At 44.7% G+C, this 70319-nt stretch overlaps 6 protein-coding genes and 1 pseudogene across 8 annotated transcripts in view; 5 read left to right on the top strand and 2 right to left on the bottom strand.

The window, feature by feature from the left end:
- LOC119446726 (P2X purinoceptor 4-like) overlaps positions 1-6406 on the top strand; it is a 23492-nt gene extending 17086 nt beyond the window's left edge. The window contains exons 8-11 of one of the 2 annotated variants that reach the window (XM_049664351.1): positions 1570-1700; positions 2704-2851; positions 3111-3212; positions 6048-6406. In XM_049664351.1, coding sequence (XP_049520308.1) covers positions 1570-1700; positions 2704-2851; positions 3111-3212; positions 6048-6098 — 432 coding nt within the window. In that variant the 3' untranslated portion in view covers positions 6099-6406. Of the gene's footprint in view, positions 1-1569; positions 1701-2703; positions 2852-3110; positions 3213-5038 lie in introns of both variants that reach the window. The other variant, XM_037711251.2, reaches the window with a different exon arrangement.
- Positions 6407-17934: 11528 nt separating this feature from the next.
- Positions 17935-32421, top strand: LOC119445231 (P2X purinoceptor 4). Its single transcript, XM_037709552.2, has 11 exons — positions 17935-18163; positions 18985-19168; positions 21997-22068; positions 22139-22223; positions 24193-24295; positions 24991-25080; positions 26681-26822; positions 27597-27727; positions 27979-28126; positions 28630-28731; positions 31971-32421. Exons 1-11 carry the CDS (start codon positions 18000-18002, stop codon positions 32097-32099), a joined length of 1350 nt encoding a protein of 449 aa, XP_037565480.1. The 5' UTR covers positions 17935-17999; the 3' UTR covers positions 32100-32421.
- A 506-nt stretch (positions 32422-32927) lies between these two features.
- On the top strand, positions 32928-33108 carry LOC119447015 (U2 spliceosomal RNA; annotated as a pseudogene).
- Positions 33109-39028: 5920 nt separating this feature from the next.
- On the bottom strand, positions 39029-43381 carry LOC119446724 (uncharacterized). Its single transcript, XM_037711245.2, has 3 exons — positions 43202-43381; positions 43050-43105; positions 39029-39224 (listed from the first exon to the last, which is right to left on the bottom strand). The coding sequence occupies exons 1-3, from the start codon at positions 43290-43292 to the stop codon at positions 39075-39077; spliced, it is 297 nt and encodes a 98-aa protein (XP_037567173.1). The 5' UTR covers positions 43293-43381; the 3' UTR covers positions 39029-39074.
- Positions 43382-43656: 275 nt separating this feature from the next.
- On the top strand, positions 43657-45749 carry LOC119446720 (TBC1 domain family member 20-like). The gene is given in 2 exon segments (XM_037711242.2): positions 43657-44833; positions 44835-45749. Coding segments are annotated over 2 exon segments (1278 nt in total). The 5' UTR covers positions 43657-43810; the 3' UTR covers positions 45090-45749.
- LOC119446722 (RWD domain-containing protein 4-like) lies at positions 45632-51971 on the bottom strand. 2 transcript variants are annotated; one of them, XR_007466165.1, is made up of 7 exons: positions 51736-51971; positions 51582-51662; positions 51375-51484; positions 51135-51180; positions 49836-49964; positions 47184-48340; positions 45632-47072 (listed from the first exon to the last, which is right to left on the bottom strand). XR_007466165.1 is itself a non-coding variant. In XM_037711244.2 (6 exons), the coding sequence occupies exons 1-6, from the start codon at positions 51757-51759 to the stop codon at positions 48176-48178; spliced, it is 555 nt and encodes a 184-aa protein (XP_037567172.1). In that variant the 5' UTR covers positions 51760-51971; the 3' UTR covers positions 45632-48175. The 2 variants fall into 2 exon arrangements, 1 of the variants encoding a protein (XP_037567172.1); XM_037711244.2 differs by having other exon boundaries at positions 45632-48340.
- A 170-nt stretch (positions 51972-52141) lies between these two features.
- LOC119446721 (replication factor C subunit 5-like) lies at positions 52142-66507 on the top strand. The gene is made up of 11 exons (XM_037711243.2): positions 52142-52252; positions 52367-52431; positions 52627-52763; positions 55535-55614; positions 55741-55814; positions 56634-56793; positions 59383-59464; positions 60603-60732; positions 61889-61966; positions 64570-64624; positions 66374-66507. Exons 1-11 carry the CDS (start codon positions 52224-52226, stop codon positions 66459-66461), a joined length of 978 nt encoding a protein of 325 aa, XP_037567171.1. The 5' UTR covers positions 52142-52223; the 3' UTR covers positions 66462-66507.
- The last annotated feature ends 3812 nt before the right edge of the window (positions 66508-70319 follow it).

The following is a 70319-nucleotide window of genomic DNA, read 5'->3' as shown; positions in this document are numbered from 1 at the left end:
AACAGACAGCCGACAAGCATGGATTACTGCTGTGCGCAGTACAGCGTAAGTAAACTCTTGTTGCAGGCGCTCACAGTTCTCGTCGGAGTTCACGCGTCCTGAGAAATTGATTATGTGCACTATGCACTGAACAAGACCGGAGTTCATTCCTGCATCACTAGTACACCAATCAGTCGAGATTCTGTGAGGTACAAGGCCACTTCCTGTTTGCACCGGCCTAAGTGAAGCAGAAATGGCTCGCACGCACTACTTAAAATGCGTACACATGCCATAACTATGCAGTGCGGTGAAATATTCTGTACAATTCTGAATCTGTTGACGTAAAGGCAAATGACGGCTGCACGCTCGCACACAGCGGAAGACACAGCGGCCCATGCACTTGCCGCAAGAAATGCAAGGCGACGAAAGCTTCGTAAAAAAAAGCATTACTCGTTTATGCGCGTATTTAAGTTTTCTAGCGCAAAGACGCAGCGAACAAGCTATTGCTATGGGAGTAGGTATAGCCTGGTAACACGTGCATTTTCACATGTATAGCCGTCCTTGACCTGTGAAACGCACTTCGCCCCGACGAGGACGACGCCATCTACGCTTAACGGAGATTAACAATTAATGATGTCTTCTCCGATCGGGCGGGTCGTCTCAATGATGCGTTTTCGAAGACTGGTCCACTCAGTGGCGCGATGAGAGACGGTTGCTCCAAACTCCCACTGTACCTGTCGTACTTACTGTATTTTACTGAGCTTACATTACTTTTTACTTAATTTCTGCACAAGCACACAGTGCCACACACACACGCGAGGGGGGGGGGGGGGGGGGGGGGTCCCATGTCTTTGATATAGTACATGCATAGAGTGTGCTTAAACTACCGATACTTATTATCGATCACGTCACGTAGTGGAAAGCAGACGCTTGCCCCCCCCCCCCCCCCCCCTCCCGTCGGGCCGATGAACCCCCCCCCGAAAAAAATTTCTGACTGCGCCCCTGGCTTCTTATGTAAAGTTTATTATGACTGCCAACTTCTGTGGTGCTGTACTCACTACATGCATGCGCTTTGTCTTTATTTTTAAAATAATTTCAAGCATTTGAAATGAAGTGTTAAGTATCATTTAATTGATCACCTTAAAAGATCCCCATTGTCTATAAATTTCTTTGATTGTTTTGTTTTGGTGTATTTTGTTGCGGTCATAGAGGCTTTTGGTGGGTTACCAAAGACTGTACCACTGTGTGCCAGTTTTATTGTACGAGTAAAAGAACAGAGAGCTTCTGGTATGGTGTCAGCAAAGCTCAAAACAGAAAACTGCAGCATGAAGGTATAAAGCTCACCAACGCATGTGTCATGTGTGTTGCAACTGGCCACCCATTCCAGACTGTTAGCGGTATTCGGAGAAGTGGCAAAACGTTAAAAAGGAATGAGTGACAGAATTTACACAAGGCTTTTCAGCTTCTCTTAGGAGGCATACAGCTCGTTGAAGCTAAGCTATGAAACTTAGTTCTCACATGCACCAAGCATTTATTTGAATTGCATGTCTAATCTAATCTGCTCTTCCTTGTTTCTCTTCTTGTTTATAGGGTGGTGTAATACAGGTGCTTGTATCATGGGATTGCAACCTGGACTTCGATGTCAAGTACTGTGTGCCCAGCTATTCTTTTCTTCGTCTCGATGACCCCAAGGCAGCCCTAGCCAAGGGTTGGAACTTCAGGTGAGCTATTGTATTTCATCTGCTGATTCATTTTGCTGATTTATCTTTCATGGTGCAATTAAACAACTGTCTATGCCATGTAATCTCATGCAGTACTGGCACATGTCATATAGTATTTCGCCATGTCATTCATGGCGAAATTTGTAGTGTGCACAATAGACAAGGACACAGTGAAGGTGGACAGACGAGCGCTTACTCACAACTGTTTATTTTTGCAAAGAGACAGAACGTAAATGCACCAGCTATCTGCACTGAGCAACTGCAAAACGAGTCATCAGATAAACAGATTACAAAGGTTCAAGCAGTTTTCAAGGTTCAAGCAGTATGCAAGAAGTATTCTAGTATTCCGTTAACCTGTGGCAACATATACATGGGACAAAACGGTCAGTGCATAAACAACAGTCTGAAAGAACATCAACATTGTCTAGGAAAAGAAAATCATTCGCACTTGTCTAACCGCTTCAAGCTATGCCTTTGTGATACTTTTTTTTTTTTTACACTGATATTTTGTTTTCAGATAAAAACAAACTAAGACGTGAGATAACAGAAGCGTTCCATATTATAAGGTGTGCTGAAAATGCTTCAGTCAACCATCGGTTACAATCATTGACAAAGAATTTGCATTCTTGAATACTGCTTGAACCTTTGCAATCTGTTTATCTGATGACTCATTTTGCACATGCTCACTGAAGATAGCTGGTGCATTTATGTTCTGTCTCTTTCCAAAAATAAACAGTTGTGAGTAAGCGCTCGTCTGTCTACCTTCTCTGTGTCCTTGTTTGTTGTGCGCGCTACAAATTTCACCATGAATACGTACCAACTCACCCAACTATCAGTTCTGCTACTATGTCATTATTTCAGTGTATGACATATGTTAACATTACTGCAAAAACTCAAATGTGCCATGCTAATGTAAGAACTACAATTAACTGTAATTGACATGTACTGATCAGACAAATCAGACAGAGTCGGTCTGTATATATGCGTCACCGATTCTTGACAGGTACCCCAAGTACTACAACGAGAAGGAACGCAGCCTTGTGAAGGCGTATGGCATCACCTTCGTAATCCTAGTTCAAGGCAGGGCTGGCAAGACCAGCCCCATTCCTATTGCCATCAACATAGGATCTGGCCTTGGATTAATGGTTGTGGTAAGTAGACAAGTAGTGACATCGACTAGCGGCTTGACTAAGTGTGGAAAGAAAAGCTTTACACTTTCAGGTATGACAAACATGGTGTACACATTCGCTGTCCAGCACACTGTGCCCCTTGGCATATTAATCTTCCAATTAACTGTGATTTGTTATATTCGTTCTTATTATTAGATCGATCTAGTGTTAGCTATGTTTATTTAGCTGAGTGAGCAGCCTTCAAGTGTCTTCTGATCCTTCTTGCTTTGTTTCTTTACAGGCCACTGTGCTGTGTGATCTTGTTGTACTTAACTGCCTAAAGCGTCGGGATTTGTACAAGTCAAAGAAGTACAAGTTTGTTACAAGTGAGGAGAACTATAACGTAAGTTGAGTTGTTTTTGCATCAAATCACATTACATTAGAAACTTGTAATTTGTAAAATGACCACATGATGTTTACTTTCTGCAGGTATTTGTAATATAACGTAAGTTGAATGTTGGCTCTCAAGTTCACTTTCATTATAACTAGTGGGCTCCAGCGTGGCAGATATCTTTTTGTGAATGCCAGTAGAGCACCTCATTCCATTGCTTTTCTGTGATGGTTGATGCAGTGTACACAAGTCATCCAGTTTATGAAAGGTATAATGTAGGTGTGATTGTTACCAAATCAATGTGATATATTTTTATCTATATCAAAGTTACCTATTCACTATACTAATATGTTTATTAATTAATCTGTAAAATTGAGAAGTAATGGTTAAAGTGCAACTCGTCCTGAAGTTTTTATGCTGATATCCACGAGCAACGGCTAAAGAGCTGATGTGTTGACTAAGCCAGCTAGTTAAACAAAATCTGAAGCATGCACCCCTTGAGCAATTGAGATTGCAAAGATTAGGAAGGACACTCAATAATGTGGCTTGACCAGTTTACTATAGGTTAAAATGTTCAGTATGATAAATATTTAATGGGTGCACCACATAACTCCTCTCTTGATGCTACTGCAGATTTAATGGCAACTATTCAATCCAAGTTGTGTTCTTTCATGAACAGGCTTCCTTGCTTAAGTTAATTTAGTATTATTCTATGTCGTGTCACGAGCAATATAAACAGTTGTTTGTAGCGTTTCACGGCATAATGCAGCGTTTCACGGCATAGCTTGTGCAAGCATTCTTTCATGAGCACCAAAGAACCTGTGTCAAGCTCAATTTGTTATGTCACACCTAATTTGACACAGCCATCATAGATACTTAGGTGCCTTTACTTGCCTGTTTAAGGTCCTTAGATACACTATAATGGTTAGAGTGATGGCTACCCGCCATGGTTGCTCAGTGGCTATGGTGTTGGGCTGCTGAGCACGAGGTCGCGGGGTCGAATCCCGGCCACTGCAGCTGCATTTTCGATGGGAGCGAAATACGAAAACACCCGTGCATGTTAAAGAACCCCAGGTGGTCCAAATTTCCGGAGTCCCCTACTACGGCGTGCCTCATAATCAGATTGTGGCTTTGGCACGTAAAACTCCATAATTTAATTTTAATTTTTTAAGAGTGATGGCTAACTAACCTTGCCACAGTAACTGGTTATTGAACAATAAAAGGGGTTGTAAGTTGTGTCGACAGGGTAGCCCGCTATAAATGAGTCTTCTGGGCAAATGGTTTGTTTGTTCGCACACATTATTTTTATGTAGCATTTTGCTTTATATCACGAGGGGGTGTAATGCTCTCCAGTTTCGTTTATAATGGAGCTAAAGCACATGTCATCTGCTGTGATGTGTGCTAAAAGATTAATCTCCCCAGTGGAAGGAATGGTAGTAGTGCCACCTGTTATAGGAGGGCGAAACGTCTGCTAAAGACAGAGCAGTATTCAGCATGGTTGCCAACTGATGCCATGATTCATTCCTTCTGCTAGTAAAACCTACATGTTTTGTCTGGAATTGCTGCAGTATATGTGTACTCCTGATATATTCTGGATCAATCAGATGGATACATATGTTATATATACCTGTCAGTACATCATATAAAAGAAAACTCACTGTGAAATGGCAGGAAATTTAACTGCGAATGAGCCAGCAATTTAGCTGAAATAACTCTTTATATCGGGCTCTCTTGTTGATATTAAAGTGTGTACTTACTCTGGAATACAACTGAAATGTATTTGTGGGTACTGTTTACCTACGCAGCCTGATTGATGCACTCTTTTGCTCTTTTTGCAGGGATTCACAAACCAGTCATTCTCCTAGCTCATTCAAACATATGTGTCGAAAGAATGCTGAGGCAATTAGAAGAAATTTTTGTGTTTGTGTAATGATAAAATCAAGTGCCTCTGCTATGTCACATTTTTGCAGTGGGACCATTGTTAATCTGCCGTGGCTTGTTTGTTCATCATTGTAAACGGGCATTACCTTATTTTCTGTATTTGTACCATATATAAGATCTTTAATATGCTTCAGTAGTGCTCTCTAAGCATCGTATTTTCATCTGACAAATATGATGATGAAGTTTATTCGCTAGCAGTAGCGCACCCAGGACTTCTGCCGGGGGGGGGGGGGGGGGGGGGACAGTTTGCCTTAGCTTGCCAGTACCATCTAAACAGCACTAATTTCAATTTCTTCACGGGAAATTGTCAAAAAGTGCGTTTTTGCGCAAGTTTGTGAGTCTGCAGATGATTGCGCGTCTTACATCTTAGCTGCAGTACTCAAAGACGCAAGGAAAGAAAAGGGGTTATACAAAAGGGGGGGTTAACTCGGCCTCAGGGGGGGGGGGTAAGCCCCCCCCCCCCCGTCGGTGCGCCACTGTTCGCTAGGTTTCTTTAAAAGTAAGTTAAGTATATTTCTTTAGCTGACTTCATCAACAATATGAACTTCTTATTGTGCAGTAATAAAAAAAATAACAAGCTAAACAACTGTTTTGGATTTATGCTTACTATAGCCTATATATTTATTAAAGGGACAGTAATGAGGAATATCATTCATATTCATAGGATGAGCTTCTGCAGTAACAAAATGGCTACTTTTTCCTTGAAAGGAGGCATGATAAGCCAGAAAAGACACAACTGTGAAAGACTGCTAGCAATGCCGCACTGAAGCTTTTGAATTTTATGCATAAGGCTTAGCAAAACATGTTTACTTGCCATTTAGTTCTGAGAACTTGTTTAATGAGCTTCCCCTTTTCCTTCTTTTTTTTTTCTGTGGTTGTGTTTTTGTCTTTACGTCCCAATGTTAGCAAAAGACAGTGGCATGCTTGGGAACCGAAAGCTTTTATCTGAGGTCATGATGCAATTCCATGGAGCGTGCTCAACTGCATGAAACTACACGGATCTCAACTGTGATGACAGACCCATGACAAGAGCTGAGAGATTTACCAGCTGTTAAAGTGCAGACGAGATTTTGACCTTTTTCTACCAAACTCATTTGTTTTGTATGTGTCCAACATCAGCTGTGTTTGCAATTTCATATGGTGACTTTTACCATGTCTGTCATTTTGCATTCTAGTCGAAATGCACTGTAATGCGTGGAAGCTTCTGATTATTTTTATATGTCCTGGTCCAACTTACTTTTGTAATAAATTTTACGTCAATTGTATTTGACCGTCCCATGTAATTTTATTGTTATATCAATTATATAGACACCCTGGACACATTTCTGCCATTGGCGTCGTCATGACGTTCCGTATGAAGTCCAAGAGCAATAACATCGTCACCGCGTGCTGTATGCTGTATGTGCGCGTGAAAGCATGCGAGGGTAAGCCGAGGACGGCGGCTCAATCTCGCGCGCGCAAAGGAGGAAAGCGGACAGGAAGTACGCCGTCTCCCGTCGCGCGCAAGGCACCGGGGGAGAGGGGAGGGAGAGGGGGGCGCGTTCTGCTCTGGCGGATGCTACGTATATGGCGCGGCCGTGCGGGCCCTATCTTGAAAGCGCTCTTTCGTCGCACGCAATGCACTGGGGTGAGGGGCGCGTTCTACACCGGAGGCTGCTGCGTATGGCGCGGCCGCGCGTGCGCTGTTTTCGCCGCTTAGTTCGCCTTGAAGCGAGAGGCAGCACGAAGGTCAATTCGCTCGCTGCTGCTGCCGCGCTTCCCCACTCCAGCGTTTCGACAACGAGTTTCCGCAATCATTGAGCGAGATGTGTTCATGTTTGCTTCTGCACGCGTGACATCATGCTTGTTAATTTAGTTAGTAAGCGAATGTTTACATGTCTATACGGCCGCTAAAACTACTATCCTTACTTCGTATGGCTGTCTAATAATTTGCTATCACAATCAATGCTCCGCCTTTCGGGTGAAACTGCAACTTTTTTGATTCTTAATTGTATAATAGGTGGTGTGTGTTTCTCTGTCAGCTACCAAGGCAGTGAGGTACAAAAAAACTTGGAATGTACTGCTGAGGACTAAATTCATCAAACACATTCATTCTATGCAAGCAGCAGGTGGAGGTAGATTTACAAGCGTGCTACACAGTACAAAAAGACCCATGGGAATGGCAATTAGTTGAAATTTAAGTTTTGGGACTGCAGAAGCAAAATAACAAGTGCTCGAAATGGGGGCTAAAGTAGGGAGCATGTTGTCTAGCTGTGCATTAGTACTACTTGCACACTTTAGACATAAATTAAGGTCCGTAAGTGAAGCTTGCTATAATCATAATAATGCTTATAAGCACACATTAAGTGCACTGACAAAATGTCTTACAATCCTAATCATGTTAGCTTAGTGCTGTGGTGTCTGGAAATATATTTGATTGAGTTTCGATGCTTCGTGCTGAATCTCTGCTGCCCAACAAGAAATATGACAGGTCTAAGTGATGCAAATATGTAAGTCTGCATTGCTTCATTTTTCATCATCATTAGCCAAATGGTGTCATTACCGATTTGTTTATTCCTGATAAACTGTGCACAATAACTGAACATGCGTGGGCACACAGACACGCGTGCAAACAAACATACACTGCTCTTTTTGTGTTTCCTAATTTCTGTGAGTTTTCCAAGTAGTCTAACACCTTTTGTTAATTTTTAGCTGTATGTAATATGTGTGTGCCTCTCCATGCCATGCTCAACCTTAATTTTTTATACATTTTTTTTGGAAAAAGGTGAAGTGCTATTTAAACCACTTTGTGGAGAAAAGGCATGAGGAAAATGGGCTGCCAACATGTTCACAATACATATATTTACAACAAATATGTGGTTTGTAGCAACAAGTCGGTAATCGCGCCTAAGTCGTGACCTAGCACTGTCAGACGATCAAGTTAAACTGCCAATTAAAGGGAGTCACTAAAGAGAAATATTAAATGCACATATATTAGCATATTACGCATCTGCTATAGCTTAACGGCCGCTTACTATATGAAAGGTGGCTTGATGAGCAAGAGAAGATGAAAAAACGATCGCAAGGCGAGTGGGTTCTGCACCACCTCAGTGTGACGTCATGTATTTTGAATTTTGACTTATTTTTCTAGTTATTTATTTGTGGGCATAGAGTGGCTGTATTGAAATGTAATATAACCAAGGATTCAACTTGGGAAGTTTCGAGAACCACCAAAAGCAGTCGAAATACGCTATATCATTTGAAATGAATGACTACGCCACACTGACGCATACAGGCACTGAGCTTGTGACGTGAAATTTAGAAAAATTTAATTTTGATCATTCATTTTTCAGTAACGAACATTTTTCTGCCTAATGAATGAATGAAGACAGAATTATTAAAGTCTAGCTGATTCATAAATCAGCTGAGATTCGCAATAATTTAAACAGTACACCAGACTAACCTGATTTATTGTTGCCATTATAGTGTCCTCTCCAGGGACACCATAGTACCGACGGGGGGGGGGGGGGGGATGACAGCAAAAAGCTTTTTTTTTTTTTAAATTTCGCACCCGTATTGCAGCGCCTATACGTCCAACTGACGTCACGGACTTCAACCTAAGTAGTTAGGAGGAGGAGGAGGTAGGCTGTAGCGAATCTAGGCTTCATGGCTTGCACCTACGTCACCACTACGGAACCCTGGGATACAATTGGCGGCCATGTTGGCGAACCGCGACTGCTCGCCTCGTCTGCTCGCCCATGCCGGCCGTTGTCACGCCGTCGCTGCGACTGCCGTTCTTCGTGCAAGTTTGTGCCCGTCGATTTTGTCGGAATGGTTATGTGCGCAGTTTTTAGCTGCTCCAATTGCAGCGATAACTCTGAGAAAGAAGAAGCCGACCAATTCGAGCTTCTTTCGCCTGCCGAAGGTAATAAATGATGAGTGTGAGTGAACCAAAACACTCAGCACGAACCGGCGCAGGCTGTGGCTGGCACGTATAAAGCGTGGAAATTTCGATGGTAACAACCCCAACGTGCGAGTGTGCGGTGCGCACTTTGCGACAGGAAAGTCTGTGGCATGTACCATCAACTTGAGCGTAGCCAGTCTCCGAAACCTCTTTTGTAACATGATGTGCTTGCGTTTGTAGGAGGGCCGTCAATTCTGTTTGAAGAAACAAACCCAGATTGGGCTCCAACGCTTCTTCTGGGCTACGGCAGCAAGCACGCAGGTCTAGCTCGCCACGAGCGCGGTGAAAAACGATGCCACGAGAAGCGGCGAGCCATGACGGCGGCGGCGGAAGCAGCAGCGGCGACGTTTCACTCGCGCATTTGTCGGCAGGCATGTTCGTGCGCGCGAAACGCTGATAAAGTTTGCAAACGTTAAGAGAAAACCGCACATCTTAGCTCGGCAATCATAATCACTTTGTCGTCGTGCAGCGTTCTGGCAGACAAACTTTTAACCCAGCCGCTGGTGAAGTAATTATGGGCCTCCATTACCTTGTACGCCTTCATTTCTTCCAACGTCACCAAGCTTGCACTGAACACCAAATAATTGTCGCGGTGCGTGACCTCCGGGAAAGCATCGACGTTCGTTGTGTCCGTTCATCCCGGTCGCAGAGAGTACGGGTCAATGCCGTCGCACATGCATACCTTTTCCTCGTAACACCCGCGTTCCTGTCCGATCAAAGTGGAAAAGTAAGCCTTATTTAACGGCCTTTTACCAAGTGGCAGCATGCTCAATGAGGAGGCGCTGTGTGCAAGCGGTACGTGCTCCGTTTTCTACTGCGAGACGCCGAATTGTGCTGACGCCTGTGCTGGTTCAACAACATGGCGGACGCAGCTGTCCTGCAGAGTGCGTGACGTCACGTGCAAGCCATCCGAGCGCCTTCTTTCAGAAAAGTTCGTCTCTGTTCAAAAGCGCAGCACGAGACGGATGCACAAGGCGACGCGCACAGCGAAGCGGACAAAATGCAAGTTCGCGTGCTGTTCGTGATCCATCCCGCACACGGGATCGTTACCAATCGTTAGCCAAGTCTCAACTTCAAGAAGAGTCAGGACACCTTCTTGAATGAGCGGGGCCCTCGAGGAAAAACCATGCCGTTCACAACAGCATGTGGAGAGCCTCGAGTGCGTCAAACAAAAAATGTCGCAGTTTTGCCCGAAAGGTGAAGCATCAATTTCGATAGCAAAATTAGTAGAGAGCTATACGGAGTAAGGATAGTAGTTTTATCGGCTGCATAAACTTGGACACATTCGCTTACTAACTGAATTAACAAGCATGGTGTCTGTGCGCATAAGCAAACATGAATATAGTTCACACTCGATGACCGCAGACAACCACTGTCAAAACGCTAGCGTGAGCAAGCGCGGTGGCAGCAGCGAGCGAAGGTTCGTGCGGTCTCTCGCTTGAACGGAAACTGAGCGGCGAAAGCACAGCGCTAGGAGCCGTGTTGCACATCGCTTTCAAGATACGGTGCGCGCGACCGCCCGCAGCCGCGCAATGTACAAGTACGCAGTTGCTCGCAGAGCAGGAGTCGCATCCCCTCCCTCCCGCGCTGCCTTCCCGCTTTCCTCCTTTCGCCTGCGAGATTCCAGTTCCCCTTGCGCCCGATTGCAAGAATCGCATTTGGTGCCGCAGCACAACGTCGCCCCCTCCCTCCCATCCCCCACGGCCTTTCGCACAACGGAAGATGTCGCGTTTGCTCTCCGCTGTGCATTCGCTCCCCGTGAAAGCGCGCGTCCCTCGCGTGCTTTCACGCACACATACAGCGCGCGGCGACGACGCCGACGGCAGAAATCCGCTTGGAGTGTCCTTATAACTGTTATCGCAATAAACGGTTTCGCTCTGTCACGTCAGAGGGAGGACTCGCCTTTGTCGTCTGCTACGCTCCGGCTAGAATAGCTTCATTTTAATGTGTTTGCTTGCGCTCTGACTGCGTGCTCGCGTAGCACAGCGCTCTCCAATTGCCATCTGTATTTTTCCCTAGTGTTAGTTTTATGATTGCCATAATTATGAAAACAAAAAACCTTGTATATTAAATATATATTCCATATAACCACCCGATGTGATCGCCCAGTGGATCTGGCGTGGCGCTGCTTAGCTCGAGGTCACTGATTCGACCTTTTCCTCCGTGGCGGCCGCATTTAAATAGGGGCGAATTGCAAACGCGCTCGTGTGTACTTAGATTTAGGTGCATGGGGGGTGGGGTAAAGAACCCCAGGTGGTCAAAATTAATCCGGAGTCCTACACTACGTGCCTGATAATCATATGGTAGTTTCGGCACGTAAAATCTCAGAATTTATGTTCAAGCGAAGCTTGTACACGCTAGCCTGCGCCGGCGATGTAACGTTAAAAAAACCAGCTGCTCTCAGAGCTGCTGGAGCGTCGTCGTGTGCTTCCACAGCTGGCTGCGTTTCCGCTAATCATTCCAGCGTAGAATTTCACTTCTATTCTGTCGTCGTAATGGGGAGGCCGCGTTTACAGGGGCATGAGCCATTCATTGCCTTACGTAACGGACATATTTAATTTTCCAGCAATTCAATTTTCGAAAAATCGCAAGCAGCAATGGCGGGCGAATGCTGCTAACCACGCCGCCGAGCAAACTCGAGACATCGAACGCAAGCGACAACGGCGGACTGCGGGCATACCGTCAGTGACGTCGTTCTCTCCGACGCAGCCGAACGTGTGTGTAACCTCATAATTGATAAATGCTTTAATGAACTCTCGGGATTAACCCAGTGATAAACACCGGGGCCGCACGTTTCAGCTTCGCTGGTTAACCATCTTCACGGAGTGGAAGTCTTCCGCAGCTGGCTCGTTGGCGCCCCTGGGTTTGCGCTCGCGCTCGTGCTCGGCACGCGCTTGTTCCACAAACGAGGCAACACAAGCTTCGCTTGCACCCCTTTTCACAGTAGTGGAAGGGGGGTCCATTTTTTACATATATTTTTATTTTTCATATGGCTCCATATCTCGCGACCAGGGACACGATCTCGTGACTCAGTCATAAAACACCGCGCCGAGCCAGTAAATGAGTCTACGCAGCTTTGGTAATAAAGCACGAACGCGGGGCTGAGCGCAAAATTTTGCCATGACTAAGCGGCATTGTAGTCGACTGCGAATTTCACATTTCGCTCGTTTAATTCCAGTAACTCAATTGGGTTTGCAGATGTAAAACTTTTTCTGACAACAAAAGTCTCGTTATTTTGCTGAGAAACAGTTTACTTTGAACATTAGTGGGGCACCACACGCTACCGTTCCCAACTGTCAAGCGTGCTTTGCACCGTTTTCTTGCAAATAAATCTCATTACCACCTTCTAATGCAGAAAAAAAAATGTTTGTTTAGCTTAGCATAATAATATTTCTGTTCAATGCACTTTCCGACTAGCGGAAACCCCTCGGTAAACATTATTTTATCAGCGTAATAATAAAAATATTATGTTAAAAAACGCAGAAAAGCTTGTAAACATTTTATACGTCGCTAATGCATTAACGTACCGCAGTGACCATCTAGTTTATTGAGAATGAGATCAAACTTCTGTCGTGATATGCTTAACGCGTTGGCAGCAACAAAATCGGAATGTCTGTGGCAAATGGAGTGAGCGACCGAACACGCAGCACGCGTTGAACATACAAACACACTATTGCAGCGCATGCACCGTAGCTGAAGGCCAGATTCCGCAGTTCATTGTCGAAAAAGGGGCCGACAAATCATTATGAGTGCGCCATCACAAGCAATGGCGAGAAGCCAATGCAGTGTGTACACGCACGTATACACACTGATGACTAGCAGACGACGCCAGGAGCAATCCACACTCAGCGTGGTGACTACTACTCGGCTCGATTTGGAACATTCCGTATATACTGGCCGAAAAAGCTGCAGACTCGCTTTTCAAAAACTCGCACAGAGCAGGACGGCCGACAGCTTCAAGTTACCTTCACGTAGCAAGCAAGCAAGCAAGCGGCAGCCGAGTCCCCCCATTGACGTCACACGCGCGAGGGCGCCACTGAAAGATCTCGGGGCGAATTGCCTTTGCGTGCCGCCCACGATAGGTTAGGTTACGTTAGGTTAGGTTAGCGTAAAAGGCTTTAGGCGGCTCGGCGTACTCTCACAGCAGTTGCTAAGGTGCCGTGCCTTCTATATTTCCAATATATGCGTCTGGGACACTGAAACAGATCATGTTCACCATCACCTAAAGTACTACAAGTAACGCCACTTTTGCGACATTTATGCAGATATCATGCAAGAAAATTTCTAAACTTGCTGGAGTGAGAACTTTAACGGTGAACCCTTTAAGTGATAAATAATTAACTGTTACCGAGCAGGCGCTGTCAAAATTCACGACGTCGTGGGAACTTCAATGTTGCGGCGCCGCCCGTCTCTCGTTCTTGCGTCTTTTCTAGTTTTCCATGCAGACCTGTTGCCGGCAAGACTGAAGTTTTGTGGAAATACAGAAGTGCAAATTACTGAGCCAGCGTAATATTTCTCTTCGGTGACCCTGACAGCATGTGCTGGCACGAAAAGCCCTTTGCGTCGAAGCCTTATGAGCGTATCAAACGCACCCAACTCGTTTTGTGCGATCTGTGGCGCCAATCCAATAACTCTGCTCAGTCGCGTTTGGCTTCGCCCCATTCATGACGTTCTTGTAGTAAAGCCAGCTTCGTAGGAATTGGCTTCTAAATTTGGCATATCTCTGTATATTAAGCGTACAGTCGAACGCCTTTATAACGGAGTGCTTGAGGGATCCGCGATCATTCATTATACAGGTCACTTCGTTGTAAAGGTCGCACAGCGCAAATCTTACTCCTTCGTTATACAGATCATTTCGTTGCAAAGGCGTTCGTTGTAGAGGTGCTCGACTGTATATACATATACTTACGAATATTTTCGCAGACTATGTACTCATGCACTAACACGCATGTGTATACTCACACTCGGCGGTACTCACGCACGTTCTTATTCGCGCTCATTCATACTCACGCTCACTCGCCAATCATAGCAACTTCCATTCACACTTACCGGCACCCACCCACTCTCCTACTCGCGTCCACTTCCCCTCACAGGCACTCACGCTCACATCCACTTACACTCTCCGACAGTTGCTCACGTTCGTACTCACGTCCACTCAAGATTACCATCACTGACTTTCGTTAGTACTCACGTTAACCAGCACTCACTCCTGTTCATATTCACGTCCACTCAAACGCACTCAGCCTCGTTCATACCCACGGTCTCACACCAATTCGTCACTCACTAACACTATATTTCGGCTGTGAAATGAGTGTGGAGCGAGCATGAGTAAGTGTGATTGAGTGAGTATGCTGACCTATGAAATTATGAAGTATGCTGACCGCGATTTGCGGACAGCTGAGTCGACGCGCACTTACGAGGCGCCACCTGCTCGCATGCAGCTACCCAGCCTCTGTTCCTGGTTCACCGAGTATTTTTACAGCGAAGCTGCGTACCTCTACGTCCCAATGGCTCTGTCGTGTCCGTAGGCAAACACTCGGGAAGCGCGCCGCGTGCGCCGCTGGGTTAGCTGGGTTCCTTGCAGCACCAGCAGATGGCGCTCGCCTACGCGCATCAGCGGCGGCGCGGACCATGCGGGGGAACGAAACAAAACGAATCGGAAAGCTCGCGTTCGCGCATAGCGTTCGCCGCAAGCGTTTGCCCGTAAATATTACGGTTACATAAGCTGCAGTTGCCGGGAAGCGGCAACTGCAGCTTATGTTAGTGGCTCATTATTAGCCCAAGACGTTTCAACCAGCCTGCGACTTGGCTTGCGCGGACTTGGCTTGCTGCGACTTGGCTTGCGCAAGCCAAGTCTCAGGCCGTTGAAAGGTCTTAGGCTAATAATTACGTAAAGTGCATGTGAATGTCGTCATATGGGAATAATTTCAAGCTACGTCGCAATGGGTAATCGTTTTAGTTGTGTACAGCTTCGCTGTCCAACCACCTTCACAGCGTGGATTGGAGACCATTTTTTTTTCATTACCTTCAAAGCAATAACTTTTTTGTAGATTACCTACACGGTTTTAGGGCAGGTAATTCTTGCACCACGTAGCTAATTGAATTTTTTCATTGTGTGTTCAAATCATTTGACTGTGGCCATGAAACCGGTTGTATATTATTAGATCTTCAAAGAGCATTTGACAAGGATTTCTTATGTCCTTCTATTGCACAAACTGTTCCTCCTCAGATTACATGCAAACACTCTTTGATGGCTCCAACGTTATCTTTGTGGACGCTACCAAAAAGTTTATTTACGAAGAGAATCGGTGACCACTTCTAGTATGTCCCAATTCTGGAGTCCCTCAGGAGTCAGTGCTGGGGCCACTGTTATTTCTTATATTTATCAATGATAGAAGCTTCTGCATAACGTCAGAAATCGGGCTTTACGCAGATCACTGTGTCGTATATAGAGTAATTGCTAGTGATTCTGATAAAATGGCGTTACTAGCTGACCTCGACAAAATATATACATGGTGCAACACATGGTTTATGTCTTTAAAAATCGCCAAGTCCAAATGCATTCGTTTTTCTCTGAAACGCATATCACGTCCCGCTTATATTACGTTCAACCCGATACCATTTGAAGAATCAGCTCATCCCACAATGAATTGAAGCAAAATATTTAGCTCTTTCATCAGAACTCGCTTCATATCTATCGTGTATTTTCATAGGTTATATCATTTTATCATATCATATCTTTTGTCAGACCTAATTTGGAATCGCCACATTGAAGCAATAACTTTTAAAGCTGCATGCATTCTTAACTTCATCTGCAGAAATTTATTACGCACACTATTAACTGAATATAGGGTTCCCTCATGGTCCCAATGATGATTTTGAATTGTCGACAAAACAAAGAAAATGTCCTGCGCGTCGACTTCATTGAGCGTGCAGTGCTTTGACCAACAAACAACGCACGTGAGCAACTGATCAATGTATCCCTTCGTTTGGTCAAAATTAGAACTATAAAGGTGACTTTAGAATAATCGTAATACAACTTATTATCGAAAGACAAATATATTAAACTTCGACGCGCGTGGCCCGTTTCGCGAGAACAAGTCGCAGCGGTGTGTCTCAACATTTTCGCTAAGCTCTATATAGACTTGACAATCTTTATCTTAGCTGTAGCAGCAGCAATCTGTTGTCTGCGTCAGCTCCATTGTGAGGACAGCGATTAGCGGGTCACTGCGGGCCGTGAAAAAAAAAAAAGAAAAAAAAGTACGGGGTCATATCCTTTCAGCATGTGGCTACATATGCGGCGTCACATTTTCTCAAGTTTCTGTCTGAAATGCGTTCGACTGTCGCCGGTTTATCTTCAACGAAGCTCACAGAGAGACGCCTCAGACATCACCACGGACACTTAACCGTGCCCATGAATGCTGGCTATCTTGATTAGTGAAATAGCGAGGATAGCCAGCTCTTTTCGTCATATATGGACAAGCTATTTAAAAAAAAAAGGAGCTACACGATACGAGGATGGCCCCAATTAACGGTGTTTTTAGTAGTCGCCTTGCGCGAACGGGATATTTTCCCCCGTTATTATTGATCAGCTAATTAGCCAGGATGAATTATTCAAATTAACAAATTATTGCATGATTGCGTATGCTCGTATGTCAAATTGTGCATTGCATTTGAAAACATACTTTTCAAATGTATTCAGCTCGCTACATTTTCCGTAGCAATTTATCCCGCTTTTCAAAGTTGTGCCGCAAAACATGATCAAGAAGGACAAGTGAGTGCGGGCCCGCGCGCCTTGCTCACGCTCTCGAAAGCGGGTTTAAATCATTTACGCTACTAAATGGGTGACGTGGTGGCCGCATAAAGTTACGAGGCAGCGGCGTAACAACAGCAATCAATATATTTTTTTTTCTCTTTTCAGAGCGCAGCTCTTAGGCGCGCGTTCCTGCGGCGAGCGTCGGCGGAGTAACCGAGCGAACGAGCGCAGCGAAAGATGAAAGCGAACGCGGAGCGCAGCGGGGGATGAAAGACGCGAGGCGGCTACAGCGGAACCAGGAGGCGGAAAGCAGAGCAGGGTATGACAAACGTTCAAGAAGAAAAGCGTAGTGCGGGCCAGTGTTGCCAGATTGGGCTACTTAGCATTTTCGTGTTTCTGTGTTTTAGTTGGGTTGGCTATGTGGTTATCTTTGGGCGAGATTTTTATGTGGATCGAGAATCGTAAAAAAAAAGCGTGTTTTAAGATTCGCGGTACGTTTGCCGAAGTGTTGGTGCAACCTTTTCTTTTTTTTTTTTAAGCGAAGCTTTATAGGCTCACAAGTGTCGGCGGTGGTGGTGGCGGCGGCGGTGTCACGCTGAAAAGTGGGCCGATCCTGGTCATAGTGCAGAAAAGGTCCGAGCTCAATGGCACATACCAGGGACAAAAAAGAGAGAAAGAAAGTCACCACGAAGGTCAGAGAAAGACAGAAAGAGAAAGAGACAATGGAAGAAAGAGAGAAATAAAGAGAGGAAGAGAAAGAGAGAGAGAATGAAAGAGAGAGAGAAAGAAAGAAAACACCACGAAGGTCAGAAGTTTGCGCCACCAGATAGCACCACCAACCCGGTCGCTCACGATTACGTCTCTGGTAACCCAGTAATCCGTAAACGGTAAGAAGATTGTGGACAAACTAAAGCTCTTCTAGTGATTAATGATTCACTGATAAGTAAACGATTATGAACCCGGGGCATTAGAGTTATCTATTCTGGAGTCGTCTCTACGGACTCATTTTCTGATAGGTGACACTGTGAGTACATTGCCGCAACAAAATAAAAATGACCAGTTCGGCGATAGACAGCGAGGTCACAAGGCGCGACGTTTCATATCAGTGTCGTACGCGCTAGCGATTGCTTACTCCGTTGCGCGCATATACAAGCCAGACATGGACTTGGCTGCCGCGTTAGCCGCCGTCGAATCGGCGACCGCCCGTGCGTTCTCGACGTTTTTCTTCGAGTACCGGACGCTTAAGGTGGTCCAGATCGGCAACAGGAAGATCGGCGTTCTGAACCGGACCATACAGCTCGTCATCATAGGCTTCATCATAGGGTGCGGAGTCTTCGCTGAGGCAAGCGTCTCGGAGTGTCACGGCGTGGTTGCGAGCTTCGCTGGCCAACGCGATAAATGCTTGCTGGTGTCGATCTCATATAGCATGCTCTGGTGTCATTCGATGGAACACTTTCGCGTGTGCTGGGTTTGCTTTTGTGCGACACTATCGTCAGCATGTCACCTCTAGGGCGACAGGCATCCCGCCAATAGATGCACTCTGAAAGTGACCCGTCAGAAATATACGGTTCCCTGATTGCTTGGAGGGGGAGGGGAGTTGCTTCTGTAGGTAAAGAAAGCGTTTTGTGAATTCACATCTTATGTGCTTTGTGTCACTGATTGGCTTGCTTGCTATACCTGCCTACTTGGAAACCGTATGAGCGAGCATTGGCGTAATTAAGTCTCTCCTGTTTATTTGTGTTTCATGCTTTCGTGTCGCTACTTGTGTCATCTCCTCTTTTCGTCCGTGCAACCCCCCCCCCCCCCTCGAAATTTCTTTGTGCCTGGATACCTGGCATAAAGCGACGTGCGAGAACACCCGCCTGCCAAGTCACTCCCGGTCAAGTAAGTGCCCCCCCTCCCTGAAAAGTTCCCGGCTACGCCACTGGCGCAGTATACCCTCGTTTCACTTCTATATAATTAAGATGACGGCTTGGCTTCACGGCCACTGGTGAAAATCTCATCAATTTACTTCGCTTACCGTTATGACAGGAATTACTGTTAGCTCGTAGTTCTCGGGCAGAAGCGCGTTATACGCTAGTCCGAGACGCCGCAGTTCCTGAGCACGGCGTCTGACACCTGACAGTATTCGGTGCCTGACGCAGATATGCCCTGATCTACGAGAAGGGCTACCAGCGCTACAGTTCTTGCACGAGCGCTGTCACGGTGAAGGTGAAGGGCGCGCTGTCCACGGAGTCCCTCTCCGAGGACGCCTTCAAGCCGGCCCTCGGGGATACGCGCCACTACCGCAGGATGTGGGACAACGAGGACATCGTCGTGCCGCCGCACGTGAGTGCCTCGGCTTTTACAGCGAAGCTGTCTATGGCTAGGATCCGGGATTTTATGGCGTCCGCGCGGAAAACGCTCTCCCCTAAAGCTCTCCTCTAAAAAGTGAGAGTGAAAGAGCCAACAACAAAAGCAAACGCATATCGTCGCTCGCGTCGGAGCTCGGTTTAACGGCCACCTGGGTCTTAAACGATGTGTCTCTGTGAATGTACGACGTAGTTCGTGACGTAGTGTGCGCCTGATAAGACGACCGAGGGGAAAGGGTTGGCGCCCCTCGGCGCAACCGCGCGAGCGCGCTCGTGCCACTGCTCACGCGTTCGTCGTCGTCTTCCACAGCTGGCTCCGTTGCCGCTCATCTTTCCAGCATATAATTTCACTTCTTTTCTGTCGTCGTAATGTGGAGGCCGCGTTTACGGGGCCTCCCCATTACGGGGGAGCCATTGCTTAAGGCGGTATGTCCGTCTTACGTGACGGACAGATTTAATAACAGAGGGGACACGCGAATGTGTGTGCGTACTTATCGTCGCGATGACCACCGATCAGGACAAAAAAATATGTTCGTATATACCTTTGTTCAGAATTCTGTGTCACCTCTGTGTCGTGCGCTAAACAGCTTCACTGGTCGTGCACCTTCACAGAGTGAAATGGCTCATGAATTTTTTCTTGTTGAAATGTTAGATAAGCGCAGTCATGTTGAGGGGACACTAAAGAGGAAGGTCAAGCTGCATTGGTAAATATATCTGATACACCACAAGCATCAGTCTTAGCGTGAACAGCGTCTCGGTAAGCCAGAAAAAGCTCTTACAAAAATGCCTGTTGAAGTTCCCGTGTGTGACGTCATGAGATTTGAATCATATAGAGTTTCCTGAAAATCTTCATGATTTGAACGCGTTTGCATAGGAATTTGATAGTTCACCAATAAACAGTGATTGCATTTCATTCCACAGGAACCAGACTTAACCCAGTGTGTTTCGAATTAAATGAAAAACAGTTTTCTTTCTTTTTTTCTGTAGAGAAACGAAAATAATTTGAAATCTGTGACATATATACGTGCGCTGCAGACCGGGCGCGAAATTTGAGAAATGAAAAAGAAAAATTGCCCTTCCGTCTCTTCTCTATAATAACAAAGCTTTTTAAAACAGTTACCTTTATTCCAATAAATTCTCAAAAATTCTAGAATAAACTGTCAATCTTTAGTGTCCTTTTAAGTAGTAATTGCAATGCCCTTTCCCAATGCACCACGGAAGTTTGGCTCAATAGTCTGGCGTATGTAAACGCAGAAAAAGAAAACACGAACTTGCCGAACACGGAATCCGACTCCAACCGTGCTTCACTGAAAATTATAAAAGAATAAGAAGGCAGAACGGCGAGCAAGTAATTCGTACACTGGGTCTCACTAACACCATGCACTGAGGCAAAAGCAGAGAGTCCACGTCGTCTTGGGCAAAGAAGGACGTTATGCTTGTGTGCTACTGAATCTTTTCAATCAACGGCAAGAAACTGGCTCAGTAGAATGCGATGTTGGGCTATATTTGGTTCATGCTTGAAACGTGGTTCTGGCGCAACAAAACTAAGAGGAAAGAAGAAGGGACAGAAAGAAAGCCTGTCCCTTCTTTCCTCTTAGTTTCTTGCGCCAGAGCCACACTTCACCTCTCCTATAGTTCTCGATCTTGCATGATTGACTGACGCAACTTTCGCTGCAATGCACGCAGTTGCTAAATAAAAAATTAAACTCTGGGGTGTTATGGGCCAAAATTGCGATCTGAGGTACGCCGGGGTGCGGGGCTCCGGATTAATTTTGACCACCTGGGCTTGTTTATCGGGCACCCACGATACACGAGTGTTTTTTGCATTCCGGGCCCATCGGAGTGCGGCCGCCACGTCGGGAATCGAACCCACGTCCTCAAGGTCAGCAGAGCAACGCCACAGCCACTGGGCTTTACGAAATTTTATTTGCACTATGATCTGCCTCCAACACAAAGCGAGCCGTTTACAAACAGGGATCAACGATTTCTTTACTCCAGCCCGGACGAGCGCATTCTGTCCGAGTTAGGCCGAGCTGGAGTACGCGGGCGTTTTGCAGGGCGGAGACGATAGCTTGCAACCCGCGTTTGGTCTTCCACTGCGCCTCGATCCTCCTTGGACCCAGAAGAGCAGCTTTGGGCCCTCCGGATGGCAGAAGACGCCGCCAGAAAGCAAGGGCTGGCCGCCGTCTGAGGAAGGGGAGGCCTGGGGGTTAGTCTCCCAACCCCCGCCGGCCCCATGACCCCATCATGGACACAATAAAGTTTTATCTCTCTCTCTCTCGATCCTCCCTCTCTTTTCCTTGTGTGTGCGTGCATTGGCCGGGCGGTTCGCGTTAACTAGCCAGGTCGCCACCGTTCTGTTTACTGCACAGTTTACTTTTTACACAAATCACAAACTGATACGCATGTGCGTGACACAGACTTGTGTGTGTCAGTTTCTTTTATTCTGTCCTTCGTTTAGCAGTATAGCGCAGTGAATAGAACGATTTCATACCAACCAGCCCAAGTCCAAGCCGGAATGACAAATGTGCCCGCCGACAGTTTATTTTGTATTAACCTCTCCACTGGTTTATTTATTTAGTTAGTTAGTTAGTTAGTTAGTTAGTTAGTTAGTTAGTTAGTTAGTTAGTTAGTTAGTTAGTTAGTTAGTTAGTTAGTTAGTTAGTTAGTTAGTTAGTTAGTTAGTTAGTTAGTTACCTCACAGGTTTATCCAAATGAATCGCTCCCCAAGCTCCCAGTGAAACTGGTATCTGCAGAAGTGATCGATCGAGGATACAGTTCTCACGAATGCCATTATACTTGCAGGACTCGAACCAGTTCTTCATCACGACGAACGTTATACTGACACCTAACCAGACGATAAGCGCCTGTCCTGAGGTAAGCGGAAAACGGAACGAAGGGCACTTTTGTTTGCGTCGCGGGCTTGAGGACTTCCGTTGTGCTTCAGGAACTGAGCATCAAGCAGGCACGGTGCAAATCGGAGAACGACACCGCAAGTTGCAAGAGAGGCGCCTCCCTGAGACGTGGGCACGGTACGTAGTATTTATTCAAGGTACCCCTAAATACCCTCTGGGGGTTGAGGATATTACATGGGGAGGGGGGTTGGTACAAGTAAACTCATAGCGTGTGAACTCTATGAAAAAAAAAAAAAATCTATGATTACATGAACAGTGCAGGCGTATACGAAACTCTTCAAAACATAATACAGTACAATAGATACAAAAAATGGATATAACTATTACATATTAAAAGGGAAAATGAGACATCCACCCAATCGTAGCAATTGCTACAATTGCTAGCCGCCTGGTTAGCTCAGATGGTAGAGCGGCTGCCCCGGAAAGGCGGTGGTCCCGGGTTCGAGTACCGGACCAGGACGAATTTTTCTTCAACTGCGAGCCTTTTCTTTGGTGGAACCGGTATGGGTTTCCTTTGTAGCAATTGCTACGATTGGGTGGATGTCTCATTTTCCCTTTAATTACTTCTCTCCACCTTGCGGGCTTCCGCTGAACTATTACGTCAACTATTACATATATATGCAATAGTTATATGAACTTAACGTTACATGAAAAACGCACAAGCGTAATAACTCGATTATTGGTTGTTAAAGGAGAACGAAATAAAGAATATAAAGGACCTCGCCCGCTTTATGCGCGCCTGACGGTGAGGCGTGAACAGTCATGTCACACCAACATGGGCGTCTCCGGGACTGTTGCGCTTTCGGCAGTTCAGCCTGGGTATTATGAGTAAAATTTGCGGGAATTCGTTATGCTGCAGAAATTAGCAGCGTCAGCTTTTTGCTTGCCTGGAACTGGTTCTTTAAACTTCTCGGATGACGAGCTACGAGTATTTCATTGGGATAAATTGTCTCGCTGTATCGGTAAAAAAATTTAATTAGTCTAATTTTCACATTAACTTGTCTAATGATCACCGCGAGTCATTAGACAGGGGGGGGGGGGGAGTGTTAGCATAGGGCATGCGAGGGATCGCAGATGCCAGAGGAATGTTCCTCTGTTTCTTTGTTTGCAGTTACTGCAACTTTTGTGAGACCACGAAGACGGTCATACACCGTCTTCTTAGTTATAGCACACCCATTTACTTGGTTATATCACACCCATATACTATGACCTCCACTTACCCCTGAGTTCCGCGAACTGAATTACATTTCATTCTTTGCAGAGGCGGGATTGCATTTTATACAAAGTCTATTCGTGCAAGTGAGTGAATAAACTTTATTACGGAGACAAATCAATTAATTAATGCCCGAATGTGGGCGGACAGCCTATTCCAGATAGCATGACCCTGTGCTGATAGCGTACACCTGTTTACCAGCCGTAGCTGCTCCTCAGGTGTTGGGCTAGTCAGCTGGACCTCCCACTGGTCTTCTGTTGGTTCTCGGATAGGCGTTGTCCGCGGGTAATGTTTTTACATTCCCAGACCATGGCCGGACCCCGGCCGAAACGTTGAAATTAAATGTTTCTGTTTGCTTTTCTACGTGCGTCTGCACTTTTTCAATATATGTATCTTAATAGAACGGAAAATTGGGCTAGGTGGATTACACTAAGCATGATCTGTAGCGCTTGGTGTGTGTTCTCCTTAGGATAGCAGGTACGTGGATAAAATACCGTCCTATACCTAGTGACATTAAGGCTGACAGGTTCGAGACCTTCGCTTTGAATGAACTAGAAAAGAAGGGAAAAGAAGGGATGGTAATCATGACCACATAAAGACAACAGACAATGCATGTCCTTCAGCGACAAATCACGGGCCGCATTCTCGCTCAACCACTTTTGGGGATGTCATTTTCAGCGTGCATTCATTGGATACGCCAGCGCACATGTAAGATGCCTGACTCTACAGTGAGGCGTATAGCGTTGGGCGCGTGGTGTCACTCAAAAGTGAAAGTATACCAGCTGTTCGCAAACAGTTACCTATTCAGCTCGCGAGCTCGTCGTACGCATGCCCGCCTGTGACGTAATATACGGATTCGTTGACATGGCGCAGGCATCATGACGGGGCGCTGCGTGAGGGCGGCGCATCCCGATGAGGACCAGTACGTCTGCGAGATACAGGGCTGGTGCCCTGTGGAAAGGGACGTCCTCCCCTTGTAAGCGGTCTATGCTTGTCCCATTGTGTACAGTGCGTTCGTGTCTGCAATGCACCGTTCCCTGCGACCAGGCATCGTGAGATTCCCACCTCCGGCCTTGTTTGATGACGCACTCGCTTTGAGCGCTTATGAGTAGAGAGTATACTGCATGTTCTGATTTCGTGCCCTCATTCAATTAAATATGATGTACGTAACGCGCGCGTACGTTTGCCGGTGGACCGATAATGAAGTTGTTGTGGTTTTAGGCATCACGGTCTCCTTATTTTTCGTCGTTGTCCTATAACGGGGTATACCAGTGCGTTAAAACAAGGACATAGAATAGGAAAAACACGTCGCCTTTCCGTTTTTTAGTGAATATAAACCATAACGGCAACTTTATTATTTCTCCATGCTTTCACAAGCTATTACATTTGGCTGGTCAGAAGTGTTGCTGACCTGTTCGTCACCACACGTCAGCAGCACTTTTTCTCGATAAATAAATGTCGTAGATATGGCGTAACGCGAAAGTATTTCAACCTTGTCGCCCCTTGTGTATACACTATAAGCGATATGACGTTTCTAGAATTTTAATACGCGCTTGTAATTGATATTTTAATACGGGCAGTTACTCTTTACCGCGTACTCACACCAATGTTTTCGAGCAAAACATTTTTTAAAACTAAATATTGACCTCTGTTTCTTCGTTCTCTTTCCAGGAAGAATGGGACAGGGCTCTTGACCGGCGTACGCAATTTTACGGTTTTCATCAAGAACTACGTCCAGTTTCCGTTATTCAAAGTACGGAGGTAGGCGTATATCGTCTCATAGGCTATACCATATGGGACACACATAATTAAAGATTATCTTTACGGGAAGTGCCACGTATCCCTCCTTCCTCCCTCCATTTAATGCGCTATTGATTAATTCTGGGGTTTTACGTGCCAAAACCAGTTCTGATTATGCATGAGTCACGCCGTAGTGGAGGGCTCCGGATTAATTTTGACCACCTGGGGTTCTTTAACGTGCACTAAAACGCATGCAAGCACGCGGGCGTTTTTGCATTTCACCTTCATCGATTTTGTGTTTTCACAAACTTATTTTCAAGAATGTAATAGGTTTTTTCAATTAATTTATTTATTTTCGTTCCCTATCACGTTTTTTTCTTCTTCTTCTTCTTCTTCTTTTTTTTTTTTTTTTTTCCGCCGTAAACCCGCAGTTTCGCGAGTTCGCGCACGGCATTCCGTGCGAGTTTTCCGCCATGGAGCCCCGTGAGGTGACATTGGAACGCGATGGTGCATCGTAAGCTCGTAATAACATTTCCGGCATGCTAGACCTACCACAATTCACTCTGACGAGGGACAGACGCACACAGCTGACGCGACTCATTCCAGTTCGAAGCGCGGGCGGCCATCGTCTCCGTCGGCGGGGTCACTGGTCGTCCGGCTCATGACGTCAGTCTACAGTGCGCGCCCTTTGGTGGAGGCTCGTGCGCTTCCGCCTTTGAGGAACAAATGCCGCTATCTTCTAAAGTTGTACCCGACTTATAGTGTTATACATGCACGTTTTCCAGTGAGAATATTGAGGACGCGGTAACTGATACATATATTTTAAAGGTGATTTCCTTCGTTTTCGCTCGTTCTTTTATTTTCTTACTTTTTTTTTTGTGTTTTTTAGCCATAACGCGTTTCTTTCTTCACATTTCGGGAAGTGCGCTCGTGGAAGACGTAAATGACGTTGAACCGCCGTGAGCATTTTCCAAGGTTCCCGAGGAAGTATCTTGTGTTTCTCTTATTTATTTATTTATTTATTTATTTATTTATTTATTTATTTATTTATTTATTTATTTATTTATTTATTTATTTATTTATTTGTTTATATCTTTCTTTCCTTGCATACTTATTGCAAGCTGGCGTTATTCGTTTCAATTGTATCAGTATTACGCTTTCAAAAATTGCCGTTATATCTGGACGTGTAATTTCCATCGACATGAAATCGAATTCTAGCATAGTTGAAATCTGGTTTAGATTTAGGTGCACGTTACAGAACCCGATGTGGTCAGAAATAATCCAGAGTCCCCCACTAGGGCGTGCCTCATAATCAGGCGGTGGTTTTGGCACGTAAAGCGCCATAATTTAATTGAAATCTGGTTGTTGTAATCGATAGCTTTTTTCAACTCTGGTTATTCTTATAGTCATGCTCGTTCGAATTCATTTATATATTATTACAAGTGAGTTGTGCTGCAACTCGTTCAAGCCGCTGCACCGGATGGGAATAGGAAGGAAGGTCCACTGCATTTGAATGTGAGACTTCAGATGCACGGTCTTTGGGGACGGTATAGCATGCGCGAGTGCTATGAGGAATCGCGCAGTTTAAGCGACGTTGGTCGATTAATTGCTCGACACGCAGGCGCAACATCCCCGACCGGGTGAACGCGTCGTACCTGAGATCCTGCCTTCACGAGACCAGGAAGTCGTCTCTGTGCCCGATTTTCCGCATCGGCGACATGGTCGAACAGGCTGGCGCGGACTTTGACACAATGGCGCGAAAGGTGCCTTTTTCATTCTTCTATGATTATTACTTTCTTTCTTTTTTTCCCGAACACCGATCGAACACCTCGCTTGATTCTCCTTCAAACGAACGAATATATATACCGTATCACAACGACGCGGTCCCAGAGAGGCTGCAACAGTGGCCGCCATCAGCAAATATGTGCCATAATCGTGCCCCGAATGCAACCACTGGCCACGTCCTCCTCGCGGCGCCGTTTGCGTCTCGAGTACGCAAACGTGATTGATTGATCGATTGATTGATTGATTTATTGAGTTTAGAGAGACTTCAAAGAAAGCTGCAAGAGATGTTAACGAGGCCAACGCGGATGCTGCTCCAAATCACTATGAAATATGAAAAATAACGGAAAATATTGCAGAAAACGTAAAGAAAAAACGAACACATAATAATAAAGAAGGAAAATTAAGAAACACAAATTGTATAAAGCACGCAATCACATTAAAAGAAAGTTCTCAGGACACAGATATGCAAAATGAATGAAGAAACGTCCTATAAACAAATACATCTGCAGCTGTGAGAGATCGTGAAGTGTATAGGACCACCTGGATTTTCTTATTGCACCTAACTTCAAATAGACGAGCATTCTTGCATTAGGCCCCACCCGCTACGGTGGCTCTGTGGTTACGACATTCTGCTGTCGACCATCAGGTCGCGGGTTCGGGGCGGAATGCCGTCGTTGCGCAGACATGACGAACAGCGAAGTTACGGATGACGCGTTTTGCTATATCATCACTCCATTACGTACACATTGCAGGGCGGGGTGATACAGATCATGATCACCTGGGACTGTGACCTCGACTACGATCCCAAGCACTGCCTTCCCGACTACTCCTTCCTGAGGCTGGACGACCCGGATGCCAGGGTTGCACAAGGCTTTAACTTCAGGTCGCTACTTATTAACAGTTAAGAATCACGCGGGAAGCTGATGGCAACACCTCCAACTTGATGGGGGTGGTAATTGAGCTCTTCTCTTGCTAGAATACAACTGGTGACCGGTGGTGTTAAAAAAAAAAGAAAAAAAAAAAAAAAAAACTGTCAGCCCTTCCACTGGAGTGGAGATGGAAGACCACCGAAGCTGTTGTACTATACGGTGCGAATTGTTGCTTCGAATTCAACCAAGCGAACGCATTGCGCAGGTACGCCAAGTACTACAGTGAGAATACCCGGAGCTTAGTCAAGGCGTACGGCATCAACTTCGTCGTGCTGGTGAGAGGCGAGGCGGGCAGAACGAGCATCATCCCCATAGCTGTCACACTCGGCTCGGGACTCGGCCTACTCGTGGTGGTGAGAATTCCACGTCCCGCCTAAGATCACGCACTTTTCGCCCGACCGTTCGAAGAACAAGATGGATACACAAAGTTTGAAATGTCGTAACGTTGAGCACACGCATGCGGCATAATGTTGCGTCAAGAAAGCAAACGGTTTGCAGAGCAATTACATGTGAAAAACCAGGACAGCGCGTGAAAGTGTGTGCAGCGTCGTCGTCTACCACACAAATCACAGGGTCTTTTTCTTTACGAAGGATCGGTCGGCGCCGACAATATTACTGCACGAAATCGCTGCAGGTCCAGCTTTATGCACTTTCTTTAACGTAACTGTCTTGAATACGTACAACTTTCATTAACGGGGCCTGTATAGTGGCATAAAACGTACTCCCTCAGCTGCGCCCCAAGCGCTGCTCGCAGCTCCCAAGTGCCTTGCATATACGACGAGCGTAACAGATGTGACAACGAGTTGACGTAATGTCTTTAGCGACGGCTGAGATCGTCTGATGCCTCTTTATGCAGGCTACCGTGCTGTGCGACTTCGTGGTTGTCCACTTCGACAAAAGGAAGAAACTCTACAGGGCCAAGAAATTCAAGTTTGTCTCGAAGAGGGACAGTTGCAACGTAAGCGACCTTCCAGTGTCTCACATTATAGCGCCAACATCGTTTCTAGAGAAAAGCTCCCAGTGCCTTTTCTTAAAGAACTTCCTCTCTCTGTCTCTCTCTCTCTTGAAAAAAAAAAAATACTATCAGCTCAGCGGCATTTTAGGACGAGAACAAAGAAGAAAAAAAAACCAAAAGCAAAGACGTCTGCCTTATTAGCCGGAGCGATGGAAAGCCAATGGCACCTCACCGAAAAAAAAAATCACCTTACGATGCTCCCGAATGCGAAATTTGAGCTCAGCTCTATACGTGTTTTCATTTCGCGATATATTGGCTGGCACGTACAATCTGTCTCGTGCGGCACGTTGCAAACGGAACGAAGTGTGGCGCGACTGCCTCGCTAATCGGGAGATTGCGATAGGCAACGTGGAGCTGACATGAGGGCGCGATTCACAGCAGCCACCGCAGACAGACCTCCGCTCATGCAGCGCTTTGTTTCCGTACAGACGACGCGCACTACACTGGCGCCATCTCGTAGCCATCGTCACCGCAAAGCCCGTCTTGCGCGGCACTGCACTTTTCGTCTCACGCTTTCGCCATACCCTCCTCCTCCGCTTTCCTCCTCGCGAACTCTTCGCTATCGCCGCCTTTCATCTCCCGCTGTGCTCGTTCGCTCGGTTACTAGGGGCAACGCCCAAATTCGCCGCAGGAATAGGCGCCTGAGAGCTGCGCTCTAAAAAGTTTCATTTAATGGTAGCGGGGTACATTTCGGGCGGCCCGGGCACAGTTACACGGCCGTATTACGTACACTGGACGAGAGGAGAACGTGGACGAGAAGAGTTTGCCTGCACTGGCTGGACTTAAAGTATAGCAAAGGAGGTGCGATGCAGGGCTATGCATTATCTGACCGCGAATTATGGACGATTATCGCTTTCCTTACTATATACTCGCGTCCATAGTAATGTAAGGAAGCAACGGGCTTTAAACCGTCCATCACTCTGTACGCATCCGATTTAGTTCTACGCAAGTGTGGCGTTCTCAAACATTACGAAGAACGTTGTTCGAAGTGACGAATGCCAAGTACAGTGTCAACGCAGTCGCTTACTCGTGTTGCGTACACTATGTCATCTCGTACATGTTGTAGTAATTAAATAACAATACCGCTATTGACACGCAGGATAAGAACGTATAGTAAAGCATTGATGTTTATCACGAACTTGGAAGCTTGTGACGCATAATTCGCGCGTAACACACCATCGGGAATGCGTGAGATCACGTCTTTGGTAATAAATCTGATGCCCAGCGCGAAGTTTCGTCAGCATAACTTCGCGTGCCGCCATTGCGAAGGGGCACCCTCTTCAGCAGCTCTGTTCTGCCTATTCGATGCGCAGAATGCGAAATCCGTAAACGAAACACGGACCACTTGAATGGACGAGACAGCCTGGCGGTGATCCGAGAGCGCGGCCGGCTGGGCCCACATACAGGCACATGTCGTCAGAGGGTACCTTGCCATGTTTCCAGGGATGGCTCTGAAGTGGGGCGAAAGGGAGGGGGGAGGGGCGGCCAGCACCCCAATATTTCTCCTCCCCCCCCCCCCCCCTTCCACCATGTAGTGTCAAGTGATAGGGTACCCTCGTGGATCCCCAACTAACGAAAATAGAGAATCATGTACGACCAGCAATGGGCTTTCCAGCAGGCCCACGAAACTTCGCGCTGGGCATCAGATTTATTACCTAAGACGTGATCTCACGCATTCCCGATGGTGTGTTACGCGCGAATTATGCGTCACAATCTTCCAAGTTCGTGATAAACATCAATGCTTTACTATACGTTCTTATCCTGCGTGTCCCTACTTGGGAGACGCCCGCTACGACCTAAGCGCGTCCTGCAGGATCTAAATAAAGTTTTTCCAGTCCAGTCCATGTACTGCCAACCCCCCCCCCCCCCCTGCCTTCTTATAGAAATATCTTTATACCACCCATTTATGCCACCCCTTTATGCCACCCCTGCAGGGAATTGCATATTATGCCAAGTGCTTGCTCCCCCCTAGCAGAGATCCTGGGTGCGCTACTGGCCTGTGCTCTTTTGAACGCCAGCGGTCCGCGACAAGAATAAAAAGTGGCGACATACGCTGAGCGCGCTGCACTGTTGAAAGAAGAAAAGCGGTTGAAGGCGGCGACACCACAGGCAGCAAAAGACGCCATATGGTAGCCGTTTCATGCTTACATCTCCTCTCGATTGCGGGAGAGCCAGCGTTTTTCATGTTGCTCTGCAATCGTCTCATTGACACTTTTCATCTAATTATAATAATTAAGTTGATTAATTCATTAAGACTAGCTGTCTAATTAGGTGGAATACAAAAAATAATGTTTGTCTAAGCGACGGCGAACATTACCTTGATTCTGTCCAGCTACGTACGCATTTGTACATTTTTAAGTTTGGCCCAAGTTAACTGAAACACCCTGTATGCAGGCCCGTAGCCAGGCCGATATTTTGATCTTTACCGAAAATAATTATTGAAAAACAGGTGCTTTCCTCAAATAGTCAGGGCCTTCAGCAAGTGCCTCCCCCCCCCCCCCCCCCCCCGAAAAAAATTCCTGGCTGCGGGCCTGCTTGTATGTAGTGATCGCGTGCGATAAACCACGTTGTTAGTCGCGCCGAGTCTTTGTCTTCTCTGTCGTCTTGCGTGTCCCGTTAGCGCTACATATCACGTGACGTGAGTGAATGAGTGAAATAACTTTCATTGGAGGACCGGCGAGGACGCGAACTCGTCGCGCACCCGGCTAGTCCCACGTCGGGACCGGCAGGTCTAGCCCACCGGCCCGGTCGCGGGCACGCCGGACAGCCAGGATTTGCTTGTCTAGAGCGGGGCTACGCAGAAGCAAGCCCCACTAATCCTTGCTGAACTTGGGGTATCTCGACCCGCACTCCCAGAGCATGTGTGCTAGAGTGGAGGTCTGCCCGCAGGACAGGCAGGCGTCGTCGCGATATACGTCAGGGTAAACGTCGTGCAGAACGGCCAGACACGGATATGTGCCGGTCTGTAAAAGTCTAAGCGAAACAGCTTGCGCCCTATTCAATTTGGGGTGAGGGGGTGGAAAGAACCTTCTAGGCGTGACGTAATACCAACTAGCCCATTGTTCTTTTCTCTATTGCAGTGACTGTTGATTTATTTACATCGTCGCCTGCGTCTGTTTTGAGACGCTCCATTTTCTCGGAGGGCTGTCATCGACCTGCCCCTGATATTTGTCCTTCCACAGTTGAAGGTGGTGCCCTGTCCCGATCTGGGCGGGTCGAGACTCAAGCAGCGCAGCCAGGCGCCCTTCCTGAGGGCCCAGACATCCGCCAGCAGCACGGACAGCCGGCCCTCGCGAGAAGACAGCAATTGACTGATTCGCGGAGGAGAGATGTACTATACGGCATATTCGATATCGAAAAATGCCTATACCGGCACCTTGGAACGCTGTCAGTCGACAGCCTCTCGTGGGGGCGTCGGTCACCCGTCACCTCGCCGTTATTGATGTTGAACATTGAAAAGGCGCGTTTTCCAGGGTTTCTGAGGCAAGAATAAAGAAAAAACTTACACGATAGCCTCTCTGCCGTTCCGACTTTGGATTTCAATCAAAGTAAAACAAGACGACACACTGAGCTCAATATGTGTGTCGTCTTGTCCTTTTTATGGTCGTTCCCTCCGCACTAGAAAACCCGATAAAATGTCTTCGTTTTCCCCCAACCAAGCAGCCCGTGAGCGTGACCTTCCGTTGGTGTTTTTCGAAATGTGCGAGTTGACTCGCGCACGCATAAATTGCCGCCACTCGGCACCTTTTACTTGGTTCCCGGAGACGGCGATTTATGGCGACACACACACACACACACACACACACACACACACACACACACACACACACACACACATATATATATATATATATATATATATATATATATATATATCAATCTGCCATTGTGAAGGTGGATGACGGTAAGGGATCACGGCCTGCATCGTCGGTGATTCCTTTTTAGTTCACGCCGTCGTTCTTGGTAGGTACGCTGTTCTTCACACCGTACAACACGCGGCCTACCCTTTTTCACGGCCAGAGCAGAACTGGGGAAAGGAGCCTACGTAGAGCATGGCGTCAGGAGACAGACGACACTCAGATTGGTAGGCACTAGTTTAGATACGCGGAATGGCCAAAACGTGTATGGTGCGAACGTAGACACGACCGACGCGGGTCAAAGTGTAGTATCTGTTCTTATCAGCTGAATATCTGATACGGGTTGTATTTGGACCCAAATTTTAAACTTATTCTTGCAAGTTCGCGGAGTGCTTGAAGCCTGCTTCACCTCCGCGGCGGGTCGGCCCGGTATTGCACTATCTTCGGGATCGGCAAACGTTTTTGGTCTACGGACATCTATCCGCTGGAAACTAGCCATATACAGCTTCGCTGTAAGAAACTGAGAAGCCTAGGCGACGCGCGCTGTAGCCGACAATCTGATCCAAACGTGCAGGAAACCAGTAGATAAAGTGATGCGTAATCGTTTTGCCCTCAAGTAGTTTGAGGAGCTGCTTCGAGATGGTGCCCTTTTCAAATGCCCTGACCGCTGAACGGGAGTCGCTATAAATAGCGTCTCTCGAGTCATCTAGTAAAGCTAAGGCAATTACCATTTGCTCAGCCAGTTCAGAATTTTCCGCCCGAACCGAGGCAGCATTACACACCTTTTGTTTACCGTCAACTACAATAGTTGTAAATGCATGCCGACCTATATATGTAGGCAGCGGCATCCACAAAGCTGACCTGTCGTTGATCACTATGTATCTGCTTCAGCAGGTTGGCTCCTCTCGCCCTACGCCGACCCCGATTATGTTCGGGATGCATATTCCTAGGAATAGGTGCAACAGTAATGTTCTCCCGTATAGAGTGGGGAAGACTTGAGTATAGCTGCGTAAGCGCGTCGGGCTAGTAACCGAGTTCATGCATGATACACCTGCCCGCCTTGGACGCGGAGAGGCGAGCCAATTGCGCGCGTTCCTGAGCCTCCGCAATCTCCTGTAGGGTATTATGTATACCAAGTTGCAATAAGCGATCCGTGCGGGCATACACCGTTATACCCAGAACTCGCTTGGCAATCTTCCTGAGTTGTATGTTCCATTTGTCCCTTTCGGCACTTTTCCACTGGTGCATAGAAACCACATACGTAAAATGGCACAAGACGAAAGCGTGCATCAACCGTTATCCTCTTTGAGTCCACTCCATGGTGCCGATTAGACACTCTCCGAACCAGCAGAACGGCATTGTCCGTCTTAGCAATTAGTTTATTCACGGTACCTCCCGATTCTATAATCATGCCCAGAACCTTGATCGAGTCGACCCTAGGTATGCGGCCTCCATCCTTTGTACGTGAGGTGATGTCCCTAGTCTCTGATGGTACCCAATCCTTGGGTTTCGGGCCTCACTTTTTATATATAAGAGGTCATCGGCACGATGTCCAAGCCTTCCACACCCGTAACAGATGTCAATCTGCTTGCGGTAAGGCATGCACCTGACTAGCGCATTGTCGTATCTGACGCAGTTGGGTACCTGGTATTCATCAAAGGCGATAATGACTGTACCGGTGTCCTTGATGCTTTTGGCTGCGAAGGCCAGGAGGTTCCGCGAATTGACGATCTTGCGCTGCAGTACTTCAGGCCCGTCACAACGGGGGGATGTCCCGGATGACTCCCTTGCACGTATAGCATGGGGTGCCGTGCGGTAGGCCGCAACTTCGTGCATGCGCTCCGTCACCAAAATATTCTTGATCCTGACGTACTTGGTAGCATTCTCCTCCTCAGGAGTGCTGACCACGACTATATTTTGTTGAAAATTTGGACAGATCGTGTCCGCTTCACGTTTCGAAGCCTCGATGCAAGCCGCGGTCGTGATTGCGTCAGCCACCACGGTCGGGCCTATTTTGGAAATATTCAGGCCACCTCTTATTCCAATCACAATCTTGAAATCCTCTTGGAAGCGGCGGCATTCTTCCGCGGCGAATAATGTGATTCTTGACGCTAGCCTCGGCTCTTCGAACATTCTGTCCAGGCGCCATGCCAGGCATAGCCTTAGGGTTAGCTCCAGCACTGGAGCCGTCTTTCGACGATTTGGTCAAAACATCGCTGGCCGTAAATTCTTCGCATACCTGTTCTTCGATTGCTCAACTTGCGCAAAATGCCCATTGTACGAGCTCCTTTCGTCGCAAAATATTCAATACGCGGCCGCCAGTTAAGATTTCCGTTATAAATAACTCCAAGGTACTTGAGTGACTCTATACTTGTGGGATATCTTCGGGATGATAGTTAAGCTATATGTATACTGGGTCTTTAACGAAGCGGGCACACTGGACATGCTACTTCTTCCTCTTCCTCCCTCTGGTTGGAGGCAAATCTTTTTTACAGTGAAGCTGTTAAGGGTTCACTCTTTGATGGTCGCGTCCGGCAATAGAAAAATTTGTCGCAGTTTCACCCGAAAGGCGAAGCACCAATTGCGATAGCAAATAAGTAGAGAGCTATACGGAGTAAGGATAGTAGTTTTATCAGCTGTATAAACTTGGACACGCAGCAGCACCAGCAACGCGCAGAACTGTTGCCGACGCCGTCGGCGTTTTGCCCGCGTTCGCACCGAACGCGCGCGGCGTTTTTATACAAATACGTATTTGGTGCCGCAGCTAAACGTCGCTTCCCCTTCCTCCCTCCCGTCCGCCCACAGCCTTTCGCGCGACGGAAATAGTTGCGTTTGCTCTCTATATATGGAAAGGAGGAAAGAGACGCTTAGTTCTTCAGCCCTTCATGGAGCACGGCGCAGAACGCGCGTTTGCTCTCCGACGTGCGTTCGCTCCCCGTGAAAGCGCGCGTCCCTCGCGCCCTTTCACTCGCACATACAGCGTCCGAAGCGCGGCGACGATTTCATCGCCGTTGACGTCATACGGGACCTCACGGCGACGGCAGAAATCTGCTTTGGAGTGTCCATATAATTGCTATCGCAATAAAAAAAAAACTCATTAGCCGTATGCTGTATGTCATAAAAAAAAACTCATTAGCCGTATGCTGTATGTGCGAGCGAAAGTAGGCGAGGGACGCGCGCTTTCACGGGGAGCGAACGCACGGCTGAGAGCAAACGCGACTTCCCAGTGGAAGGGGAGCGGTGGGCGAGGAGGGCATCGAGGTACCCTAGACTGTGCGTGTGCGTGCCCGCTCTACCACTGCGGCGCATGCGCGTAGCCCTGCCGGCCTCTGCCGCCTGTGCCACCGACCCCTCATGGGTACGACATTGCTGATGTACTATTACGAGCAATATGAAAGGGAACACAGGAACGCGTGGCAAACAGCCTCGAAACAGACTCGGAGCGATACGCGGATGGCGCTATGAAAAACAAAGGGGGAAAGGATAAAGCCCCTATATATAATGGCTTTAGGAAAGGAGGGCGCTCTTCCACTAACTGTTGGCACTCCCACCACGCTGGCATTTCTACAAAGCAGCAGCAACTTACGTCATTTCGCCGATAATATGGTATCGTCCGACAGCCGATAAGACGGTAATCGTCACAGTGACTTACTCTGATTCATTTTCTTTCATTCATTCTTTGTTTTTTCTTCGCGCAACTGCTTGATAGTACTCTTAGACCAAGCTTGCCCGGTATTTCAAACCGATTCTTTATTTGAATCGACGTACCGAGTCATCAATCAGGTAATCGAGAAATCTGCGGAGTACAATCAACCTCTCTATATGGCTTTCATAGATTATGAAAAGGCATTCGATTCAGTAGAGATACCAGCAGTCATAGAGGCATTGCGTAATCAAGGAGTAGAGGAGGCATACGTGAATATCTTAGCAAATATCTACAAGGATTCCACAGCTACCTTAGTTCTCCACAAGTAGAAAGATACCTATCAAGAAAGGGGTCAGGCAAGGAGACAATCTCTCCAATGCTATTCACTGCATGCTTAGAAGAAGTATTCAAGCTCTTAGACTGGGAAGGATTAGGAGTGAAGATCGACGGCGAATATCTCAGCAACCTTCGGTTTGCAGATGACATTGTCCTATTGAGCAACAATGGAGAGGAACTACAACAAATGATTGAGGACCTTCATCGAGAAAGTGCAAGAATTGGGTTGAAGATGAATATGCAGAAGACAAAGATAATGTTCAATAGCCTGGCAAGGGAACAAGAATTCAGGATCGCCAGTCAGCCTCTAGAGTCTGTAAAGGAATATGTTTATCTAGGTCAATTACTCACAGGGGACCCTGATCATGAGAAAGAAATTTACAGAAGAATAAAATTGGGTTGGAGTGCATACGGCAGGCATTGCCAAATCCTGACTGGGAGCTTACCACTGTCGTTGAAAAGAAAAGTGTACAATCATTGCATACTACCGGTGCTAACATATGGGGCAGAAACTTGGAGGTTAACAAAGAAGCTCGAGAACAAGTTAAGGACCGCACAAAGAGCGATGGAACGAAAAATCCTAGGAGTAACGTTAAGAGACAGGAAGAGAGCGGTGTGGATCAGAGAACAAACGGGGGTAGACGATATTCTAGTTGACATTAAGCGGAAGAAATGGAGCTGGGCAGGCCATGTAATGCGTAGGATGGATAACCGATGGACCATTAGGGTTACAGAATGGATACCAAGAGAAGGGAAGCGCAGTCGAGGACGGCAGAAAGTCAGGTGGGATGATGAGGTTAGGAAATTCGCAGGCGCAAGTTGGAATACGCTAGCGCAAGACAGGGGTAATTGGAGATCGCAGGGAGAGGCCTTCGTCCTGCAGTGGACATAAATATAGGCTGATGATGATGATGATGACCGAGTTGTCAGTGACGCAATATCTAACAGTGTTATCACTGTCTGCTGGCGATGCGAAGTTCCGCACTTTGCAGACGCACGGAGGGAATGCGAACAGTTGTTAGAACAGCCTCCACCTTTCCACTTTGTTTCCGACGGCGGCCGCTGCGTATCACTCATAGCTGGGTCCGAGGGTATTTTCTATGCGTTCCTGTGTTCCCCTTCATATTGCTCATAATAGTACGTACATTACAAACTTGGAACAAGGGCACACTGGTGTCCGAAAGCTCGAGGCCCGGTACCTCTGTCGGCCGCTATAAGCTACATCTTCACCAATGTCCATGAGTCTCCACCGTATCACATGTGACTCGAGATCGTCAAACTTCATTGTGTACCGGCCACGAAGAGCCTCCGCCAAAAGGCCGAATTACGAGATATCTGCCAGGAGACACGCCTACCGTAATCTTCATGGCATTCATAAGCCGAAGTGCGTGATAACTTTCACTCTCAAGAATTTCCTTAAGTGTGCAGCGCCGAAAGTTCCACAAGCGCGCATGGTGGCTTCGAAACACTGCACGCGCAACCCTGGAACGCCTGATCCGCAATGTAGTGCGCAGGGCGCTGGCCAGGCGCTCGTCTCATTTCACCAACGTTCGGCTACTGTTACCTCCAAGTCATTAATTAAATTCTGGGGTTTGACGCGCCAAATCCACGAATTGATTATAAGGCACGCCGTAGCGAGGGACTCCGGATTAATTTTGACTACATGGGGTTCCCTAACCTGCACCCAATTCACGGTGATGCATTTCTCCCCCTTCAAAATACGACCGCCGCGGCTGGGATTCGATCCCGCACTTAGTAGCGCAACGTCATAGCCACTACGCCACCACGGCGAGTTCCAAAGTATACAGCTGCGGGCATCAAATCCAATGCCTACAACGTTCACGCATGGTTTGCCGCTGCGTTTTCTTTTCCTTATATATAGCGCTTCTAATATCCAATGACGGAAAGGTGTTGATTTGAATGAGTAACGGCATGAACAGTTACATTAATTAGCCTAGGTTTGTATAACCACCATAAACAGCTTTCAACGATCACAGACTACAGACAACCGCCATTACCCCCCCCTTCATGTTGTTGCTGCCTTTACGACGCACTGCCCAATGTACTGAAGCACAGCGCGGCGTGGCCGTGGAGGAGGAATAAACTTTTATTGTAGAACCAGCACTTTATGATGGCCGGGCCTAAGTCTCCCATGAGGGGACGTCGAGGGCTTGCCCAAAGGCCATGGCTTGCCTCGCCGCCGCCTCACGGGCGTGCTGGGTCGCCCAGGTTTGGTCGCGATTTTTTTTTTTTCTCTCTCTCTTCTTCATAGAGGAAGCGCTGAAAGGATTCGAGAAACGGTCGGCGAGTGGACGGAATCGGAGACAACAGTCACAAGTGCGCCCAGGGGCACACCAGGGTGCGAGCCCGGGCGCTGTATACGAACGACGCACTCAGTGACCGCTTTTGGTGCGTGCACCACGTGCCAACCCGCAGGCCGGCCGCATTTATTTCTTGCCCTTCTTGCCACGTTTCTTCTTGCCGGCTGTGGAGCTGCTCGGGGTGGCCCCTGTGGTGGTCGCGAACGGCTTGCCTTCGCCGGTGGCCCGCGATCGGAGCTCCTGCTCGATGTTCTTACGGATCGTTTTTTCGAGAGCCTGCGAAGATAAAAAAACATTGGGCAGTTTTGCCTGAGGAACGAACGATCGAAAGCGACAGCAAAGTTTAGGGGTGTTCTAAAGAAATACGCGGTGGCCGACATGTTGACGCGACACAGCAAGCGAGTGCTGCGCCAGACTGTGCAACAGACAGAGCCCTGAAAGCCATCAGGCGTCTCACAACGCCAGCGCTGCGCTTTCGTGATGAAGAGCGCCGCCACCGGCGTCGCAGGCTTCGCACCTAAATGGTGCGCGAGATGAAAAAGAATTAAGGAAAACCGTTAGCGTATGTAGCTTGAAGTGTACTGTGCGTTCCGCTCAGACGGCTGCACACATAACAACACAAGTGACAAGGACAGGCACTACGATCGACTGTGTATTCACAGGCCACCCATGTACTATTTGGTGCGCACCAAATAGTACATATATCGGTCGGTGGCCTGTGATAGCTAGCAGCGTTGATAGTAGCGCCCGTCCTTGTCCGTTTTGTTTGTTTCCGTCAACACTTTGTGCTGAGCTGCTAACATGGTCAGAATGCAAGACCAACAGTCAGTCCCCCATTCCATCCCGAGGAGGATATGTGTGCCACCATTGAGCTACTCCACCAGGTGACCACCAGGTGAAAGAATGGTTTCTCAATGAGCACCTTTTATGCTAACAACAACACATTCAAATAATCATTTTTTCCACGCACAATAGTCGAGTAGAATCAGCTAATAACACCACTGTAACAGTGCAGTCATTAGCAATGTTTTCTTTAAATATAGAGTTTAATAAAAATGTTAATAGTGTAATGCATCACATTATTCTGACTATTTCTTGATCCATTTATCATGTTCAAATGATTATTTGATTGTTTTATAGCGAAGCTTATATGGCTACGGTTGCATGTATTTTTCGTATTTGTGTGTCAACAATAAAAAGGCGAGCGAGAACCGATCCCGGAGATAGTGCAAAACTGGGCCGACCCGTGGCGGAGGTGAAGCAGGCTTTAACACTCCGCCATTAATAATAATAATAATAATAATAATAATAATAATAATAATAATAATAATAATAATAATAATAATAATAATAATAAATGAAATAAATAAATAAAGATGCATTGTTTCAAGTCAATGGGTATACGGAAGCATTTGTGAACAGTACATGGACTCACAAGCTGGAGGCGTTGCCATATATGCAAGAGACAAAATGTATGTACAACCATACAGCCTTGACTTGCAAGACGACAATGCCATCAACTGTGGGGATGTCTGTGCCGCACAAACAAAAGACAGAAATGTGATATCCACTGTCTATATATATCTCTAGGCACACCCAAGTGTGGTATCGAGAAGTTCATGACCATGCCCCTTGCATAGGCTAGCCGCGATGACACTACCTGTGTGATCATCATTGGAGACTTCAATGTGGACATTTCAAAACCAGACAAGAAATGGTTCACTCAGTTTGTGCTGGAAGAGTTTGGTTTGAAGTACCACACCAATCCAACTCACTCAACAACGGTTGTGTATATATTTAACTACGGCCAAGTATCTGTCTAACGTTGTAACCAACCAAACTGTGTATATTGCAGTAATCACAAAGCTATCATCACTACCATTACCAAACAATAAAAATAAATACATATACCCTTGTCTAACCCTGTGTGATGTGCTACAGCTTTGCTGGTCACCCAGCTTCACATAGTGGAATGGCTCCTCAACCTTTTTTTCTTCCTTAAAGTTACGTATTCATATTTCAGTGTTACTATCAGAGTTAAGCTTTTTTTCTTTTTTCTGGTCAGCACAAGCCCATTTTGTATATGCAGATCATGTACTTGCCATTGTTCACAATTTCTTGTTTTGTATCGCCTGCCATGCTAAACTTATCCTTTGTGACTGCAGTATTAATAAATTTTAAAAGTTGATGGTCACTTTAGCATACACTAAAGACATTCATTAAGTTAGTTAACATTCTCATTCGAATGCATTGTTACTTCCCATTACTTGTTTTATCCTACCAAAGGTCGTGGGTTCGAGTGCCTTAATTAATTCTATCTTAATTAAGGTAAGTCAATGAAATTTACAGAGGGTTAAATTTTCTACCCATGAGCCATCTAAGGCTTTCGCCTTAATAAATAAATGAAATGTCTCGCTACTTTTAAAGAGATACCAATGAGCTTGTTAGTGAGCGACCTGCAGGCGCATCAAAGCTCCTGCTTTAGGACAACCTAACGATCTGATAACATTTTAGAAAATCGGGGTTGTTCTTTCTCTTCACATTCTGACTATTGACTCACGACCGCAGGAGGTAACTTTACATTATAGGAACAATTAAATCATAAAATTAGCGAAGCTTACACTAGTGGCGCAAGGCTAAAGAAACAGCGGAGTTGATTTGCACCTAGCTGGTAATGGCCTTACGGGTTACGCTTTTACAGAATTTATTGATTATTGATCGATTATCGAGTACCTATTGATTGGCTATCGCAAGGTATTGGCCACGTACTTGGGCTAGGCTAAGCACTACCAAGTCATCCCCAGCATTTTCCGTAATTTATTGATATTGATCGATTAACGATTAGCTATTGATGGGCTATCGCAAGGTTAAGCGAGGCGCAGCTGCACGCAGTGACGCCATCGGTAGGCGAGGTTTTGCGAACGCTACGCGGGGAAACGAAAAGCTTAAAATTCCGAACAAGTCAGCGTCAAGACCGTTTAGCGACTTTTTGTTATAGTGTATTTCGGGGCCGCAATCTGACGCCGCTGCCACCCCTACCAAACAGAACTTGCCTTTAAAGTACTTACAACTTTTTTTTTTTTTTTTTTTTTGGGGGGGGGGGGGGGCATGCATAAGCCCCCCCCCCCCCCCCCCCCTAGGAAAAAAAAAAAAGTTGCAAGTACTTTAAATGCAAGTTCTGTTTTTAATGTAAGTATCCCGCGCTTTACCAACTGTTTCTTTTAGTTTACATTTACAGAATGGACGGTAGCATCCTGCGCATGGTCGAAGAACGCAAAAGGCAGTTATTTGTGCTAGCAGCTATGCACAAATACGGGATTTATTTATTCCGCAGAAATGCCAAAGATCTAGCTTTGGGATGAATAAGACACGTGATGCGGTGGTGCTTGGAGTAACGAAACGTTCTGTGGGCCCGCGTCAGTTTTCAAAGCCGTTTTCTTGCTTGCTTAACCGTGTGTGCACACGATTTTGTGAGAACTGCGACTGATTTCTTTCGATAAGCAGTTTTCTTGCTTGCTTAACCGTGTGTGCACACGATTTTGTGAGAACTGCGACTGATTTCTTTCGGTAACGCGAAAGTTAAACGAACTAAACAAAACGCTGATGTAGAGTACCCAGCAATTGAGACGCCACACTCGGACCGCATGGCGGCCGACACTTTTTGCGCCACCGGTGAGAGATGGGTGATTGCTGGGGGAGCAAATTTTGTCCAAATGCCCCCAAAAAAGCTCTTTGCTTTCATCACAAGTCTTCAGCTTGATGCCCCCAGCGACCACGCAAAGGCGCAAAAAGCGCCGGCAGCCATGCGCCCGGAGTATGGCGTTTCAATCAGTGAGCACTGTATTCCCACCATTATTTCTTTTATTGCATACGTCTGTCACTATTTTTCCTGTTTACGCAAGTTCACTGTGTACGCGCGATGCCATGGCCCATAGATACTAGCAGACGACACAATCGTAACTCGACTGCAGCGCTGCCACCACCAGGCAACAGATGGTGACCACTACAACGACGCCGTGGTGAGGACGCGCGAAAAAACACGCGCCTGATCCAGCCACTTCGCGCCAATAGAGCAAAAAAAAAATGTTTTAAAATGCTTACCACTTTGACTTGTTGCTTTGGCGTGACTGATTTGGCTTTTTTAGGCCCACTGCGAGCTGCAATAATGATGTAAAAAGATTGTTGTCAACGCTATGTTGACAAGAGATACGAGGCTTCGAGCATGCGTGAATAAAACGTGGACAGCTTCTTACACTTCGACACGCCCCGCAGATTGGACTGGGCCGCTGGTCGTCTTGCTTTTTTGGGGAGCGACGCTTTCACCTTCAGCTTTCCTTGCGCCATTTTGTGTCTTTGCAAATGAACTGCGTTATAGAGAAGAGACGGTCTTTGTTTTATATTTTGCAACTTTTGCCCGCTACGAGGCGTCGTTCGAAGCTTTTGAATGCTTTTGATGACAATCGCGGTCGTACTGAAGGTTTTATATTTCTGGTTCCTGGGCACCTGTCTTCAGGTAGTTTTATTTAATTTTTAATTACGTCAACAAATACAGTATGCCAATATTTCTTGCTTTAAAAGTATTAGACAAATGTCTGTGAGATGTGCGCGAAATTGGCCTAAACCTGTAAATGGCTAAACCTCGCGAGGTGCATGCGTTAGGTCGTTAACATTGTGTATGTTCTCGCAACGCCCCCTTGGTTCTCGTCGTTTCTCGTGCGTTCGTCGGCGTTTGTCAAGCCTTTTTTCGTTCGGTTGAATCGGCGTAGTTTCGTTTGGATAAGACAGCGCACCCGGAAGGCATACCGTATTATTAATACAGCTAGTCCGAGCGCTCAAACGACGTGTCGTGCCTTCTAACAGGCATGAGCAGCGGCGTCTGCATCGCCGAGCGGCAGGAGGAACGGCTGGGTGAACGTACGCCGTCGTCGAAAGAGATCAAAGTCCTATCCGAAACTGGATTTGATCAGGTGTCCGACATGGGAGCACCGGACGACTTGCCAGAGCACGAGCGAGCATACCAGAGTGAAGCCGAGACAATTGAAGACAAGGATGCAGAGGTCAAGCGTGATGACGACGACGGCGTCGACTGGGTGCTGTTGTCCCGAAAGCGCCGCATGATCGAACGCGCGCTCGCCGACGGCAGCACGGTGGGCCTGAAGATGGCCGCTGTGGAGGAATGGGGCCTTATCTGCGACGACTACCGGCGTCTCGTCTGGCCACGTATCGGCGGTGTCAACGTGTATGAGACTTCGCCACGACCGTCGCTCGCCGAGATCGAACAGCATGCCTACTACTCGCAAGTGGTTCTCGACGTCAAGCGCTCGCTCAAGCGCTTTCCGCCTAGTATCGCGGAAGCGCAGCGCATTGCACTCCAGGACCGACTCGTGTTTATGATCATGCGCGTTCTGATGAAAAACCCCGAACTGCACTACTATCAGGGCTACCACGACATCTGCGTCACCATCCTGCTGGTTATGGGCGAGGAAGTGGGTTTCCTCTTGGTCGATCGCATCTCGTGCACGAATCTGCGCCGTTTCATGGACAAGACAATGGCGCGCACAGCAGACATGCTCGAGCACATCTACCCCCTTCTTGGTCACGAGTGCCCCGAACTTCGGGACTTTCTGGACCGGGCTCAGGTTGGAATTATGTTCTGCCTCAGTTGGGTAATCACATGGTTCGGCCACGTGCTTGCCGACTACGACACCGTGGTGCGACTCTTTGATTTGTTCCTGTCCAGCCACCCCTGGATGCCCATCTACCTTTCAGCTGCAGTCGTTCTGCACGCCCGCGACGAGATTCTAGCGCTGGACTGCGACTTAGCGCCTGTTCACAGCTATCTGTCGCGTCTAGTGGAAGGCGACCTACCTTTTGAAAAACTCATCGTCCAGGCCCGACAAGCTGCTCGAAGAGCACCCGCCATCGGAACTGCAGGCAGAGTTGGCTCGCACCAGACAACGCGACGAACATGTGCGCCCCGTCGCAACCTTACGAAACCGTGGCAGGCTGTGGCGCTGTGCGCGCTTTGCAGGTGCGCTGGTCGCTGCCACCGGCACTTGGAAGGGGGCACTGACAATCGCTGCCGTACTCTTCGCGGTGTGGTATCAAGCCTACCGGAAGAATGCTGTGGCCTGGTTCTGAAGGACTATGCATATGTTTATTCTAGTGTTATTGTTCGGACCACATGGAGAATGTTGCGGTGCATGTGCGGTGGACTTGGGTCGTTTTACATTACCTTCTGAGAAATCTGTGTATATTAGTTCCTGCCCCAATGTGTCAACCATGCCCACCAGTGCTAAATACTGATCTCCCGATTGTTCTCTTCCTGCTGTTACCGAGGCTTTTGCTGTTCAGTAGCTATTGAAGTGCCTGAAGTGTGTCTGGAATACGTCACAAGCGTGGCTGGCGTGTTCCTGGTTTGTGTTCAACAATGTAGGGCCTGCAAAAGAACTGTTTCTTACTGTAAAAACGAGCCTTTTATAGCTGTGATGCTGCTCAGTATTTCCAATATACCCGATGTGTATTTATAGTGCTCATTCCAATGCCAGCGTGGCAATTCACTATGTGTGTGAGAGCAACATTGTTTTTTACTTTCAACGAGCATGTCTAGCTAAATATGCTGAGTAAAACCCTTAAGCCTTGCATATTCTAGAGCATACATAGAGGCGCACAACACTGTTGAATAATGAGTAAATATTTCTTTAATTCTGTACATTTTCACAGACAAGCTGTGCGGCAAAAGCCACAAAAAGTGTGCTGTTAGTATTGCATCAAAAATAAAGTTTTGTTTCAGACTACAGATTTGCTGGTTGTTAAGTTTTAATGACTATTCCAGTCGTTTAAAAAGCCAGCAACAAGCACGACATACAGCATAAAAAATTTCCTATGCTTTGCTTGCTCATGTCATTAAGACCACACTAATTTCAGCACTGTGCCAGTAGAAAAACACTGACAAATTACAAATATTCTGTTTAAAAAGCACAAGATAATAAATATATCAAGCACAAATGGTTATAAAAATTATATTCTCCAACTATTGTTTTTTTATAAGCAAACAAATCTTTTATATATATATATATATACTCATGTTTTCAGTTTCTTGACACATAGGGTGATCTCCTATACATTTTGATAATTCTTAGTATTCCAAGTTCACACCAAGTTGTGAAAAGTTGACACATACTAGACAAGATGACCATTCAAAAGACCAGAAACCTGGCAGACAAAGTTTGTCTGCAAAGTTTGCCTTGCAGACAAACTTTGCTAACATAAAGGAGTCCTGACATGCTTCTGTTACAACTCAACTACAATAAAAATACATGGTTTAAAATGTCGCACATCTCTAGGTACTATCAGTGCCTAAAATGTACAGGACAAGTTTTGTGGGAAGGTTAGTGCCAAAGTCCAGATCAATCGTTTTTGGGTATGCCCACTTTAGTGTGACGTAACATCCAGTGCAACTCCCGACTGTAGCATAGGGCATTATGTCAATCACTCAACAGTTGTGCGACATGAAAATTATGCAATGCTAGTTTTCTTCCCCCCCCCACCCTTTTTTTAGATTAAGTACAAGCTTGGCAGCCATATCAGCAAACTTGTGCATTACCAAAATGCTGAAATTAATTTTCTGGTTATTATTTCTACAGACACAAACTCCCCAATTTACCATTCTCCTTAATTCTCTGGCGTTATGTGGCACTTATCAACTTTGGCTGCCGGGAACGTCATTTCCTACAAAATACACCAGAGGAAAATTTTGGCGCTAGTGTCTACGGCAGCTGTAAGCACAGCAGTTTGGTTGGCATGCGGATGATAGGTAGTACATGGATTTGTCTAAACTTCATCCTCTTGGCTTCAAAAGACTTTGCAAACTTTCAAATTTACCATTGTCAACAAAATATTGCACTGTAACTGCAACAATTCACATGACCATGCAAGAGTATGACTGCTTGGAAACTTATGTCAATAAAGGCAGATCAAGTGTAATAGAGCCACAAATATGTTTGAAGCCACAACCAGATATTTCTCTAGTAGCTTTAGAAGGAAACTTTATGGTCGGGAGGACAGAGTCTAATGTGTCAAAACACTGCAGCCTCTATACCACGGCTGTCAGGTCTTGAGGCACTCATGAGCTAGAGTTGCAGGCGCCACATTTCTTTCATTTTCATAACCTTCATGATTTTCATAACCTTCACGTTGAAGTGAGAGACTTCACAGAAACTAGCTCAATGCAACAGTGTCTAGCACGCTACTATGCATCACGACACTGCAGGGTCATGGGGCAGCTCTATAAATGGGCACTCACACATTCTTTAAAAGGGAATTATCTTTGTTTAAGGCAATAGGTGATATTGATACCTACTGGATGGAACCAGCACACACAAGTATGAGAACAACTTAGTTTCAGTTTCATGTCAAGACTCCTTTAGCTGACCAGTTAAACTTGCGTTACACAAGAACATGTTTGAGTAGAGTACAAATTTTGCTGCTTCTGTTGGTAATGGTGAGGCATGTAGCCATCAAGTATAGTATGCTTCATATGCAAAAAATAAACCAAGAGAATGCAATACTGTAATGATGCCACTTTAAATAGAACAACACAGTCCACTTACAGTAACTGGTTTTAATAGTGGGCCTTTCTACCACATCATACTTTAAAGGTTTGTGATAAGTCTGGAAACGATGATGTACAATTATAACAATCAGATTTTCCTACTTGTTCATCATTATAAGTAGACTGTGCTGTATGCCGAAATGGTAGCAGCCAGCATAGGCACAATGAAGCAGCTCACCAGAGCGCAGATGTATGACATTTATGAGAACCCCGCCAAGAGAAACACCCAGCCAAAGCAGAGTGAAGCGCTCCTCCAAAAACTCATTTCTGGGCACCTTGTATATTGTAACATTGAATCATAAATGCCATACATTTTGATTCACAGTGAACCGTTGCAGTTCTTTCTCACAAGTGTACCGTAATTTTCCCTGTCAAAGTCTTTCTTTGGGGTCCACACCATCTGCAATTCAGCATTGCACCAAGTTTAAGACTGGTATCATGGCCTCAACAATACAATGGACATTTGGCTTTTTTTTATGTTATCTCCAGTTAAAATTAATCATACTACGTGGTAGACTTTACTACCTGTCTCCAGGGGTGCGAGTTACTTTACAAGGTTCACAATAGCATTTCTTTATCTCAATCAGAGTAGTTTTCTAACCAAAGGACTTCGTTATGATGCAGCTGATCCAGTCTGTGTGAGGTGTTTAACAACGTCAACCCAGTCATGACCCCGGGGAAGCTCTCCAGTGGGAAGTACCCGGCCAGCCAGCTTGCGTTTCTGGTTTTTGCTAAGCTTAGGTTGCTTCAATTCCTTTTTGGGCGAGATCTGTGGCTCCTGAAAAACAAATACAGCAGCGTTTAAGTTTTTTTTGCACAAAAGTGATTGCAGCTATCAAGCTTCTAAGATGCAAGCTGAAAAGTCCACCAAAATAGTTCTGCACCTAGATGCTTGTGTATTTTTGTAGGTTACATTCAGGCTCCAATAACCTTGATATTTTTGTACATGGTTCAGCTTTAGTCAGGCTGTCTGGTGGACAGGAAAGACATGTATGCAGATTTATGTTGGCTGAAACACTGAGAATCATGCACACTTGTTACAGCCGTGACACAAACAGTACCCCTATACAGAGTGAAGCTTGATGAGGCTGATCAATACAAGTGATTTTTATGTTTTGAAGTTTCAAATGCACAAAAGAAAAAAACTGCGCTTGAATTGTGTCAATAACAGTATGGTTGCTAAAAATGTCTTCTTTATTAACTATATGTAGTGAGCACAGCTAGGTGCTCTTACAGCTCATAGCACCAGACGAAATGCTTTGAGCGTCACTGAGCTTGTCACGTTAGGAATGCATGGCAGCAAGTTGATTGGCTGATAGGCGTTTACACCGACAAGAACGTGTGGACAATTCATCATGTACGTCTTACGGTCGTTGCGGGACACTTCAGCCCCTGATATGGAGCTGACATTGCGCAGTGCACTTCGCTTGTGAGGAACTATCATCTCCTTGGCCTGTGGTGTACAACACTCGATGAATGTTTGTACCCCAATTGTTGTGTGTCTCGACGTGATTAAGCTCATCACGCCCTCCTTACTTTTATAGAATGAATAAACTTAGGTTTTTGTTCGTAGCTATTTTTTTTTTTCGAATTACACAATCTCAGACATTATTTTTTCTATTTTTAACATTCTTCTAGTAGTGTGACCTGCAGTGGCCGGTCATACTTTATTTTTTGCCATTGTTCTGCTTTATTCTTTGAGATCTGTCATCTTGTTCTTTCCTGCTTTCTTTCTTCATATCTTCCATTTCTATGTTTCTGTCTCCTCCTTTCTGAAGAGTAGGCAGGCGTAGTGCCCCTCCTGGTGGCAGTTGCCAGCCTGTGCCTCACTTACCATTTCCTCTCAAGCAAACTATATGTTTTCTAAACATAATAATAATAATGATAATAATAATAATAGGTGTAGTTAACATTACGAAACAATAGAGGACTACGGGGCACCATATGAGAAGGCTACAGATTAATTTTGACCGCTCGCAGTTTTTTAACATGCAACCAAGGCACAGTACACAAGTGTTTTCACATTCTGTCATAATCAGAATGCGGCTGCCACGGTTGATAATCAAATGTGTGAAGTCATGCTCAACGACAGAACGTCACTACCACTGAGCCACTACAGCAGGCAATGAGTAACACGAGAACAAGGTGAGAGCAGGAGCCAACGTTTCGACAAGTGGACTTGTCTTCTTCAAGGCGACAGCAGGCAAGGGGGGCAAGTAAAATATGTACCACGCACACTATGTACACGAGACAAGTGACAAAGATGAAAGGACCTTTGGCTGTTCTTCCTCGACTTCTGTAGCTGCCACCATCTCTGGCTGTTTTTCTGTGAGCTCCTCTGCATGCTCCTTGATCCATTCAAGAAGTGTGTACGTCATAGGTGTCCCCAGTTCCGACTCTGCCTAGAGAGTAGAGAGAAGGAGAAAGCAGGGGTGAAGAAAGTAAACTCAGGAGCAGTAGTGCACCGAGGATCTATGCCAGGGGGTTTGAATTTTTGTGGGGGGGGATGCAAGCACTTTGCATAATATGTGATTTCCTTGCTTTAAGCCAGAGGAATCCAACAGCAAATAAAATGCCTAATAATTATAATAATATAATGACACCACGGACGATGACGATGTTTATTTCTTCAGCGTTTTACTCAAATTAATTTAAGAGGGAATGAATAAGTACAAGACAGTGATAGAGTATTTTTGTTAATCAGGAAAATTCAACCTCAAGCCACCTCCTGAATTGTAATGACAATGTGAACAGAGCACTGAAGGTACACGTGGACTGGTGGGGCTGGATGCGAGGGGGGGGGGGCTACAACACCCGACCCCCCCCCCCTCCCCGCTCGGTGCGCCACTGCTCAGGAGCCATTGTTATGACTCGCGAGTTCGTTCAGTGCGCCTTGGTACTTGCTCCAGTGCAATCACGTTTTTTGCAACATAAGTTTCGGCATGCCCAACTCTCTAAATCAGTGGAAGCAAATGCGACAGAAAAAATTTACAAGTTTGGCATTCCTCAGTTAGCGCTTTCTCTCAATTGTGCTAAATAAAGTTGAAGTTTGGGCGACTTGATATGGCATACTTGCTAGTGGAAAGCACAAGTGTGTCTCTGTGTTCCTCTTCTTTTGTGTTACGTGATTCAGTGCGCTTTCCACTACCAACTCTCCAGTGTAGTTGAGTGCAATGACAGAATGGGCAGTGGAAGAGCTTTAACATGAAGAAATGACGTATGCAAATACACGAGACTTTGGTGGGAATCAAACAGTGCAACAGTTCAATAACAGTCAGAGTGATTATTTGAAAACACGCGACTGTGACATACCAGACTCAGTAGCACACATAAGTGAATAAACGAAAGCATCCTTTCACCTGTTACTCTACCCCTGTAAAAAATGACCGAACACTAGGGTTCCATTAATATGTTAACATAACTGTCCATAAGTTGAACAGTTCGAACAGCAGCTTATTTGCGACACTACCGTTACATTAAGTGCAGTGGTAGCGATTCTTTGGCGTAATCATACAAAAGAAAAATTTTAAAAAGTAACAGTTGCATCACTTTTTGTTTCTTCTAAAGCTTACCTGCTCTTTCAGCGCTGCCACAACTCCTTCCTTGACCTCGCGAATTCTGCAAAAATGTTGCATAACGTAAGCATTACAGCCGATGTGAAACAAACTTTGAATGAGGCATGACTGAGAGCCAAACAGCCTACATATAAGATCGGCAGCATGGAAATCATAGCGCGGTACAAGAAAGTTTAAGGTACGTCTAATTCAAGCGCGGGCATTGACATCTATCAACTATGAATGAAGCTAACTTACATGTGTTTGTTGTAGAAGGTGTCCATATTAAAAATTGGAAGCACGTTTGGGTACTTCTCAGGCCAACTAATTTCAATGAGAAACGACTTATGGGTTCCATGATCGCCAATCTGCAATTGCAGAGGTACGAAAAAGAACACAAAATAATTTACAAGAACTACAACACGGGAATTGGTCTGCAGATGTATGCACGGAGGGTTTACTCACTTTGTACTGGAACACCGTATCGGATAACTTCTTAAAGTTATCGTCACCATCGTATATAGAAAGCAGAACCTCTACCTCTTCCTGTAACAGTAAAACGACAAGAGTTTATCGCCTTGCCTCAGTGGTGACGATCTATTTGAGCAACGCAACTTACAGCTTGCAATTCCTCAGCAGACATCGCCGGCCGGCGATAATCCACTTACGGGGGTCGCCGGAGTAAGCAGAATAAAGACAAAAGAAATGAGCTAAGTTGCCCTGTTCCTTAAACGATGCTTTAACAAAGTTCGACAATTGTGCAAGCAAAGGAGCACCATTCCGGTTTCATCTAAACTCACGGGCGGTCTCACATTCTGCCTAACATTTTGTGAATGGGCGCGTCCATCTTGTATTTCGTGCCATCTTGCGGCCGTAAAGGAAAGTGCACATTAAAAAAAATTGACTAGACACCATCATGGTAAGCGCAAACGTTATGCCTGTAAGTAATACATTTAATTTATTCACTGTTACAGCAAGTTTAAGCAGTTTAGTTATGCGACTACTACTTCATTTTTTTTGTTCACTTGCTGTACAACCTTGTTGTTGAACGCCGCAAGGCCGCGTGCTCCCAGTGTGCTCTCTCACTCGCCAAGTTTGCGCGCGGAAATGAGTACTGCTACTACAAACTTACCATGGTTTGTATATTTTAGCCCATGTTTCGTTACTTGTTGTTTCGCCCATGTTGTTTGAGGTTGCGTATAACAAGAGCAAATAAAGCTGATAGATTTGCTTTATTTTTGGTTCTGCAGGGTCGAGAAGTACAGGCCTCAGAAACTGGACGACTTGATTGCACACGAAGACATAATTAGCACAAGTGCGTAATTATTTCCTACATATAGTACAGATTGTACCATATCTCCACTGTTAACTGCTCTAGTTAATTGAGCACGTGTTGCAATTAATTCGCATGTATGTGCTGTGTGTATTGATGCGCTGGGAGCAAGTAGGCTGATTACACCCGGCGCCCCTCCTCGGCTCTGTATCACATTGTCCTCCTTCCTTATTGCAGTTGGGAGGTTTATAAAAGAAGACAAGCTACCGCACTTGCTATTCTATGGGCCTCCGGGGACGGGCAAAACATCTACCATACTGGCCTGCGCCCAGCAGATCTACAGTCCCAGAGAATTCAGCTCCAAAGTACTTGAGGTGGGATTTGTGATTGATATCGCTATTCTGTTATTCTGCAGAAAGTTGCCGCGTGCTCTCAAGCTAGACGTTGTGTCCTTGAGTATTAAAACTTTGCAACAAGCAATGACAGGTGTCTGTGTGGCATTTATTTATGAGTGAAGTATGCAATGCAGGATGACTGAATGACTGTTTAAGAACAAAGTGTTGCTGATGTGATCAAGGCATGGAATGAGGACACAGTAATAGTGTAGTACAGTTTGCAAACGCCAGTAGACCGAAGCTTTGTTTGTTAGAAAAGTATGCCTAACTATAGTAAACCAACTGGTGCCAGCACTTTTTACTATTGTGTCACCTTTGTTTCCCCACTTTAGATTGGTTTAGCCTTTAATGGACAAAAAGTACAAGGAAATTACAGATGAGGAGGAGCACTCGAGACAGTCGGCATGTCACAGCCTTCTAGCTGTGTATAACACATGATGCTTATGCATTTTCTTTAGTTGTTATTTTTTTTAAATGCAATTTGAGCTGCCAGTAAAATTTTTAGATCAGAGTGAAGCACCTGTCATGCATGCCCCTTTGTCGTCTATGGTTTCATTGCGGTCTTTCCTATTTCGTCAGAGATGAGTGTTCACCGAGTAGCTTGGTTTGCACGTCTATTGGGTCTACTCTGTATATATTACTGCTACAGATACTCTTTCACACAGTTTGCACTTCAACATGCCCGCACATAAACATTCTCAGCTGACTTATTGCATTGCAGAATAAACCATAGATAGTGATGCCATTGTCTTAAGCGTATTGTTTATTTATTTATTTATTTTATTTATTTATTTCAGTATACTGATGGCCCTTAGGCCATTACAGGGGTGGGTTACAGTAAAATTATTAATGCAAATCACTTGTGCAGCATTATATAAAATATGCAATTCAACTGCTGTTTACAAGTACAGTAATTCAATGGTACATCAGTCAATTAGTACGTAAATTTTTCACAATTCAAATGCTACAGTAATGCAATCAGTACATCAATTTTTAGTTAAAAGAATATGAACATGGTAAAATAATATCAGCTTTGTAAACCAGACTGCGAAAAGAATTCCTTGAGCCCTTTCTCAAAATTTTCCAGAAAGCTACAATGGAGTAGTGATAGTGGCAATGAATTCCATTGTCGAGTTGTTTTTGGAAAAAATCAATTTGAATATACATTGATACACTGTTGAGGTCCTTCGTACATATGTTCATTTATTCCTCTAATAATTCTGCCTCGGTCCTGCGTTAAGTATTGTGTTATGTGTTTGTTATATCTGTTTAGTTTATTTTTTGACAACTAGTAGAAGAATCTGAATTTTTGCCTAGCGAGTTGTCGACGTTCTGCTAACGTTGGAAGTTCTGATAGACGTAACAGTTCTGTTACTGACTCTGTTGAGGAGTATTTTGAAAGAATGAATCTAGCGGCCTCTTCAGCACTCTCTCTAGCATTTTGATCAGCCCAATTTTGGAGGGGTCCCATACAATGTTTGCATATTCCAAAGTTGGCCGTACATATGTTAGACACGCTATTAGTTTAACCAGAATGGTAGCAAGCTTCAATTTCTGTCGTATTGGATACAAAGATAAAATTATACCGTTTTAAGCAGTGGTTTCTTAGATGCTCAGGCACAACATGAAATGAAACAGTGGAATTCCACTTAAGAAGCAAAAGCTCATATTCAAGTAAAGTGTTTACTGAATGTGCATCACTGCTGGTTATGTTGCTGAACAATTTCATCCACTACATACTACTGTCCTCTTGAAGAAGCCATTGTAGTGCAACTAAAAATGAACACAACACCTGACACCATGGGTGCTACACTTACTGCCCTCTGCATTTACTGATGCTGACACAATAGTAGTAGTAGTAGTAGTAGTAGTAGTAGTACTAGTAGTAGTAAGTTATTGTCATAAAAAGGGAGAAGGTTGCAGGCATCTTAACTGTCTCAAATTTCAATGAACACCTCAACTGTATCATGGAAGAAGCAAGTACAGATTTCGGGCTTCTATTTTATCATGCTTAACAGCTAATGCATCATGTATTATAGAGTTATTTGTGTGCTGTCATTTGTTTCATTTTTCAGTTAAATTTCTACAGGGCTACTTTTTCACTGCTGATGGCTGAACTTTGTGCAGATACTGGTGATATGTTTGCAAGCATACAGTTGTGCCATCTTAAACAGTATGTCTGAAGTTCGAAAGTTTTCTTAGCTCAGTCCATTTATAATGGCAATTCGTTTTATGTGTTGCTGGTTTTAATTGCATATTTCAGATTGATTGCATTTTGTTTGGATTGCATTGGCCACAGAGCTTTTGTAAAATAAGGCATTCTGAGAACTGGTCCGTTTTTCTGCATTCTTTATTTGCGTTGGCTTGGAAGCATCACAGAATTCTTGGGCCACTGTCCGGATGCGACAGGACTTTACATAGGCAACCTGAAACCCATGATCCCTAAAATATGATGCCTTAGCAATAAGTAATCAGGACGCCAACCACAGAATAAAAATGAACCAAAGCGCGTCTTTCCTTCATTTTCTATTCTGGTCTGCGCCCCTTTTTTCTTGTCATGATCGTCCCCGAACAGACAGGCTTCTGTCAAAACCTCAACTTCAATGTGAATGCTTTGAAGATAGCTTTGGGTATCCTGTATCAAAAGAAAAAAAGAAAAAAAAAACACACAAAACTCCAGTCTTTATTTTTTTATTATTGCAGTTGTAATGTTGCAAGAATTTAATATGACCAACTTACTTTTAATTTAGCTCAATGCATCAGATGACAGAGGAATCGGTATTGTCCGTGGGGAGATCTTGAGCTTTGCAAGCACAAAAACAATATTCAAGTAAGTTCACTCTTAGTTCAATCCATTTCATTACTTATTGCTGCGAAAAAAAGACCAGCACTTATTATTATTATTATTTTTTTTTTTTTTGGCTTCCTGTGTCTCTAAGGTGTGCTTGTTTTTCAGCTCTGGTTTCAAGCTGATTGTGCTTGATGAAGCTGATGCTATGACAAATGATGCACAAAATGCATTACGTCGAGGTGAGTTTACAAGAGCAAAAAGTGTGCTATTTTTCTTTTTCATTTTTGCTAACAAATCATAACACAAAAAATTCACTGTTGCTACTTGTATGATCAAATAAAGAACAAGTGTTTTCTTTAATACAATTAAAGGATTTTCATTTGATGCCAAGGGGAGCACAGGGAAATGGACTTCCTTAAAAGTGAATTATGAATCATAGAAGAGCATTATATTTTCATCTTGGTTGCATCCTATGGTCATATATTTGTGATAAAAAGAACGTAAATGAAACTATACAATGAGACACGTTAGCCGCCTTCAGGAGCTGAACCCATAACTTTTGCATGACACATGTGGTGCTTGGCAAAGTTGCCTTCCACTTTCAATTTTATGGTGTTGGGCTGCAAAGCATGAGGTCGCGGGATCAAGTTCCGGCCACGGCGGCCACATTTTTGATGGGGGCGAAATGTGAAAACGCCTGTTTACTTAGATTTAGGTGCATGTTAAAGAACCCCAGGTGGTCCAAATTATTCCAGTCTCCCACTACGGTGTGCCTCATAATCAGATAGTGGTTTTGGCACGTAAAATATCATAATTTAATTTTTACTTTCATATTGTTTCTCATTATCATATAAATTAAAGAGATTTAACACTCATTTATAATTAATAGATAAAGACTGCTTAGCTTAAATTAACTGTTAAAAGTTTATATCGACTGACCATGTTTTTTTTTTAGCTTCATTGCCTAACATTAATCATTGCACAAGTTTTTGTTGAGGAAATACGATTTGCTGACTGCTTTCTGCTTTTTACCTTCTGCTTTAATTTTATATGATCAGTGATAGAGAAATTTACGGAAAATGCCCGGTTCTGCCTCATCTGCAACTACCTCTCCAAGATCATACCAGCTTTGCAATCACGATGCACTCGGTTTCGATTTGGGCCCCTCACAGCTTCCCAAATGTCACCTCGTATCGATCACGTAATCACCCAAGAAAGGTGAGGTGTGCATGTAGCTAGATGGTCACCCTAAACACGGTTTGGTTTATTAACATCAGTACATTTTTCTATGGCAAACTTTTGAAAACACGACAGTGTGTGCGTGTATATGTGTGTGTACAAGTGTGCATGCTGGTGTAACACTGCTGCAAAACCGCTTTGTATAAATCAATGTTGCTTTAAATTATGCAAAAATGTTATGTCCCTAAGCTGCAGACAGCAGCAAGTTATATCTATAAATTGTTTTATACATCCGAGAATGCACAAATCTCATTAAATGCGATATCATTCTAATACATTATACTTGCAAGTGCCCGGAAGCACACGCAGTAGAACCTTGTTGGTGTGTTCACTGTCTTTGAATTTTTTTGTGTGCTTCATGGTGTTGGCGCAGTCAGGACCCAAAGACTTTAATATATTCTATTGCCAGCTTCCCAGCATTCACATTATTTTTATGCGGTCCCGTGAAGAATGTGATACTGTGTTTCCAGGTATGCTTCATTCCACAAGAGCCTGGTACAGGGGCCAAAGCTATGAGATGTGCCCTGGCACCCGAGATCGAACTCAACATTTAGCTTGAGTTGGAACACCCTGATGCAGAGGGATGTGTACAGAGCGCAGATCTGTTAATAGGGAAAGCATGTCCAGCAGGACCATCTGTTCCATCCGCTGGTAACCACCAGTGCTATTGGTGGGGGTTCGAATGTGCACTATTAAAGTTGGATGCCTCTCTTTGGGCCACATTCATATTGTATAAGGACATGAATACAGTGGGATCTCATTGATACTATCTTCACAGGAACCGTAAAATATAATGTATCATCCGAAAATCGTATTATCATAAAACATTGCTCCTATAAGACTTTGGCTGGGAAATGAACAAAAACATGTTATCCCGAAAAACGTATTATGCAGAATTGTATCGAGATTTCATTGTATTGTCACATGTTGGCTCGATCACATGGTGCATTCAATCACCAACCATCAGCCACAAGCTATTACCATCGATAGCTGGACAAGTGAGCACCTCAAACCTGGGATAAATGCCATCCCCCGTAAAAACCACAACTCGTGTCCTTAGCAAGATGGATGCTGCCCGCGGACAGACAGCCAGTTCTTCAAGCACCCAATTGTACTCTCACTGATAATGTCAACGGTTAGCATCAGTGGTTATCAGCAGACGGCCTGGGTGGTACTGTCAGCCATGTACTTTCATGTCGCTATTGAATAGATCTGTGCTCTGCGCATTCCCTTGATCACACTGTTTATTGGCTGTCACCAGCTATAATTTCCTCTCTAACGCCCTATTACTCTGAAACAATATTAAAGGAGAATGTGGAAGAAGGATTTAAATGGGGGAAAATGGAGAGGAAACAATATCGAAGAGAGCAAAAGGAATGAAAGTGGTCTGAAGGGTCTTAATTGAGTCTGTTTTGATGAATCGCTAGCAGGGTGTTTGCAGACATATGCTTTTGCAATCTTTCTCTAGACGTGGCAGGAGCCTCAGATTTTGTCTGCCAACCTTACCTTGCGTGTCATTTAAACAGCACAAGTAGAAGTGAACTGGCTGCATTCCAACGGTACCGGTGGAAGAGGTTGAGCGATCGAAGAGGTGCTGAAGCAGAAAAGATGTCTTATTTAAATGCCTTATTCCTTTAATTTAATTTAATTTATTATGGCTTCAAAAGTCTGAAAATGTTACATAATGTGGGATCGAGCGACAAGCTAGTGTTCAAACGCCCGCTAGATGCAGCGTCAGCATTAGTCTCCATTCATGTACAGTAGTATCATAATATCAATGATCACGTTGTAGTAAAGGTGATAGGCATCACTTGTTTTTCATAAACATCATTTTCTGTAAGTTCTGGCAGCTTATCAATAAAGGCACATGGGCGTTCACTATCAATGAAAGCACCTCTCTAATAATCAGTACAACTGCAGCATTTTCTTTTCATTATGAAAAAAGTAAGGTCATTGTGACATGTTAAGCAGATACCCGAAGAAAGATTAGCTAGCCTTCATGGCAAATTTCAGTTGTTCTGGGCACTTGAATACTAGTGAGGCATTTGCCATAAGAGTAGACAAGCAGGCACTGCTTTAATTCAGTGGCATGTGTTTCATTCCAACTACATTCTGCTCATACCTTTTGGGTCAAACTGGAGGGATGCAGCAAATTTGCATCGGTTTCCCCTGAGGCCACCTTTATTGTAAATTTATCCAGCTATACAGAAGTGTGGCAATGATGAAAGAATTGTAACTCCGACGAGGCTTTGCATTTGTCAGTTGTAGAATAGGAATGCTGAGATTAGTTGAAGCTGCATTTTGATAGGGGCGAAATGCAAGAACGCTTGTGTACTGTGCATTTGGTGCATAAAGAACCCGAGGTGGTCGAAATTAACCCCAAGTCCCCAACTACGGCATGCCTCATAAACATATTGTGGTTTTGGCACTTAATACCCCAGAATATAATTAATTTAATTTTACGGGTAGTTGAACCAACACAAGTTACAATTAGTGATGTGTATACATACTGCCATGTGCATGGAGGTGTCATAATGATAGGCATTTCTTGTTCTGTATTTGTTTTAGGCTGACCGTCACAGCTGATGGCAAGAAAGCACTCATGGATCTGGCTCAGGGTGACATGAGGAAAGCACTGAACATTCTTCAGGTTTGCTCCTATTTCCCTCACTGATTCCCTTCTCATTTTTATAACAAACATTTCACTTGCATTAATATGAAGTGCATTGTTCAACTATGCAAGTAATTAGCTTGTAACATGAAGAACTTGCTATCATTCACAGTGTAAAGTTATGTAGCCTCAACTGGAATCTGCTGCAATGTATGATCAACAAGGTCTTCTTTCTATTTCTGTTTGCAAAACAAGGCTGTGCTATGAATGCCTTTCAGGTCCTCTTTCGCCCTCTATTTTGAGGGTTTTCTTGCAATTTCAGTTTTTTTTTTTCACTTTTCATATGTAGCAGTGCTTTAGTGCAGTCAGCATTTCTCACTGGAATCAATCAGGGTCTAACACGTAGCACTCAGAATTAATCTTTGCTTGAAGCTGCTTGCACATTGTGTAGTTCAACTCTGCGTGAAGTTGCATATCGCCACATGTGAGCCCCGTTCTTAATAAATAAATCAGGCAGCTCAGCCTCTATGCATTGAACTATGCTTTATTTTGTTTCTAAAGGTCATAACCTGTACGGGGTGGGAAGGGAAGTCTGGAGTCAACATCATCATCATCATCAGCCTATATTTATGTCCACTGCAGGATGAAGGCCTCTCCCTGCGATCTCCAATTACCCCTGTCTTGCGCTAGCGTATTCCAACTTGCGCCTGCGAATTTCCTAACCTCATCATCCCACCTGACTTTCTGCCGTCCTCGACTGCGCTTCCCTTCTCTTGGTATCCATTCTGTAACCCTAATGGTCCACCGGTTATCCATCCTATGTGGCCTGCCCAGCTCCATTTCTTCCACTTAATGTCAACTAGAATATCGTCTACCCCCGTTTGTTCTCTGATCCACACCGCTCTCTTCCTGTCTCTTAACGTTACTCCTAAGATTTTTCGTTCCATCGCTCTTTGTGCGGTCATTAACTTGTTCTCGAGCTTCTTTGTTAACCTCCAAGTTTCTGCGCCATATGTTAGCACCGGTAGAATGCAATGATTGTACACTTTTCTTTTCAACGACAGTGGTAAGCTCCCAGTCAGGATTTGGCAATGCCTGCCGTATGCACTCCAACCCGGTGGGGAGTCAACTTAAACGTAGCATAAATTGTGGAACCTGTGTTTCTCTTATACCACAGAGCACAAGTATGGCCTTTGACGAAGTGAATGAGACCAATGTCTATCTCTGCGTGGGTCACCCACTCAAGGAAGACATCAGTGACATTGTCAGCACCCTGCTCAATGAAGACTTCGCTTTCTCCTACAACCGTATCTTTTTGTGCTGGTTTGCTTTTGTTACACTTGGGCATGCTTGCTGGCTGTTGCATGCTTTGCAGTTGCAAACACATGTTCACAGAGGCTTCTAGAAGTGCATAAATCATTGCGCAAACATAAGAGTGCATTACATCTGTTGCTGCAACATGTCCTTTCCTTTCTCAAGATATCCAGGGAAAGAGGGCCAAACCTGTTTCCTTTGCTTAGCCAAACAGAACAGGTTACGGAAGGAATTTTTGAAGGGAGACATGACTGCTTTAGATAGATTTTTTTTTTTTTTTTTTTTTAGCCACACACGGAGTATGCGCTGTGTGTTATAAATGAAGATGGCTGCTAGGTTCACAGATCACTACTTCCAACAGTAGGCTGAAGGGCTCATTTATCTTGAGGTGTTAAGGGAAATACAAGCTGAATGCATTGATGAAGTGAATGTTTACAATAGAATGTCATAAATTCATTATGAGTGATGACAATGCTGTGGCTATTGTCCACTTTGACATTTGTGACTCTGATCAGGTTATTACAGAAGATATAAAGGCCTGCCTAAAGCATGCAAACGTGTTTGCATGGTATCGTACACTGAGTACTCGGAGCTATTGTGTCATCAGTCATTTAGAGGCTGGCAGATAATTAGGCTAAAATTTTTAATTAATTGCAGGCTTAGTCACTACTAGAGAAAATGTGCTTTGTTTAAATTGTACACCTAAATTACTCACGGCACCCATAAAGTATGCATGGTGTCTAAACTTCACTTCCATACTTTCTCCCCTTGTGCACACAAATAATCTAGAAAAGTTGCCAGCTTGCATGTTTCTTAATTTTTTATTTAAATGCAGTTATTTTTAAAATTATCGATTAACTAGCCTTGGCCATACATTGACAAAATTTACGGTGGTATGGACAGCTGGCTGTAGAAGTTCAAATATGCCATTCATATTTTGCTTCTGTTTTATTTTCTGGTAATATAAGCCTCTGTGTCTCTGGCATATTGTGTGATCTGCAAGTTCAGTAAATATTTTTTCAATTGCTATTGAATCCCTTTAAACAGAAATTTGCATCTGTGAAACCATCTGGTGCACTTTGCACATTCGTTGTATTGAGTGAAGTTGTTTAACCTGTGTCCTTAACATCGCTACCCATTGTGTGCCAGACATCAACAAGCTAAAAGTGGGAAAAGGCTTGGCTCTTCAAGATGTGCTGACACAGGTTCATTTGTATGTCCATAGAGGTGAGTTGATACTAGACCACCTCCTGCACAAATGTGTGCCATTTCTGCTATAGCATCATAGCTTTTATTTTTTTATTTTAATGTGATTCGCATAAACATGACGCCACAGTGCCTAGAATACAGAATGAAAAAAGCATTCTCAAAGCTAGGAGGTTTAGTGTGAGACCTCCCGTTAGTGCGTACATCAGATAACTAATACTGTACAATGAATTGAATTACAGCGTCTGATACCAAAGAAACTGAAATCATAGAAATCACAACAAATACAATGAATTGAATGAATACAACATTCCATTGATACAGACCAAGTGCACTTAGCATAAATAATACAAAAAAAGAATTACCATGTATTCACCAAATATGAGCTCAAGTTCCTATTAAATGATTTGATGGAACCCTATTGTCTACTTTCAGGATGAAGAATTTCATAAGAATACTTACAAACTAAAATATTTGCAGTAAGCTTGCCTTAATTCGTTCCAGGCATTGGTAGCAAGAGTTAAGTCACCAAGTGATTGATTGATCGTGATGTACAGGCACGGTTGGTTGCAAATGGATCATTGTATCAGTGGCTAAATTGCATCGCCTTGCAACCTATACTTTGTTTCATACATAGCTGGCAACACTGCGATGGCTAGAGAGATTTCTCTCACTGCTCACACTTGCGACCAAAATATAGTGTGTTACATATGAAAGAAAGATATAGATATGCGTCATGTAATTTGATGCAACTATAAGTGTTATATATAACACTTATGTTGCAGAATATGACATGATTATTACGTGGAAGGTGTCGTGCACCTTGTAAGATTTGGGAGTCAGAGCCCTGGGACTCTGGCGTCACTTAGAGGGTCACTCTAGCCTAGGCCACTGGTGCGTTTTGAAAGGGATAGCTGTCCCACGCTGTCATCCAAACTTTCACGATGACAGTTGCTAACTTGTTGATGAGTGCGAGGTCGAGAGGTAGGAGGAATAGCACAGAGGGTTTATTCACATGGGTAGGGCAAACTTATTTACTGCAGGAAAAGTCATACTTGTACTGGCAGGAGCATGGAGGACAGTTCATTGTAGCACACAGGTACATCGTTCTCAAAGCATCAGCTACATGTCGGAGCACACTACATCATTCTCATTCTTCTACTTGTTTAGCTACTTGCGTAGCTTTCTCAGCCTTGCCTGATGTTTGCGAAATGGAGTACAATAGCAACACCAACTTTGGATGTAGCATGTAGCCTTCATTTGCTAGCGGCTGCATTGGCACTTGCAATGGTTCTTTTTATTGGATGCAAGTAAGCTGCTCATGCACGCTATACTCAGCTATTACGATGCTACCTGCCATGCTCATGAATATTCATCCCAAAGATGTAGCTGTATCCTGCTAATTGTGCTTGAATTTTCACACTCCTCACAAGAAAGCAATCGAGGTGATTCAAACAGTCTGCAGCTGTGATGGAGCTCCTAGTAACAAGAGAATGCACATATGAACTAGAGGGTGGTAGACAGTGCTTGCTTGCGTGTGGCCTGCTCACATGTAAGGCCTGCGTCCCCACATTGGATCAGAAAAAAAAAATTGGGAAGAAAAGTTTCACTAAGCATCACACACATACCCGTGTGAATTGGTTAATTTCCGCAAGATGCTGCTAGAAGGCAATTGTTACTGTCCTGCCAACGATGTCATCATCTCATCACGATACAGTGTGCTTCTATGTCGTCAGCGCATGAAGCGGGCATCACTGCAAGACGTGCGCATGGATTTTGAATGTGTGGTGCGCAGTTTCATTCATTGTCAAGAGCTTCAAGATGATGCCGATCTCTAACAGAGTATGGATAGCACGGATGTCGACTAACTTTGGGAGGGCGCCAGTAAGGCAAGCTCATCAGACAAGGGCAGTGAATGCAATGAGGATTACTGAATAAAAGTGTTTGTAAGTGATCGCTAGTGTTTGTGTAATTATGTATAGTGGTGTGAGCACAGTTCAAGGCTTCATTGAGCAGCCATGTGCCTGCTTCAAAGCAAGGTCCACTACCTGCAAAAAACTTTTGTGTTAATGTGGTAGCCTTACATGAGTAAATATGGTAGTTTTTCAGTGCTGTGCAACAGAAGGACAATAGCACATTGCCGTAACATTGAACTTTGGCTTTAGGGCAGCATCGTTTTGTTTGTGATTGTGCGAGGACATTGGTCCTACAAAACTGTGAGGATGGTTTAAACAAGACAGAGGTTCACAGGCACATAGAGAATTTAAGCAATCAACAATGGTCGAACAAGGGTTGTCGCTGTAGCCGGCATTTCAACAAAGGCACTTGTCTTCGTCAGGAAGGTTGTCATATCTATGGAGGCCACTGTAGTAAATTTAGTCTACCGGTCCCCTATTTAACTCACTTTAGACATTGCCTGTACAGCAGAGCAGCTACCAAACAAGTAAAATACCACATACAGCTTATGCAGTTGCTGTTGCTGTTGCACTGACTTTTTATTATCACTCATAGGTAATGTGATTATTGAAACCTGACTGCATTTAGTCAAATTGCAATGGTGCTTTCAATTTCAATTACTAGCAATCTTCCTTTGTTCTAATTATTTTGTTGCTTTTTGAAAACAGTTGAACTTCCAGATAAAGTGAAGATGTACCTGATTGACAAAATGGCAGAAATTGAGTAAGTATGTGTAGCTTTAAACCTAGATGCATAAATAATGAATCGAATCACATGCTTGCTCTACAAATACCTTTCACATTCCAGTTTAACTTTTCAATGTTGCTCCAAAATCTGTGACTTATCGCCTTTTGTTTGCTTTCTTTTCATACATGGACTACAAATGTTCACTAACAAAGTTTCGCTAAACATGGTTGTACTGTAACTATTGGACAATAGCTGTTCTATTTGTTATATTCTTATTTAAAAAAAAAGTTTATGGTAATGTAGCTCTTTGCACCTTATAATGGTTTTAGTTTACTGTGGACTGCCTTGTCTCTTGCTAATTTTATTTGCATAATTCTGTCACAAGCATTAAAATGTAACTGCAAAACTCAGCTGTAGGTACTTCATTGTACTATTAAAGAAAATTCTGTGTGCTCATTGAAACAGTGCAGCAAAGACTTACCGGATCAGATATTCAGATATTATTGTAGAACAATGAAGTTAGAACTTGCAGCAAAATAAACTTTTCATTATCTGAAATACCTGTGATGGCACTGAGCACTTGCACTCGGGAACAACAAACCTTAGAGGTTTTCCTGATGCACCATGAAGCATGGTCGCATTGCCTTTGGAGGTAAAAAACTCGTATGCTACTCAAAAGCCCAGCTTCTACTTAACCATTGAGTCCACAGCTTGTGCAGTCATTGCTTGATGGTTCTCAAGGGCTTACAGTATGTAAACCATCACTAGTTGAAGAAGCCTGTCAACATATGCACAAAATTCAGTCATGTTTCCAGTTCCTCCACGTAGTCGCAATCACAAGTAGCACTATATGTCGCCAAATTCTCACAATCTCACTTTGTGTTAGTATTTTTCATTTACTTGGTTTTTAATGTGATGTAGGCGTGTTTTGTCTTGTAAAAATCGTCTTAGTGCGTCTAGTAAGAGCGGCAAAGTTCATGGTCTGCCTGTCAGTGATTCCCTGTAGCTCATATTATTCAGTATTAAAAATAATACCCATGTTCCTGTCCATTCTACAGCTTAAATTAGGTATCTGAAATGTGAAGTTCAAAATAATGATGCTTTTTATCTATAGAAACTTACAAGCACCTATCGGGAGTTTTAAACATGGTGGAGTTGACTAAGTAAAGTTGACTAGTTAAGTTGAATATTCAAGTTACAATTAAATGGACACTAAAGAGAAAAATTATTATAGCTTTATAAGTAAATTACCGTCTAAAATACCAAAAACACCACTGTTACCGTAACTGGAGGCTTCGTAAGCGAGAAAAGACACAAAAACAAAAGACGAGAGGCAAGGCTGCCTTCAAGTTTCCGCAACAGGTTGCTGTGAAATTATGGATTTTGATGGCATCTGTTGAGGCCCAGTTAATTGTTCATTGGCAAAGATGGCCTACATTGTATTCTAAAGCAGCCAAACACTGAACTGAACAAGTTTCAAGAGCACTTAGGGATCTACAACCACCAAAATAGGAAGAAAGCCCTTTGAAATTCATGGTGCTATGCTTACCTGCCAGTGCCGGGGCTTCGGCGCAAAATTCAAAAATGGAACTTTGAACTTTGTGTTCTCTTCTTATAATCAACCTTCCAGCAAGAAATTGATGTTGATAGAGGTTTTAAAGCATACTTTATCAGATTAGACTAACTTAGCGTTTCTCTTTGTGTCCCATCAAGGTTTAAAGTTGACTCTTTTTAACAACAAGGAGCTTTCATTCTGTACAAGGCTCTCTCTCTTTTTCCCCCTAGGTATCGACTTGCAGCTGGCACAAGTGAAAAGATTCAGCTAAGTTCGCTCATCTCGGCATTTCAGGTTGCCAGACAGTTGGCTACATAATTTATAAGCTTGTTTAAGGCCACAATAAACACACTTCCCATTCCTTTGGAAGAATGTGCTGCATTTGCTGAAAAAGTAACTGGGTCAGCTTTTTGTAATGTTGCTTTCATTTCTAGACCTAGTAGAGGTCAGTAGTTAGAACAATACACAACTCAAGATGGGTTAGTCTTTAATGGTTTCACCTATTCTATCACACCTTTGTTAAACTGGAAAGCTGAAGCTGGGAATAACATAGATGGTGCCAGGCATTCCGTAATGGCAAGGCAGTGGAGAAGCAAACCAAATGCGTTTTAGCCACTGTGATACCCACCAAGCTGACACATAAAAATGCACTCTTTCCTCGAGATTGCCTTTCAAACTGTATGAGCATAAAGGTCAGCACTTGCAGAAGAACTGGACATGGCAGTTTAGGACTTAAATGCTACAGATAAGATAGTGTTAATTAACTCAAATCAGCATGTACTCTCAAGGCCTAAACATTTTATGTTAGCTGTACATGCATATTTCTCCTTTACATGCCTTTGAACTTTAGTGAGCAGTCTCGTATCACCCACCGTGCTGTGCAAGTCTAATGAACAGTCGCTAAAGTATAACTGCTTGATGAGTGTGCATGTTTGTAAAAATGAAGATGCGTGTCACATTTATGTCGGCTACAGAGATATTTATTACTACAGAGCCTGTAAAAGTGATCCATAATTACCAAGGAAACGTTGCACAGGCTTAATGTCGGAGGACAACTGGGCCACCGAAACGTGCAAGCGTGTTCATACACAAAGCACACACAAAATAAATGCACTCTTTGTGCCGTACAGCACATGCAGGCATCTTTACTTACAGCGTGAACAAAACGGACTGCAGATGAAGGAACGACAACACAACACTATTGAACAGGGGTTGAATTTTAGATCTTGTTTCTGATAGAACTTTGTTGTCCATTGCATTTTTTTTTTCTTAGTGTGTTGGTGCGTGCACGGATGTTTTTTCTTTTTGTCTTTCTGTTGTTTTCTTCTTCTTTTATTTATTTCATTTATGTGTAATTTACAGTGCTCGTTTCATGTCGTCCAGTCTGTTTTGTTCGTGCTGTAGGTACAAATGCAATTCAATTTTATTGACTCGTGTGCACATGCAGCCCCACAGCTGCCGAGGTTCCCCAGTCAGCTGCATGCAGAACATTGGCAGACGCATTTGGTGTGATCTGTTTTAATGGAAACACATTCTTAATAATAATAAATAATCTTTATTACATGCATTCACGTCACAGATACGGTGGCTAGATGGGTAGGTGTGCCGACCGAGCGTAGTTCACCACTTCTCCGCATCATGACGCAGACGTGGCGCTGCGGACAGTATAACGGCTGCGCGCAATGTCGGCTGCGCTGTGGAGACGAGCAGCGTGTTTGATAGTATTGCTGCCTCTGTTCTAGCTTAGAAGTACGTGTTATACAAAGCCGTTTTGAGCAGTGTCGGCAAAGCCAGAATGGGGAATTTGTTACTGTCGTCTAGGGGGGGGGTCAGAAGACAGGATATGCTGAAGTCAATTTTCTAGCTTGGCGATTGGTAACATTTATTGGCATAAACGCGGCGCTCCAGCCCATTGCAATAAATACGTAGATGCATTTTTCCATGCATAAAACAACACTGCAGTGGTTTTATACGGTATATGGAAACGTGTTTGCGTGATATTTAGTGAGTTATAATGCTTCAATTTCGAGAAATCCAGCTATTGTGTTCATTGCTGCCTCAGTTACGGTATTTAAATTGTTACGAGACGAATTGTGTTGGTAAGTGCATATGGTTCACCGTTTGTTTGCAATAAAATAAAGCAATACGTCTTGGGCTAGATTCATGGATATATTTAAAATACAAGAAGCGCTCTCATAACTTGAGTCAGCAGACGCACCAACCTAAATAGCCTAGCGCCAGCAAGGTCGCAACGTTGGTCCACCACATCATAACATTATTCACAGCACACGCCTCCGCTTCAGGTGATTCCTCTTCTCCCTGTTGGTTTCAAGCGCCATGTACTTGCCCTTGACAAGAAAGTAAAGGCGTGTAATTGAATAGAACTTCACAACATCGTTTGTGAGCTCTTTCTTGTGCCGCTCACAGCCGATCAAATTCGGAGGATTCAGCTGCAGAAAGGATGTAAAGTCGGTGATACTGTTCCTTCGTAACTCATTTAAACTGAAGCACAGCGTGAAGGCGTCTTCGAGCGATGCTACCAGTTTCTTTAGTGCTTCAGAAGGGAGCAACAGCCCTGACCTACTCATTCTGTTGAATTCAGTAATGTCCTTGAGCTATCGGAGCATTTGGTTCTTTGCAAGAACTTTCTTGCTACATAGCCTGCTATATAGAATATAAGCCTAGAGTCATTTTTCTTTACCCTGTAGCAGCGCAGCGGTGCTCGATGTCGCAGGCGTTGAGCACCTCCTGTGCAGCTTGCAAATTTTCAATGTTGAGGAGCTCATCGACGTACACTTTTCGGTGTACGGCTTGCTCATTAACGTCGCCGTTACTGAAGCAAGCTACTGAGCCGCCCGGGGCTAACATTTCCGCTGTCAGAGAGCGGAACGCGCTGTCTTTCTCACTAATTTGGAGCCCGACTTGCAGTTCGGAGCGAAGCAGTAAGTCTCCTTGATGGTCTTCTTTGGTGGAGCAATGATGCCGCTAATCTCGCCAGTCATTTTTCCGACCTGGAACATTCCACATCGCTTAGGAACTTGCAAACAGTACGAGAGACGCGGAGCTCTTCACTTTTGAAACTGACACGAACAGACGACGTACAACTATTCCAATACGGGCTTTATTTATTATTTTTTTTCTCGCCGCCAGCCCCCTGTAGCAGACGACGCGCGCTGCGGAACCGTTCTACTGACCGCAGCGCCAATTTTGCATCATGACGCGGAGAAGCGGTGAACTACGCTCCAGACGCGCCGGTCGGCACACCTACCCATCTAGCCATCGTATCACAGATATCCAGCCTGCAGAAGCATGATTGCTTGTTTGCTAGGCTGGCACTCGGCAGGTGGTACTAGCATGTGTACACAACGGATTAATAATACACTAAAAATAATTAAAAGAAAATTGAAACAAAAAAAAGATTGATTACAGTGATATTGCGTATGCATGAACATACTATGTATACACGGTAGATTTAAAATAAAAACATTGACAGCAAAAATAACTTCGCAGATACATTAGCAACAGAAGGTTTTGATAGGTAACAAAATGCAATAAGGTACATAGCATATAGCTGTGTTCTGAAAGTGCTCAGTCATATACATATACTTTGAAATTCGTTAAGAAAAGGTTTACGAATCTGGGCATTACATGTCACCCATGACTTTAAGAATTATTTTATTTGTTTAAAAATGATCATGTGAACTCACTATGCTTCAAATTATTAAATTTAGCCGGCACGTAGAAAGCACGAGTCCCCTTGCCATAGTTTGTGTACACACGAGGCACAACATATTTTTCCATGCAACGTAAGCAGTGAGGTTTCACGTCCAAGTTTTTAAATGCGAAGCATTTCTTGGCGAACATTTGCTACTTTGACAGTATCTATCTATCTAGCCGCCTGCATCTTTGTGCTCTCATGGTCGTTTCGTTAACTTGGTATGTACCAAAATTGGCATACTATGACAAGAGTATATGACGAACATAAATGATATGTCATGACATGCGTGTCATATAGGTCATCAAACAGCCGCCTACGTCTTGGTGCTCTCATGATCGTTTCGCTAACTTGGTAAGTACCAAAATTGGCGTAGTATGACAATAGTGTACGATTAACATAAGTGATAGGTCATGACATGCAGTGCCATGTAGGTCATGACAATGACTGCGAGAATAGAT

This window comes from Dermacentor silvarum, chromosome 3, assembly GCF_013339745.2.
Source record: "Dermacentor silvarum isolate Dsil-2018 chromosome 3, BIME_Dsil_1.4, whole genome shotgun sequence".
NCBI classification, from domain to species: Eukaryota; Metazoa; Arthropoda; class Arachnida; order Ixodida; family Ixodidae; genus Dermacentor; species Dermacentor silvarum.
Note: the sequence above shows the minus strand (reverse complement) of the source record. Positions and strands in the feature narration are given on the sequence as shown.

Coding starts and splice junctions, on each gene's coding strand:
- LOC119445231 (XM_037709552.2), top strand. CDS start 18,000: ATGGACTTGGCTGCCGCGTTAGCCGCCGTCGAATCGGCGACCGCCCGT. Junction 22,224..24,192: donor CTCCCTGAGACGTGGGCACG/GTACGTAGTATT, acceptor GACATGGCGCAG/GCATCATGACGGGGCGCTGC. Junction 24,296..24,990: donor GAAAGGGACGTCCTCCCCTT/GTAAGCGGTCTA, acceptor TTCTCTTTCCAG/GAAGAATGGGACAGGGCTCT.
- LOC119446724 (XM_037711245.2), bottom strand. CDS start 43,292: ATGGCGCAAGGAAAGCTGAAGGTGAAAGCGTCGCTCCCCAAAAAAGCA. Junction 43,106..43,201: donor TCTGCGGGGCGTGTCGAAGT/GTAAGAAGCTGT, acceptor TCATTATTGCAG/CTCGCAGTGGGCCTAAAAAA. Junction 39,225..43,049: donor CAAAGCAACAAGTCAAAGTG/GTAAGCATTTTA, acceptor TTATCTTCGCAG/GCTCTCGAAAAAACGATCCG.
- LOC119446722 (XM_037711244.2), bottom strand. CDS start 51,759: ATGTCTGCTGAGGAATTGCAAGCT. Junction 51,663..51,735: donor CTGCTGAGGAATTGCAAGCT/GTAAGTTGCGTT, acceptor TTACTGTTACAG/GAAGAGGTAGAGGTTCTGCT. Junction 49,965..51,134: donor TGGCAGCGCTGAAAGAGCAG/GTAAGCTTTAGA, acceptor TCTACTCTCTAG/GCAGAGTCGGAACTGGGGAC.
- LOC119446721 (XM_037711243.2), top strand. CDS start 52,224: ATGAGTACTGCTACTACAAACTTACCATG. Junction 55,615..55,740: donor AGCACAAAAACAATATTCAA/GTAAGTTCACTC, acceptor CTTGTTTTTCAG/CTCTGGTTTCAAGCTGATTG. Junction 64,625..66,373: donor GACAAAATGGCAGAAATTGA/GTAAGTATGTGT, acceptor TTTTCCCCCTAG/GTATCGACTTGCAGCTGGCA.